This window comes from Homalodisca vitripennis, chromosome X, assembly GCF_021130785.1.
Source record: "Homalodisca vitripennis isolate AUS2020 chromosome X, UT_GWSS_2.1, whole genome shotgun sequence".
Taxonomy (NCBI): Eukaryota; Metazoa; Arthropoda; class Insecta; order Hemiptera; family Cicadellidae; genus Homalodisca; species Homalodisca vitripennis.
In genome coordinates this window covers 55,303,040-55,375,128 of record NC_060215.1, presented here as the reverse complement: position 1 = coordinate 55,375,128, position 72,089 = coordinate 55,303,040, and the positions used below count along the sequence as shown (strand labels likewise).

At 32.2% G+C, this 72,089-nt stretch overlaps 1 protein-coding gene across 1 annotated transcript; it reads right to left on the bottom strand.

The window, feature by feature from the left end:
- Positions 1-42,781: 42,781 nt before the first annotated feature.
- LOC124369005 (pyruvate dehydrogenase E1 component subunit beta, mitochondrial-like) lies at positions 42,782-71,218 on the bottom strand. The gene is made up of 8 exons (XM_046826611.1): positions 71,076-71,218; positions 70,922-70,984; positions 57,780-57,986; positions 52,327-52,434; positions 50,446-50,553; positions 48,763-48,943; positions 47,240-47,473; positions 42,782-45,699 (listed from the first exon to the last, which is right to left on the bottom strand). The coding sequence occupies exons 1-8, from the start codon at positions 71,106-71,108 to the stop codon at positions 45,551-45,553; spliced, it is 1,083 nt and encodes a 360-aa protein (XP_046682567.1). The 5' UTR covers positions 71,109-71,218; the 3' UTR covers positions 42,782-45,550.
- Between the last annotated feature and the right edge of the window lie 871 nt (positions 71,219-72,089).

Here is a 72,089-nt window from a genome sequence, read left to right as displayed (position 1 = left end):
GGTCTAACGCCCCAAGACAATTTGGTAAGTTCCACAATGTCTCAAAACGTTCGGCAATTACTTTCCATTGGTCACCTATTGGTACCGGCATGTAAGTTGCTTGCAATGCATTCCAAATGATTTTCGTGGTTTCTTTAATAATGACTCCAACTGTACTCTCGCCTCTTGCAAAATATAAAGAGAGAGCGACAAATGAACATCCTGTAGCCAAACACCTGTAACAAACGCTTGAATGTAACAAGCATAATTACTGACGGGTTTTCATAAATTATATATAAATACTTAGTGTACTTATCACACGTACAATATTGTGTATTTCTACTTTATACTACAACTTACATCGGCCAACCGATTCAAGTTTTGCTATCCCTTTTTTTCTTTTTAGCTGCGGAATGCAAAGACAAGTGGCGTAATTTCCGGACAGTATTCATGCGAAAAATCAAACCTTCACCTTCGGGATCTGGCGCTAAGAAGAAGGCCTACTACCTGGCAGAGGCCATGCAGTTTTGTTTGCCGTTTGTAAGAACATCAGCTCCTCCTTCTACAGGAAATTTACCAGAGGTTCCTAACTGTACCGACGTAAATACCGACGAAACTTTATTGGAATCACAAATATTGGATGATATTCCAGATGATCCTTCAATTGAATCACCGCAATCGCCGTCAATAGTACAGGATAATACTTCCCGGTCATCCCCAATCATACCAATACAACCTCATACCAGCTCACAGCCATCGTCCATTCCGAATGAAGGTAAAAAACGCCTAACGCAGAAGAAAAAAGCCGCTGTCGAAGCAGATCAATGTTTTGCTGCATATTTTAAGGCAAAAACAGCACGACTTAAAAATACGAGTACTACCGCAAACGATAGTAACAAGAAAGAAGCTTTGAAAATGTTCCTTCTTAGCTTGATACCAGAGTTGGAAGAACTCAGTGATTCACAAATCAAACAATTTAAACGCAAAGTTTTTACTCTTATTGATGAAATATCAGGCACATCAGATGTCACACCAGCGTCGCCACATTCCAGCATTTCACTAATCTCTCACCAGTCAGGCAGCAATATTAGTGCGCCGCCAACATCCGCTGGTAATTACTACACGCAAGTTACACAGGACATTGACGCTAACCAGTTCTATGTGCAAAATCTGGAATAATTACTTGATATCTAATTTTGTATTTTGACAATAAATACATACCTTAGAGTTATGAGTATTCTTTCTTCAGCAGTCACACATTCCCTCATATTTGTGTCAACCTTATGTATAAATGGAGCAACCAGCGTCACCAATTCCACATATGACTCTTTGGACATTCTGTAGAAAGCTATAAACTTTCTGTCTGTCTCTTTTAATTGTTCAGCTGCTACGAATAGTCTGCACCTTACATTTTTCTCTATGTATGGGTGACACCAATATTTTCTGCGCATTCTTCGTTGTCTACGACGTAGAAAACATGCAATTATGTCTTCCTCATCCTCACTAGTACTTGACATGATCGATAAAGTTACACTCCGACAAATAACTATTCAATTATTGATAATTTATCAAGTAAAAAATGTGAATGTAAACATTACTATACCACTATACGCATGTTCGCACAGGGATCGCCAACTGATCCACACCCAGTCGCGTCGTGTGTGGAGTCAGGTTTTATTTTGGTTGCAAACTCGTTGCGTTTGAAACTAGTTCTAAACTCTGGTTGCAAACGGGTCGACCCGTGTGTGGTAGGCCTTACTAACTGCAGGAAATGGATACTTACACAGACAGGTCCGAGACTTGTTATTCGCGTTCCCAGTCTCTATGTTGTCGTGAGCGCTTGTATTAAGCTGTTATCGTCGTACAGCGTACCGTATATACTGTTAGTTTTGTTTGAGTTGCGTTCTCTATAATACATTTGTGAAAGCCTATTACTTATTTTTAAAATTATTAGTTTGTGAATTTTGTGAAGTGATGAACCAAAACCTAAACAAAAAAATATAACGACATTTTTAGTGCCTCTAATATGACTGACTCAAATCCAGTTCCTGGAACATCAATTCCAAAAGCTAAAATTAAAATAAGTAACCTCGCTGAGCCTGAGCCTAATGAAAAGGAAGTTCGAGCAGATTAACCCCCTCCCCCCCCAGAACACAGTGGCCTGAAGTTTGGACAGAAGATATGTGAGAGAGAAAGAAGGCATGTGAAGTTGGCCCACCCATTTAAAAATAGATGGAATCGTTAGTTTACGATTGTTTAGCCATTTTTTAACGTTAGTTTTGAATTCCATTTATTAGTTTTTGACGTTACAATATGGGTGGGCCAACTTCACAGTAGCCCACCCATATGTCAGTTTGGGACAAACTACATGCCAGTCGTTAGTTTTTCGTTAGTTTACGTTTGTTTAGCCATTTCCGACGTTTGTTTGGACCGATTTCTATTTTTTATATATATATATATATATATATATATATATATATATATATATATATTTGAATGTCTCTATTTCGCGGGTGGGCCAACTTCACAGTAGCCCACCCATATGTCAGTTTGGGACAAACTACATGCCAGTCGTTAGTTTTTCGTTAGTTTACGTTTGTTTAGCCATTTCCGACGTTTGTTTGGACCGATTTCCATTTTTTGTTTAATATTTGAATGTCTCGATTTCGCGGGTGGGCCGACTTCACAGTAGCCCACCCATATGTCAGTTTGGGACAAACTACATGCCAGTCGTTAGTTTTTCGTTAGTTTACGTTTGTTTAGCCATTTCCGACGTTTGTTTGGACCGATTTCTATTTTTTTTTTTTATATTTGAATGTCTCTATTTCGCGGGTGGGCCAACTTCACAGTAGCCCACCCATTGTCAGTTTGGGACAAACTACATGCCAGTCGTTAGTTTTTCGTTAGTTTACGTTTGTTTAGCCATTTCCGACGTTTGTTTGGACCGATTTCTATTTTTTTTTTTTAATATTTGAATGTCTCGATTTCGTGGGTAGGCCAACTTCACAGTAGCCCACCCATATGTCAGTTTGGGACAAACTACATGCCAGTCGTTAGTTTTTCGTTAGTTTACGTTAGTTTTTTCATTACAGGCGTTTGTTTAGGTTGATTTATATTTTTTAGATTATTTGAATATCCAGATTATTTGCGCAACTTGAAAACTACATGTCATTCGTTAGTTTTTCGTTAGTTTACGTTAGTTTTTTCATTACAGGCGTTTGTTTAGGTTGATTTATATTTTTTAGATTATTTGAATATCCAGATTATTTGCGCAACTTGCAAACTACATGTCAGTCGTTAGTGCTTCGTTAGTTTACGGCCGGTTTGTTATATTGTAATGTTTATATTTATATTCAATTAGTAGTTGAATATAATATGTTATTCCATGAATGAATATGTTATTCCAGTGTAAGACCTTTATTTTAAATTGGTTGTCACTTACACGAAAATATAGTAAATATGCTATAGAAATTAAAATCTTCGTGTTTGTTTTTAAAAGATTTGTTGAAAATATTACCTATATACTATAAATAATACTACGTTGTAATTACATACATTTAATTCAATAAACGGGGTTTATACGAATACATAATAAAGTTACTTAAAGGCTTTTTTCATTATCATATTTATAACGACAAAATTATTTGGTTACATTTTCATTGTGTAAATATTATTACTAAAAAACAATAAACTATATATCAATATTAATATTATAAATCTCAAATCATTCCTAAATTTATCAAATAGTAAAGAAGGTAACAAATTAATAACATATATTAATATTAAATTATGAAATAAGTAAATAAGTTTTATATATATATATATATATATATATATATATATATATATATATATAAGTAGATAGTAATATGGGGTTCCTGGCGCACTTTCGGAGCCGACCGAAAAGCAATGTAAAATACTGTTCAATGTACCATAAAGGAAGCTGAGAAATAACACAGCAAATCTCAATGAAAAATTAACCGAATCTACAGTCGTTCGTCTCCAAAAGCGATCGGTACATTACTATCTACTCTGTGGAATGAAAAATTAACCGAATCTGAGCTTCTACTTTCTTAAGCTGTGCTTTGTAAAATGTTGTCAAATCTGCTACGAATAAAGGAAAAATCTTCGAAAACTTAATAAAATTTAATCAATTTAAAACATTTTTACTAAAAACATACTTTAATAAAAAACTTTTCTACTAAATAGTCACCAAACAACATGAACTCACCAAAGTCTCTACAATTTCTAGCATTAAAACAGTGCAACAAAGATGAATTCAGTGAATTGCCGGTTTATTCTCAACAACAGTTGATACCGTCTTTAAATGAAACAGAATTAAAAGAACTTGTAGAGTCTTTTGCAGAAAGAACGAAAACTGCACACGTGTACACACAAAAAACGAAAAAAATAAGGGATTATATATTTAATATAATTACGAAAGATATTGAAAAGAAAGTAAAAAATAAACAAACAGAGAGTTTTCATCGTTTTTTTATGACATTTTTCCCATATTATACGTTCTTTCAAGATAATCAAGACTTAATTGATGAATTTCTTAGGAATTTTTGTGAGTATCAAGATTTATCAACACAATTCATTAAAGAGCATTATAGAATTTTTCTTATAGAATATAGCCACATTTTGTGTGAAACAAAAGGTATTACTGTAGATAATATTCCATGTGATTCCTATGAAGAAAGACACCAACTATGGTTATCAAAACAGTACTATGACGTGGGGAGGGACTGCAAGTTTTAGAGTTAAGACTTTATTCTACAAAGTTAATTGTTATAATTTCTTTATCTTTTATAGTCTTCTTTCCAGTAACAATCAAGTGTAATTTTTCATTTTTGTTTAATTCTTTAATCTTTTTCTCATCCAAAACAGTCAAAAATCTGTTCGGCAAGTGTACTTTACAAACTTCCAACTCGGCAATTATTGTAAACCCGAATTTATCTTTCATTTTCTCCAAATTCAAGATTCTATGTTTCTTCCTTTCTTCCAATTCATTTAACTTCTTATACTCTTTAAACTTACATTCTCCAATATCATTTAACTCCTTCAAGAACTCCATTTAAATAGAAAAAATTTAAAGACGGAAAAAATGAAATTTGCTAACAATCACTCGAGAAGTCGGGGAGAATGTGAGTAAAACCGCATTCTTTTCACGAGGTTCTTCGTTTAATTTCTCCAAATGTACTATAAAATCATCGAGGATTTCTGGTTCAAAATCATAAACAAATTCTACATCTAGATAATAAAAAAATACAGGTAATATCTTTTCATAATAAACGTGTGTATCGATACCTACAAACCTAATGTATTCTTTGAAAAGGAAAATAATTTTGTCAATGGTTCCAAGAGATAAGTAAAAATTTTTATTCTGTTTTCTAAATTCTGTAACAAATTTTGTTTGCTTCTTGTCTCCATATTGCAATTTTGTAAGCAGGTTATTCAAATGTGTTAATTTATTTCGAAATTTCTTAGGTTTAGGTCTTTCTAACAAAATTAAATTACAACCTCTACAAACTAAATATCTTTTATCGATAATTTCTCCTCTATTAGAACACTTGTAACAGTTGGCATTATACTCTTCCATTTAAACAAAAAGATTTTTTTATAAATGGAGATTATGGAACTAAGTCTGCCGAGATATAAATTGTTCAGCGCAAATGTTTGTGTTTACATTTCTACAACAGAGATAAATAGAAATAATTTCATTCTATTGTACAACTATTTAGGATATTATGTGTACGATTATAAAGATTATTACGGGAGAAATCGAGATTTTTCATCAGCGAAAGAGTATATTTTTGAAGTTTTAGAAGGAATGAAAGAGAATAATATGAACATCATCAATTATTGTAAAAGACAAAATGAATGATTGTGTCTTTGGTGTAGTGTTGTTAGTGTGCGTGTTTGCGCTATGGGGAATCACATCACATTCAACTTCTACGGTGTCTATTGTTTAGAGACTTGGCCCTGCACTGCTACTGTCCAACCAAGTTAATGGCTAGGAGCTGTAATTCGGGTCTTAGACTCTGGAATTTTTTTGTTCCCAAGTCTCATTTTTCTTTGGTAACTACTGTGTAGAAGTTGATGGAGAGATACAATTAGGGAATTTGTGTCGGGTGTTTTGTAAGTGTAATGTTGTATTAATGAATGATGTGAATGATGAATGTAATGAACGAATTAAGGAAGAGAAAGAATGTACGAATTAAGGAAGAGAAGGAATTAAGGAATGAAGTGGAAAGGTGAGGAAGCAAATGGCGCGCCAACCACAGTTGTCATTACTCGGCTTGTTCTATAGTCATTACACTATGGCCACTCGTGTAAAGACTTGTCCCCAACCACTGAACGACAACCATGTCTTCCTCAATAAAAAGCGCGCCTGAAGCTCTGGGATTTGAACCCAGAACCTCAGGCTTTGAAGGCAAGCGTCTTACCAACTGAGCTACGGAGAGTCTCGAAAGATATAAGCTATATCTCTGCTATATAAGTTGTTCTCACTTTTACAATTAGGATTGCTAGTTTACAAGTTTATTAATAATTTTATATTTCAAAAACCACTCAACCGATTTTAATGAAATTTGGTACACATATAGTAAATGCTTAACTCTTTCGACTTAACTTATCCATAAGGGTGAAATCATCCCCTATTTCTTAATATTCATAAAAAAATAAAAAAAATTATCAGAAAAATCTGAAACTTCAAAAACAAGCGAGTTCAACTTAAAATTTCATGAAAATAACAAAATTTTCAAAAACTACCCCAATCATCCCTTATCTTAAAACTCTTATATCTCGAGAACTATTGGAGCTTTTTTGCTGAAATTTGGTATATAGGATCAGTAAATATTAAAGTATTTTTTAAAATCATAACTTCCGGTCCAACCCTTAAGATGACCTTGGAATAGTTTTTTGTTAATATCATCCCCATTTTTTAATATATTCTTTTGAAATTAAAAATGAATACTTATATCAATGTCTTTAACAATTCTGTAAAGTTTTAAAATTATCTGATGAATAATAGTGAAAATAACGTGATTTTTACTGAATTTCTCTAATATCGTTCTTAATCACATCATAGGCTAAAAATTTCTCAGAGACAACAACAACATAACAAATCGCGTTTGTAACAGCTTTTTGAAAATCCATATTGATAATTATATCGTTCTTTGAACCAGAAATATTTGTCAAACTCTTTGTTGTATCAATGACATAAATAGGTCTATTCGCTAAAAATTCTTTAGGATTGTAATACATTTCCTTATTATTACAGTAAACTTTCTTAAAATCTTGATACATCTGATACATGATTCTGAAAAGACCTCCGGAAATGTTTAAATTTTGTAATTCATCTGGATAATAAGAACCGTTCAATTTTACTCTGATATTTTTTACATCCAAACTATCAAACTTTGAAGGATTTCTTTCTTGATTATTCTGTCTATCTGTTTGAAAACCTATAATAACGAACTTGGGATTGAAGATATTTCTATAAATGTTTGTAATATCGAACGAATAAGTTGTTCCGGAAATACCTTTTTGTTCAATACATTGCCAATCTAGAAAATTAAACATAATGTTTTGACTTTTTGTAATTTCATCAATCAATCTAATTTTACTCGTGGTTTTATAATCAATCATTGGAACTCTAATAAAAAAATCTGTAATTGTTATTTTTCCATCAACAGGCATAACATTTCCAGTTGCAGTCTTCAGAATCGCATCATCGTCTTCTGCTCTTATAAAACTTAGATAAAATCCTCCTTTATAAATCGGAATAGTAACATTTTCAAAAAATCCTAATCCAAAATGAGATAAATTTCCAGCTGCTTCAAAAACACCAAATTTAAAATCTGATTCAAAGCCATTAGAAGTTTGAGAAATAACATCACTTTTTGAATACGAAATAGTTCCTTTAATTGTGCTTAATTGGCCACAGTTTTCTACTTCTTCTATCAATTTATTGTGTTTTCTTACTTCAATCTTAGAAAATAAAAACGGTATAAAATTATCGATTAATCTAACATTATCAGTTCCAAGATATGCTTGACCATCTTGTTTTGTTAAAGTTTCAGAAATATAAAACTGGAAGTTAGACGAGCAAAAGTTATCTCCAAAATCAATATTAAACTCAGTTCTTTTATTCGGTTCATTCAAATGTTGTTTACTAATTGGATAGAAATTTTTAAACTCCGCCCTTTCAATATCACTAGCATATTTTCTGTAGTCCGCCATTTAATAAGAGAAAATTTAGAAATTTTAAACATCATGTATCATTTTTTCATCGATCTAATGTACGTTTTTATAAGAAAAGATATAAATTTTAGTAAAATAATTAAAAAGATTAGAGTCATTTTTAATGATCTACTTCGTCATATTCAGGATTCTCTTCCTTAAATTTTGCGATCTCGGTCACATATTTCAATAAAATTTGCACAGGATAGTAACCGCTATCTATAATATTGTTCCAATCAACTGTATCTTTATTTTCATCCAAAAACTTTATACTCAAGTGTTGATAGAGACAAAGAACAGACATATGATCTTTTAATTGATAATGTATATTTTCTTGAATGAACTCTGGGGACAGAGTTTGATATTTTGCAATGTTATACCAATTCAATTTGTTTACGTATAATCTCATCATATCTTCGGATAATTCATATTTTTGAGAAATGTCATCCCAATGTTCTTTTTTCAAATCTCTTTCGTGTTGCATGATAAAAAGATCGAAAGCACTGTAATGTCCCGCCATCTCTATTTATTAAGAAAAAATTTCAAAATCAAGTTTTTATAAATTGGCTCTTTTTAGCGTTACATTCAGCACATTTTCCAGAAATTCTCTTAACTCCATTGATATTTGCGTAATATTTTATATCATTTGTTGCAGTTTTTTCTTTACATCTCACACAATATATGAGCGCCATTTATATAAGGAAAATTAGTCATCATAGCCGCCTACTCCATTAAATCTGTTGTCGATGTTTTCAAAAGTTTTATCGACATCTTCTTTAAATTTATTAAAGTTTTCTTCTAGTTTATTTACTTTATCGAGATATAAATCGTTGTATTCAACGAGTTTATGATCAATATTCTCAAAAGTTTTTGTGGCATCTAAACTAAACTTATCAAAAGACTGCTTATTTTTTATAACTTTTTCATTAATTTCGCCAAAGTTTTCTTCTAGTTTAATTAATTTATCATGAAGTAAAGATTGATTAGTAACTACTCTTTTAAAAACTTCACCATTTTTTCTATCGGTTTCATTAAAACCCTCTTGAAATTTAGCGAAATCTTCCAAAAAGTTTGTTATTTTTCCATAAAGATCGCCTTTATATAGATTGAAATTTTCCTCAAAATTTGTAAATTTTTCATCACAATTTTCTATAGATCTTTTACTTCTCGCTTCAAGTTTTTCATAGACTTCTGTTGTAAAATCTTTAACATGCTGTTTATGATTCTCATAATTTTGTTTTAGTTCATTAAACATTTTAATAGGATCTTCTAATTGAATCATTACAACAACATCAAATGGATTAATTCCTTTACTAACACCGCTAATTCTTTTTCCTTTAAAATCTAAGGCATTTTTAACATTCGGATCATGTAAATCAACAATATCGATGTTTTCTGATAATTTTAGAGGTTTTAAAATTTGTTCTTTAACAACAACATCATGTTTGTCAATACCAGGTCGAACACCGACAATTCTTTTCTTATTAGCCAAACTAACATAATTCTTTTCAACTTTGATCGCTTCAGTAATTTCATCAGCTTTTTCGATGTGAGACATTAAATTGGTAAATAATTTTTTTACACCATCATCGACTTCTTTTTCCAATGTTTTTATTTTATCAGCAACTTCATTTGAACTCATGAAATTTGCAAGTTTGTTATCATATTCTGCTTTAAAATCTTCAATCTCGACAGCAAACATATCTGAATCTGGAAGGTTTTGTAATACATTTTCTAACTTGTTATCAAACTCATTTCTCAAACTATCAAAATTCAAACTATTATCTACATTTTGAATAATTTGTGTTCCAAATACGTCAAAAATATTTTGTGAATCCATATTTATTAAGCAATAATTTGTTAACAACTTCTTTAAAATCTTTACCATTACTCAGTTCATTCAAAACAAAAACACATAAATGACCACAAATTGGGGGATCTTTATAGTCTTGAATCTGAGAATCATTGTAGTAGACGCTTGATTTTTTCAAATATTTAATCAATTCTATAGGTGGTTTGTCCTCAATTCTTCCATACGAATCAAAATAACATGTATTCTTATCATTTTTATAATAACAAACCCAATGCGTTCCACTTCCCATAATCGAGTCTAAATTCACAATTCCACATTCAAATTTCTTAACTTTTTCAGGTAATGTATCGCGCATAAAAATTCCTCTAAAATGTTTAATATTTTTGCAGATTTCTTCCAATTCTCCGAATGTTAAGGGTTCAAATTTTTTTTCCGATGTTTGATTTCACGTAATTCAAAGTTTTTTCATCTAATCCAGATCCTGTAACATCTTCCAACTCTTTATCTAACCAATTTAAAATGTTTCGAACAATAGGAATCACATCCTTTTTAACGATTGGAGCAGCTTTACGAACATAAGGAACAACATTTTTAACAACTGGAATATTTTCTCCAAAATCTAATAAATCTTTCAAAAGTCCACCATTTTTGAGTTCTTTCAACTGATTATAAGAAAATTCTATTCTGGTTCCTTTATTGTTTTTCTTATGTTTTTCGAGTTTATTGTATTGTCTATTTGTTAAAAATATCTTATCTTCGCCATTTTTTAGTTGATCTATTTTAAATTGAATACTAACGGGTATTTTCTTCTTAAAAGCGGATTTTATTTTTTCTTTCTGATTTTTGCTGAAGTTTACGTTCACCTCCATTTATATAGTTAAAATTTCAAGTTCTCTTCGATTCCCATTCCTAGTTTTCTCTTCAAAAACATTGCTCCAGCTGTTGGAAGCGCAACAAATCTTTCACCTAAACTAGCATCTTTTGATAAAAATCTATCCATTGCCTTATCTTGCAAAACTTTATCTGCGATATGTCTGGAATTTGTGTCTCTATGTTTTGCATAAAAAATATCGTGTTCCATAGCAGCTTGATCTAATTTATTTATACCAGGATCTCCTCTTTTTAGTCTTTTTTCGAGTTTTGTGCCAGGCCCCAGATACTGATAAGTTGGTACGTGTAATTCAAAAGGTAAATTGTTGATAAAATCATTCAAAAGTCCACTACCTTCAATCATAGATGAACTTATTGCCGGCAAAACTCGTTTTAAATATTTAATTCCATCAGGTTTTTCAATCATTTCATCAAGTTTGTTCGAAATAAAATCTTTAATCGCTTTCTTTTCGTTCAAAAAATTGTTGTTTCCAGCCTTTTCTTGAGCATAAATATAATTAATAATTCCATCGAGTTTTGTCAAATCGTCGATATATCTGTACTCAATCTTATTATCATTGTATTTTCTCACACCTGATCCTTCGATTCGTTTTTCCCAAATTGGTTTAATCAAATTGAGATATTTTTTACCTTTACTTGACTTTGGTTTCTTAGTTGATGGATCATTATTTTTGTAAATTGAATCAGATTTCCATAAAATTTCAGTATACTTTTTCAAGTCTTCTTCAGAATATAAACCGTCTTTTGGAACATCAGTGCCTGTTAATAATCTCCATAAACCTTGAGTTCCTTCATATGTTTTTTCATTAATAATGATATCATTATGCTCAAAATTCACGGGCAAATTTCCAATCATAAAACTTTTCTTTTTTCTGTCCCAATACAAACCAAATTTATCATCCTTTGCTCTAGGAAGAAATTTTTTACCAATTTCACCAATTATTATATCCGTTGTTCCAGGACTTATTGGTTCAACTATGGTAGAGTCTTCAATGATTCGAGGTCTAAATGGTGTTGAAGATGGTAATTTTGGCAATTCAAACTCAGATTCTGGTATCGAAATATATCAGCAAATTGTCGTACAACTGGAACCAAATTCATCAAATTTTGATTATCGCTTAAAACATTTTCAATTTTGCCCTCAACATTTTTTATTGCAGATGTTACAGGTTGATTAATTTTTTGAATAAATTCTTGTTCTTTTTCATCAATTCGAATCTGTTCTTTAAATTCTTTGATTAATTTCTTTTCTATTTGATCAAGTTTTTTCGCTTCTTCAGAAGTTACGTTCGCCATTTATTTAGGAAAATTTTGAAACGTGGAACGTAAAAACGTGAACGTGGAACGTAAAACGTGAACGTGGAACGTGAAACACGAACGTGAAACACGAACGTGAAACGTAAACACGAACGTGAAACACGAACGTGAAACACGAACGTGAAACACGAACGTGAAACATGAACGTAAAACGTGAACGTGGAACGTGGAAACGTGAACACGAAACGAGAACACGGAACGTAAAACGTGAACGTGGAACGTGGAAACGTGAACACGAAACGAGAACACGAAACGTGGAACGTGAAACATGAACGTGAAACATGAACGTGAACGTGGAACGTGAACGTGGAACGTAAAAACGAGAACACGAAACGTAAACGTGAACGTAAAAACATGAAAACAACTAGATTATCACACGTTTATATTGGAAAATTTATTCAAATATTTACCATTTTTAGGCTTCAAAGTTAGATTAATAGTTAAAAATCCGTAGTCTTCCTTCCAAATTTTATCACACAATTCATTAAAGTGGTTAAAACTCATATCAGATCCCACATAATTGTTGTAAATCTTTCTCGAATAGTGATCGTCTTGCTTAAAAACACACAACATATTCAGGTTATTTCTTATAACTTGTTTATCAACCTTTGAAAAGCATTGAGAAAGATAGATACAAGATATGTTTTTGTGACGGGACATTACGAAATATTCCTTAATAACGTCTTGATTTTCTAAAATACAATCATCAAAAACGATTAACGAATTGGGTTTACATTCGCTTAACGGAACTATGTCCTCGGAAGCATTATAAAAATATGATATTTTCTTACTTAAGTTCTTCTCAATATTTTCAAATCTTTCTTGTAATTTTTTATAGGCGTCTTGTTCTAAAGATTTACTAAAAACATACAAATTGGAATAAGGAATCAACCTATTGTAGATAAAATTCAATAATAAAGTTGTTTTTCCACATCCACTTGAACCAACAATTAACAATCTGATTGGTTGATCTTTCTTATTTTCTTCAAACGTTTGAAGTTTTATCTGATCTTTTTGCTTTAAAAATTTCTCCATTTAAATAGAAGATTTTCATCTTGAAGCAACGCTTGCGAAAATGAAGCTGTTCAAGTTGACTTCAGAAAGCTCTAAATTAGTTTTAAACTTGGAACATCCTATACACTTAGAGGAAGAATCAAATTATTTTATCGGTTTAAGCGGCTTTTATTCTGATAATTTTGTAATAAATATTAGTGAAAGTTCTCCTTATTGTATAGGATTTAGTGAGAAGAACGTAACAAAATATTATGGTTTAAACAAAGGATATTATACTTTCGATCAAATTAAAAATTCCCTTAAAAATTATCTGAAAACATTCAAACAATCAGATAAATCTTTAAACTTTGACGAAAACAAGTTTGAAATGCAAAAAAATTATCTCTCTAATAAAATTCAAATAAAATCACCAGTAAGAATAATGTTTACAGCAATTATTGTAGATTTATTAGGGTTTGTTCAAGAAACTATTGAGCCAAATCAGGTATATTTAGGAAATAAAACGCCAAAATTTAGACCGTTCGATGTAATTGAAGTACATTGTAATCTCGTTGAACCTAGTTTTGAAAATCATACCGAACATCTTCACAAAGAATCTGAAATTTTGTACACTTTTTTCCCAAATGTTGCTTATGGATCAAAAATCAGTGAAAAACCAAATGAAATCGATTATATTCCAATTAGAAAAAATATTAAAAGAATTCAAAAAATCGTTCTGACCATTCAAGACTCTGAAGGAAATCTATTAAATAATGAGAGTAAAACAACAATATATTTAAGATTGTCGAAAGAATGATGAATCAAGGGGGGGGGGAACGAATCGTTCTTACCTTCAAATTTTCAAGAAAACAACTTTTGAATGTATAAATTACAAGAGTCTATCCCATAGACCCCTTAACAATCTTCATCCTGACCCTGTTTTTATCAATGAATCTGGACTTTATACTGAAATAAAAATTACTAGTTAAATTTTATTTCTATCTAAATGGAGTCAGTTGTAGACCTACTCAATAATCAACTAAAATTCAATAACAAACATATCTTTACGATTGTTGACGAAAACAATGTGATCTGGTTTAAGGCTAAAGACGTAGCAAAAATTCTAGAATATGAAAATACTATGCAAACGATCAGAATAAACGTTGACGAAGATGATAAAAACTTCTATTTTAATCTAAATATAAGGGGGGCTATAAATAGCTTACCTTCAAACTTCCAAAATAACACTGTTTTCGTTAATGAATCTGGACTTTATTCTTTAATTTTGAGATCGCATAAACCAGAAGCGAAATTGTTTAAAAATTGGGTTACGAAAGAAGTATTACCTTCCATTAGAAAATATGGTGAGTACAAACTCAAAAACGAAAATAAGCAGTTAAAAGATGAAATAAAACAGTTACAAATTTCAGGTCAAATGAAATCCTTGAAAATAGAGAATCAAGAATTGCGAATGGAATTAATGAAGAGAGATATGGTATGTAAAGATTTTGATAAGAAAAAACACCATGTTTTTGTGTTAATTAAGAAGAATCACATGTGGGAATATCCTTATTACGCTATCAGAGCTCAGAAACGAGAAATACCAAACCGATTAAAACATCTAAAAATAAAATATCCTGAATTAGAGATTTTGTTCATTGATGACGAACCAAATTCTATCAATCTGTATAACCAAATGAAAGAATCTTTGAATATTTTATACAACGGAAATCATTTTACTACAAATATGGCAGAATCTCGACTGATTTATAGAATATCTAAATTACACGATGAAAATGTTTCTAAATTTTACTAAAAACTCTCGATTTATTATATTTTGTTTGTAAATGTTTAGCATAACTAGGTAACCATCGTAGAATTTTTTTTTCATATTCACAAGGCATTTCGTTTTTATAACTTTCGCTGAAAATTTTTTTAGCACAATCTTTGCAAAAAGCATCTTTTCTATCTTTACTATACTGCCAGTTATTAAATTCAGAAATATTTTTAATTTCTTTACAAAAGTAACACTTTTTCTCTTCTAAAGTTAATTTGTTCATTTTATCATATAATTCCTTACAATAACAGTCTTTTCTATTCTCTTCTTGACACTTTGTACATTTCTTTTGAGACTCCATTTAAATAGAAAAAATTATTACACAATGAAAATGTTAAACTCTTAACTTATGATATTTGGTTTGTAAATGTTTTTGATAATTATTTAACCATTTTATAGTTCTTCCACATTCACATTGAGTATCTTCATAATATAATCTATGGTGATTCTTCTTTACACAATCTTTACAATATGAGTCTTTCTTATCTCTACTATAGTGATCACTATTAAACTCTGAAATTTTTTTAGTTTCTTTACATTTAAGACATTCTTTATCTTCCAAAGTTAATTTTTCTATTTTATCATATAATTCTTTATGATATTCCCTTTCACAATCTTTGCAATTATAATGCATTCCATCTTTCCTATTTTTATCTTTATAAAATTCATTTAAATCTTTAAATTCTTTGCACTTTGTACATTTCTTTTGATGCGCCATTTATATATAGAAAATTTATATTACAGTTTTGACTTCTTCAATTCATATTCATAAAACTTTCCGGTTATTTCTTCATTATTTAAATCTTTTATACTATAAGTTACAGGATCTGTGTTATTAATTTGATAAATCACAAAGATTTCTCTTGATCAATTGTTCTTATATTTGTTCGAAAATGTTTGTTTTTTACTAACAATTCTTACATGATCATTGACTTTAAATTTAGTTTTCGTGTGAATTTCAGGTGGAACATACTTGAAAACCGACTCTAATAACTCTTTTTCTGCATCTTTATCTACGTCTTTAGGCTTCATTTTGATTGTGCTATGAACAGTATCGTTATATTTCTTTACGATTTCTTGAAGAATATCGATCCATTTAAAGTTTTTATTAATCTCAAAAAGAACCTTCATTCTTTCATTTTGAGTTCTGTTATATCTCTCTACAATACTTGATTTCTCTTCGTTTTCAGTATGATAAATCTTAATGTTGTATTTCCTCAAAACATCGTTAAATTCTTTATTTTTAAACTCTAAACCCTTATCTGTATGAAGTAGGTTAGGAGGTTTGTGATTGATCCTTATGGCATCTTTTACTATATCTTCGAAAGCTTTTGAAATATCCTTGCCGTTTTTTCTTTTGATAGCTCTTGACCAAGCATATTTTGAGAAAGTATCAATAACATTTAACATATACTTAAATCCATCATTTTGATCTGAATAGTTAGACATTATAACTAAATCTGCTGCCCATAAATCGTCAATTCCTAATGTTATAATTTTTCTCTTTTTAAACTTTTTTCGTACTGGTGCATGAATTTCTCGAGCTTCAATCTCTATCTCATCTTTAGTCTTCAATTCTTGCTTAACAGGTTTTGGATTTGGATTCTTTATAAACTTACTCTTGTTTGTCTTACATTTTGAACATTTTGCAGCAATTCTATACAATCAATTTTGAGTTTGAACGATTTTTGAATCTATATTTTTCGTTTTCTTTTTACACTTGTGACAGTGAATAAGTCATCTTCCATTTACATGTCAAAGTTTCCAAGTTTATTTAATTCGTCTAATATATCAGATTTTGCTTCATAGCCATACGGTACTGTATCGATCTTATTTTCTAGGACAATTCTCTTATCATCTTTAGCGTTCAGTGCCAGCTTGTTTATGGTAACAGTGTACAACTCATGTTTATAACTTTTGATGACTGTCATCTCCCTAAATTCTTCTTTATCTTCGAACAAACATCTCTTCAAGTTTTCGATATTTATTGTTTTATTTACAACGCTTCTCTTAATTCCTTTACACCTAACTGGGTTTTTATCTAGATATTTGTACGAGTACATCTTAGACCTTAAACCACAAAATTCTTCTAAAACTTCGCTATTTAACTCATCTTTGAATTTCCCTATTACCTTCTTATTTTTAGTAGTGAAACATTCGTGATCTTTTGGATAATCACTTGTATCAAAGTCATCTATATTTTCTTTAATAATTTTAAAAGGATCTCGTTTCAATTCTAGGAAATAACTGTCTGTATCCATGTAACACAGATTCAAATCTGGATCAAACTTCTTTAATTTGTTGTAATAAAACTCGTACATTAGCAATTTTGAGAGGTCGAGAACTGAAAATCCTATGTAAATCGGTTTGTTAAATTTAACCTTTTGTTTGTACATGTGACTCGCTATACAGTTGTCGTCAAAGATGTTAAAGCATTTGAAATTTGTTTTCTTAGCTTGTTTCATTGAAAATTCTTCATTTCCAAGCTTAATATCACATCTGTTTCTCACATTTTCCATAGATTTTCCAAAAACTGAGTTGTTCATCAGCTTATAAAAGTCCTTTTCAAAGTCGCTTGTAGCTTTGGTTCTCATGTTTGTGTTAAAATCAATGTATTCTTTCATAAAAGGCTTCTGATCGAATGCAATAACTCTATTCACATGTTTCAAAATCATACCTTGTTCCAAATAGAACTTCAAATTTCTCGAATGAACAACGTATTCAGTTTTATCCAGTAGAGTTGTGCAAAGTTTGTTTTTATAATGTTCGGGAGCAAGAGGTAAATCCTTGTGATGTTCGTGTAAATTTGTTGGATATCCAAGATCGACTTCGAGAATATAGCCATAATCTTCGTCGCCAGTGAGTTCTAAAATTGTTTCTTGCCACTCTTCTTTTGTATACGTTTTAGGATCCATCCACTTGATATCACTAAACGGCAGTTTTTGCATAAGACCATACCCATAAAGGTTGTTTGCATCGAGATAGAGTAAATAGTTTTCGGGCTTTGTCTTATCAAAATCTTTTAAATATTTGTTATTTGCTTTCACATATCGTTTAATACACTGAGAAATGCCTCCGCGAATACCTTTTTCGATCATCAAATACATATTATAATCACTAATTAATTGTAATTCTATCTTCGTTAATTTTAACATAGCATCCCATGCAAGACTGGGAGCTGTTAGATAGTGTGCCGGATCGAGTTTATAACAATTAAGGCAAATGTTTCTGAAATTTTCGAATATATCAGCAAGCAATAAAACATCTTGGATATTGTACAAATCAGAGTAATTTCCAAGATTTTTCTCTTTTAATTTGTTCCAAACATTTAAGTAGTGTTGATAATCTTTCTCAGATATGCTCTCGTCTGTCAAAAGGGAATAGAAATCTTGAATTCTCAATTCTTCTGTGTAATCAAGTTTTTCAATACTGTCGATAAATTCATAGGGAAATATTCCTTTTCCAGATAGAATTTTAAAAATCTCGTCGTCGTCATTTGGTTGTCTTTCTATTATCTCATTCAGTCCATCTTGTATAAAATGATTTGTATGTTTGAAGTCTTCTCTCTTTAGATTTTTAGCTAACTTTTCTATAGACGAGGCCATGAATCTGAACGTGTCTACAAACGAAAACTTGATGAATTTTCTTGGCTTATCACCTTCGAATTCATAGCCATATCCAGAATTTACAGAATAATTTATATATTTTTCATCGGTGTTTGCAATCAAATCAACATTTCCATATTGTTTAGCCAATTCTTTTATGTACAAATGAGTATCGTAATTTGACATATTGTGGCAGAAAACGGGAATATTCTGAGGAAATTTCAAATTCAGATTACAACATGAATGAGCTGCGCCTCGAAACTTGCCGGTTAAATGACAATGATCTCTCACTTTATTATAACTCTTATCTTTCCAACTATCAGGAGTAAAACCATACTGAATTGACCCAACATCATAAGCAGACCATTCACAGATATGACAAACGTTTGAATTTTGATACGAAATTTCTTCTTCTTCTGTCAATTTCATAGGTTTCATGTTCTTAGAATTATATTTTTTCGCTATGTATTTCGATAATTTATTGAGTTCTTCAAACAATTTTGTCGGGACGTTTTTCAAATCTTCTTCATTTTTGGCACGATAACATATCGGTTTGTACATGCGATTGGTCACATTCGACACTAAATATAGAGTAAAACCATAAGGAATATGCTTCTGAATCTTGGTTGTAGTCGATTTTTGCGGATTGTTTTTGCATGTGGGAATCTTCTCTAATATGCTCTCAAAATCCATATAAATAACGTACGGATGGTTAAATTTCTTTTGATAATTAGTAAATGTTGTTGTTTGACCTGGAAATGGCATAATAGGTTTGCATACTTCATGTTGCTTGCAAATTTCTAAATGATCTGCTAAATCTCCAGATTTGTAGAAATGGCTTAAACATCTTCTACATAGCAATTTTTTATGTTCGTGTTTAGATAACTGAGAACTCACTAATCTATTTAAATCTGTTATCAACACATAATGAGATTTGTCTTCTTGTTTTACATACAGTAAATCAATATTTAATTCTGCATCATATTTTTCAGAAATTTGTAACGGAACAACCTTAATACTTTCATCAAAACTGTAGACATTGATAGACATTTTTGGATATTTGTACTTGGAATTGTAACTTCGTTTCTCAAATAATTGTATATCTTTTAAGGACATTGGATACTCGAAACCTGAAAATATCTCGTCATTTACAAATTTTTCATATTGTTTTGATCTTTCGCAGTCTCTTTCGGGTTTTTCAATAGCACATCGGATAGAATAAATAAAGCAATAATCATCTTTATTTTTGATATTTATACAAGCTTTTTTATCTTTGATTTTCTTTGGCAAATCGATATATGATCCTGCGTTCATCATTTCGTGTTTGTTAAGGCTCAAAACTAGTTGTTTGCAGCTTTTAAATGTCCATCCAGAACCCTTATTTGGATGATTTGTCTGTTCTCGATGTGTTAATTTATTAAATTGCTTAGTAATAAAGTCGTTCACATCGAAGATTTCATCCGCTTTTATAGTAAAATACATAGGACAAGTTTGTGGTTCACCGTTCACTAAAGTTCGTTCGTATTCGCATTCTAAAGATAAATAACCTTTCATATTTTTAACGGTTTCTTGAAATTTTTCTATTAAACTTTTAATCTCTGGCCTCATAATTGATAGATATTTGTAAATTGACATGAAATTTTCGTTTAAATTCGTTAAAATGTATTGCTTGAAAAGACCGTGTATTGAGGATAAAACTTCTACATCAATGATATTTTTAGGTTTTTCGTTAAGACTTTTGTCAATTTCTTCGATCATTTCAGACTTAGTTTTATCGTTTGTTTCTAAGGACAATTTTTCAGCGATTGATTGAATTTTCTCATCATTAAATAGATTGAGATCTTTTTTATCTTCCTTAAAGCTTTTCTTTAATTCACGCAATTTTTCTATATTGTACATCTTTTCGTGACCATCGATTTGATTCTCTTTAGCCCAAGTCCTCAAATAATTTAGTTCTTTTTCATAAATATCTTTGTTCTTCAAATGATTTTTCGAATTGTAATGACGAGTATAGTGATGTTCAAAAATGTCTTTTTTGCAGTATGGGCACTCTATCTTTTTCCGCTCCATATTTAAAGAGCAAAAATTTGTAAACTAAAATTTTGAGAAGTGGTGATTTTTGTGACAACTTGACACAAATCAGCACAATTTCTGGTCAAATGTTTTCAGATTGTTCTATTTATTATAGAAAAATCTTTTAACTAAGTTCTCCTGTGTGCCGCGCAGTGCTACCAACATTTCTCGCTCAACGGTAATGCCAACATATTCTAAATTCAACATTCGAGTATTATAAATTCCACAATTTATGTTGTCATACTGTCATGAAAAATTGCTTGAATACAGTTTACCATAGTTTATTTAAGTAAATTGTATTGTGAATTGTTTTTACATATTTATGGTGTATTGAACAGTATTTGTATTGATTTTTGGGCCATATTCATATCTTGAAATATTGCTTGAATACAGTTTACCATAGTTTATTTAAGTAAATTGTATTGTGAATTGTTTTTACATATTTATGGTGTATTGAACAGTATTTTGTATGGAATTTCTGTCTGTCCCAAAAGTGAGCTAGAACCGCCATATTATTATCTTGTTTTTACATATTTATGATGTATTGAACAGTATTTTCCCTTGATTTTCTGTCTGTCCCAAAAGTGCGCCAGAACCGCCATATTCATATCTACTTTTTTATATATATATATATATATATATATATATATATATATATATATATATATATATATACAAATAAGAATTTTACGCAAAAATGCTTCTTATAGAAAATAAGTAAATAACGCTTAAAAACTAAGTAGGAAAACTAAATACGATATAAGAAGCTTTAAGTGTTTTATATTTACAACGACAAAATTTAAATTCCTAGATTAAATAAAAAAAACTAAGTTACTTAATAAGAGCAATATCGGTTATTCATTCATATTACAAGTCAAATACTATACATAATTACACATTATTACAATTATTATTTACAAACAGTAATAAATTTTAAAAATGATGAAGAAATTGACAAATATATTACTAATAAATTATGAAATACGCAAGTGGCGCTTTAAAGTTATGTAAAAATACTACAACTTGTTTCTCGCAAAATCGCTTCTCATAGGATATAAGAAGCTTTAAATGTTTGTTATTTATAACCAAAAAATGTACATGCCTAAATGAAATAAAAAAACACTGAATAAATTATATCACTTTTCAACACTAATATTAGTTATTTAATTATAATACAACTAAACTACGAGGGAAAAATTACAATATTAAAATTATTATACACCAAACAATACTAAATTTACAAAATAGTGCAGGAACTGACAAATAATATGTATTAGTAATAAATTGTGAAAAATGTAAATAACGTCTAAAAGTTATCTAGATATACTATAATTTGTTTCACGCAAAAGTGCATCTCATACGAGAAAGAAGCTTTAAGTGTTTTATATTTATAACAGAAATATCAGTTATTCACTCATAATACTACCAAAACACAATATACAATTTAAGAGCATTAAAATGATTATTCAAAGTTACTACTAAATTTTACAAAATAATGAAAACTCTGACAAATAACACAAATATAAATATTAAAGCATGAAATATCTAAAGAACGCTTAAAAGTTACATAGAAATATTAACATTAGTTACAAACAAAAATAGGAGATAAGAAGCTTTACATTTTTAATATCGCAAAAGTGCATCTCATACGAGAAAGAAGCTTTAAGTGTTTTATATTTATAACAGAAATATCAGTTATTCACTCATAATACTACCAAAACACAATATACAATTTAAGAGCATTAAAATGATTATTCAAAGGTACTACTAAATTTTACAAAATAATGAAAACCCTGACAAATAACACAAATATAAATATTAAAGCATGAAATATCTAAAGAACGCTTAAAAGTTACATAGAAATATTAACATTATTTACAAACAAAAATAGGAGATAAGAAGCTTTACATTTTTTATATCCAAAACCTTACTAATCTTTCAAACCTTCCACTATCATTAACAAACTTTAAAGAAAAACTATGGCCGGTTTTACTTTTTACATATTTATGAGTTAATTCGTTAATTATTTTAATAATACCGAAAAGTGTTATCTACTTAACTTACATAATATTATGGATCTGTACCTTCACGTGTAGTTGCATACATGATAATATGGGAGATATTCTTTCTGATTCGTTACAAATTACAATTTCATTTGCAAGATCGTCCAATACTTCCCACCTGTTGTCCAGTCTGTGAGTGTACGCTACGTAGTGGCCAGGCCTGTGAGCTACAACTCCCATTATTGTGAATTTCTTTCCACATAAAACTAATTGTGATGGGAATTCGTTTAAAGCGTAAGGTCTACAATTTCCTGACGACTCCACGAGCATGCCTACATCTTTGTTGCTGAGGAACTCCACGTCAACAATCAGAAAGGGGCTCATTGTGCAGGACACTGTGGCTTTTCCTGAACATTGTCGACCACATACTTCTTTAATAAAATATTTCGTGTTTGCCAACTGTTCACTAAAATCGTCGTTTACTGTACAAAGATGAAGAGATACTAATACAGCTTTAGCCATGGCAGAAATTCCTTCATTAAAGATTACATTGGAATTTGCCTCAACAACATTGATGATTGTCCTTTTTTCTTTTACACATTGGTCGTTAGTGCAGTCTCGTTCCAGCACATTTAGACTTTGGTCCTTTAGCATCTCTAGAGTTAATGTTGGAACATTACACCAAGCATCATACTCAAGGCCAAGTGTGTCACTTCTTTTTCTGGGATGCATCAGGTGAAAAGAACTCCTTGGTTTCATGGACTTACTTAAGGTTTGTGCTCGCAACCGTAACGTTTACTGCGATGCACCATCAAGCGCAAGACTCATGGTTGTCTGGAAAAGGTTGTTGTCAGACCCATTCATTATTTGACGACTTTCTGGGCTGTAAATATATATTTCAGCCATTATTTGGCTTACTGCATCAAACCCGCAAGTGTTTGTCACTGATACTTTCGAACCCCCATCAATGTCCACAAATCCTGTCAGGTTACCATTAGCCAATAACCTATTTTTAGGATGTCCTAGCCTATTGGCTCTTACCGCCACTTCGAAATGAGGAGAAAGGGAGAGGTATTTTGATTGCATTCGAATCCCTCTTTTAGCGAGACCTCTCCAATTTTCCATGAAGTTTAAATCATGTGGAGCTTCGTTTAATTGTTCAATAGAGGTGTAGACCGTATTATCGAATTGCCTTTCCTCATCGTAGCTAGAGTTGGTTAATAGACTGTCTATACAATTTCCTTGACTGCTTCCTGTCTCTAAATGAACTTTTTTTATCGCGGGCTGTAGAGAGGGATCAGAGTAAGGTTCTCTCCTCCTTGTTCTGGAAATATGTATACCACTTTTTGTAGCCACCTGTAAAGAACAAGTTCTCTTTTAGAATAAACAAATCAAGAATATTCGTACACTGACAAATATTCAAGATAAAGCAGTTGAACTTAAGTTTATAAAACGAAACAGTATATTTTTAATTGTAAGCTATTACATTAGGTAAATTAGGTTAAATTACAACAAAGGAACGTTTTTGTCTAGGTAACCGTAAACGTGTAATAAAAAATTAGAAAAAAAATTATATCAAACAATTGCTTCATAAAAATAGTACGTCGCTTTCTATGTTGAAATTTATATTAATTTAACACACTTATAAAACAGAAAATGTTCTTTATAATTTAGTTTTAATCTCAGAATTATTATACAAATATGTGGGCAGCTGTTAATAATAATATAATGATATTAACAAAGATTAAACAGTTACCTGGGGTTTCTCTTGAGACTTTTCGTCTCATAATAAAAGTCCTTTAGTCTATGTCTCTCCTTGTTCCTCCAAAGCTTCCATTTTTTAGCACTTAAGATAAAATGGGCGACGTCTAGCCTGAGGTAACATGGAGGTAATTCATTGCCTTCTTCACTTAGAGCTAAAAAGTTTTTTTTGTAGATAGTCGTTCATATCGACTGAACGGCCAAAAGATCTCACAACAGCACTTTTTAAGGCTGGCGAATTATCAACATTGATTTCCTTTGGACATGGAGCACCCTTCCTTTCCCACTCATTTAACCAATACAATATTGTATTTGCGTCTTGTTTTTCTGACAACATTTGCAGCACGGGTAGTTGGAACTCGCCAGTATTCATAACCAACTCGTATAAAAATATGTGGCCAGAAATGTTATTGAGTCTTACAATTTTCTTAACCAGACTCCCCGTTGCGTCTAACGACAAAATGCTGTATTTTTCTTTGCAGTAATGTTTATAAAGCAACATTTGAGCTGGAGTTGAATAGTGCACAACGGTTTTATCCAAAGCAACATCATGAATTGACCCAGCATACGGCTCAGCATGTTTCATAATGGCTAAGTTCATGACAGGATGTGCACCCTCAACAACCCCTAATGCAGCATCTCTTTGAGTTTGCTTCGCTTTTCGTAAAACATTCGGGGTATAAAGAATAGGAGGCTCAACGCCTCCTTGTTCCATTAGGTTTTTTGCGGTCACCCTTCTGTAAACTACAGCTGATACATTTTTTAAATGCTTCCTCCAATATCTTTTCTTAGTTCACCTACTAATGGACGTTTTCTCGTATGAGGAATTTTGCGAGTATCATTTGCTAACCATTCCAATTGGACATTACATCCAGAAGCAGGTTCTTCAATGACACGTCCTCTGGCACTTGCACCGCATTCTTTACATTCTGTTGCAATTCTAATGTACCCCAAAAATCTGTCTTTATAAACTGTGGCTCTTTGGAAAGTATAAGGGCAAGGGAGCTTGTGTTGTTCCCATATATATTTTGACAGCGTCTGTGTCCATCGCAACTGAGGCAGTATTTTGTAGTGTCTTGATTTACTTCGGTCTTTCCTTTTATACCATTTGTCTATAGGCTTAAAATTTTCCCATTCACTTTGAGGTATAACTATCTTAAACGATTTCTGAGGCAATATTTGTTCCACTGGAGTATCAGACGAGATCGGTGATTTGTCTGCACTTCCATTAGACTCAGAACTGTTGCTTATCGACGTTATTGGTTCAGGAGATGATATTCCGTTGTACTTTTTCAATTCAGTGTAACTATTATGTCTGTTTTCCTTGACGTACTGATATACATATGAGGGTTGGACTAAAAACCCTAATGACTCACTTATTAGTGTCCATACAGAATTAGAAGGTCCAGGTATTTTTCCATTTGTGTCAATCACTCCTTCTGCATTCAAAATTGCAGCTTTCAAGTGTTCATGAGCAACTGCAGGTGGTCTTGGCATCTAAAAGAAAGTATAAATAAACCTATAACTTGCACATATATTTTGAATAAATTTAATTTTAAACTTAGAAACTTAAACCAACACATAAAATTATTACTCATATCGAGCAAAATCAATGGATTATTTTTCTCGATATAAATTAAGCCCATGTAGGCTCTTTCCCTTTAAGTTTCTTAATAAACAGTAATTAGATAGCAAAGTATTTATTCTTGTATACCTGCTGGATTTTAAGACATTCAAAGTTAATCAAATTTAATGGCTGTCATTTCGAAAGTATTTATGAATATTTGTTATAACTGGCCTTGTTGCCACAAATGTTTTATCCAAATTAGGTAGGATTTGTTTATTCATTTTAAGATATTAAATATTTATAGAAAACATATACAGACTGACAGGTAGGAAAGTAACAACCGAAGACCCATTTCCATATTCTGAATTGCGTTTGCCATGACCGAGCAGTAGCGGGATATATCCTTGTTTTAAGAATTAAAGGACAGTCTGTATATAAATATTAATATACAGAGTGTCCAACAACCTTCTATCAATATTTTCAGGCATTATTCACAGACCAAAGGCAGAAACAATCATGTTCACCTTTTTAAAACTCAATAATAACTTAAATAGCCACAATTTTGTTTTGTTTTTGTCTTTATTTTACTTAACTATTTATATTCGACAACGGATTGTTTAGGTTAAATGTTGTATATACCTTTATAACCCTAATGCCTAATTACATAAAAAAATTCATTTTTTACAAGCTTCATTTTCAAAATATTAGGTTCCAAAAGTCTTTAAGCGTAAATATGTTAAAAGCGATATATGGTAAAGAGGTCTCAATTATTACACAATTTAAATAAAACTCCAACGATACCAAGCTTAAAAAAATAGAAATCGGTCCAAACAAACGTCGGAAATGGCTAAACAAACTTAAACTAACGAAAAACTAACGACTGGCATGTAGTTTGTCCCAAACTGACATATGGGTGGACTACTGTGAAGCTGGCCCACCCGCGAAATCGAGACATTCAAATATTAAAAAAAAATAGAAATCGGTCCAAACAAACGTCGGAAATGGCTAAACAAACGTAAACTAACGAAAAACTAACGACTGGCATGTAGTTTGTCCCAAACTGACATATGGGTGGGCTACTGTGAAGTTGGCCCACCCGCGAAATCGAGACATTCAAATATTTAAAAAAAATAGAAATCGGTCCAAACAAACGTCGGAAATGGCTAAACAAACGTAAACTAACGAAAAACTAACGACTGGCGTGTAGTTTGTCCCAAACTGACATATGGGTGGGCTACTGTGAAGTTGGCCTACCCACGAAATCGAGACATTCAAATATTAAAAAAAAAAAAAATAGATATCGGTCCAAACAAACGTCGGAAATGGCTAAACAAACGTAAACTAACGACTGGCATGTAGTTTGTCCCAAACTGACGTATGGGTGGGCTACTGTGAAGTTGGCCTACCCATATTGTAACGTCAAAAACTAATAAATGGAGTTTAAAACAAACGTTAAAAATGGCTAAACAATCGTAAACTAACGATAAACTAACGATTCCATCTATTTTTAAGTGGGTGGGCTATTGTGGGTGGGCCAACTTCACAGATATAAAGAAGGCGGCTTTTCCTTGTGTAGACTCAAAGGAAGGTAAATTAGGCTGTAAAATTTGTTTTGAAGTCGGTAATTTGGGTGCCTACAAAAAAAGAACATGTTTCGCTTTCTTATGAGTGGCGTTCCTACAAAGTTTGTTTTTATGGCTCAAATAGAACAAATCAACTCAAACTTTGAGGAAAAAGATTATTGAACATAAACAGTCGAAAGCTCACCAAATCGCTCAAACAATTATTGACAAATCAAACAAACATTCGATGCCACAAGTATCAAATGAATCAAGCTCAGCTCGATTCAACTAAGGCTGTGTTTAGATCGGCATATTTTGTTACTCAAAACGACCGTCCGTACAGCGACCATTTCGGATTGCTTGAGCTACAAAAACTAAATGGGATGGATATCGGCGTACAGTAGCGTAGCCAGAAATTTCGTTCGGGGGGGGGTCCGAAACCGGGGGATCCGGGGGACGTTTTATGTGTTATTTGCCAATGAGTTCACTGGTAAAAGGTAAATGCCAAAAATATGGGCTTTAGTAACTACGCCTTATAGAAAGTGGAAAGATGTAAAAGGCAAATTCAACTCTCACAGCAACTCTAGTACCAAAAATTTTCTTGTATAGCTACAGAAACTCTACGAAGTTTGATTCTGGCCGAGTAGAAGGCACCAAAGTGATGTAGGATTCACTGGATAAGAAAGAAAAAGAACAAAACAGAGCTCTTCTCTCAAGCGTATAATTAACACAACTATATTCTGTGGAGAAAATGAAATACCCCATCGGGGACATTGAGCCACTGACGGCCGAAAACCCTTTAGAAAAGGAGGGCAAAGTTCGAGCGTTGCTCGGGTAAAGATCAAACTAACGGTCGGAAAATGCACCGGAAAAAACTCTAATGATTAGAACTTCCAAATTAGTTGAATTTCAAATCAGTAGAGTTTTTCAAGTGTATTTTTCGACCGAAAGTGATTTTTTAAATTTTTTTCGATAATTATATACACGTTTACAGTTTAATGACACTAAAATCAACGTCGTACCTTAATTATAAGCAGTCATTTTACGTCCCCAAGACGAATTTGAACGAAGTGGTCGCTAATTTAAACTGTTCGCCGTGTTACAGTTCAGGTTACTTTGCGACGTCACGTGACCGCGCCCTATAGAAATACCGTGATTACACTACACTATCCGAAAGGCCGAGCCCAAAAGTATAGTTTGATACTTTACGATTTAAACGAAAGGACAACTCTATTTTTAACAACGGCCACTTTAATAAATTAATTTAATGTTTGTAGACAAGAGTAATGATAACTCCTCTTTTTTCTCCTGCTCCATGCTTTATGTTTTAATGTCTTAAAATTTCGGAGGGGGTCCGGACCCCCTGGACCCCCCCCCTTCGCTACGCCACTGTCGGCGTAGGCCTTCATTCAAGGTATAGCGCGGTCGAAATAATAGATCATATTTAGAAGGAAATGAAAATGCGCATTTTGAATCAAGTTTCTGGAAAACTGTCAATAATCATTGATGAATCCACAAGCATTAGTTCTAAATCCGTCCTCATTGTATATTTAAAATGTGAATTTAGCAAGGATATACTACCAAGTACTTTATTTTTGGACTTAGTCGAGCTTTCTGATCAAAAGGTGAGACAGTTTTAACAGTGTTCACCAGTGCCTTGAAGGATATGGTTTTAATGGCGATTACTTAAAACAAAACTTGGTTTCCTTTACAAGCAACGGGGCGAACGCCATGTTGGGAAAGCACTCAGGTGTAGCAAGGAGATTTTTATCTGTTTACCCTAATATTATCTTATGGCACTGTATGAATCACAAACTGGAACTGGCTATTGGGGATGCCATAAGTGAAGTAGCCGGGGTTTACCATTTCCAGTCATTCATGGATAAACTTTATTCATTGTACAGCACATCTGCAAAGAATAAGCGAGAGTTAAAAGAATGTGCACAGGAGCTCGATATTCAAATGAATAAATTCGGCAGAATTTTAAGCACGAGGTGGGTAGCAAGCAGTTTTCGTACTGTTACAGCCGTGTGGTTTGGTTATCAAGCCTTAGCCAGCCACTTCTCTAAAGCAATGGATGATCCTGAGAGAACATCCAGTGATAGATGCAAATATAATGGTTTATTGAAGAAGCTGACTTCCCATAAGTTTTTGTTAAACTTAGCATTTATGTATGACATTCTTGCTGAATTAGCTTTATTGTCTGAAAGTCTGGAAAACAGAAGCACGTCCCTTGTATTTGCAGACAAACTGATTCATAGATCTATCAGATATCTTTAATCTTTTAAAGAAAAACCTGGAACAAGAGTTGTGGAGGCACAAGTCGGCATGAGCGAAGGCTGTTTTGCTTCTGTAAAGTTAAATGAAAACCCTAAAATCGTATCATTTAATGGTAAGCAGTTGATTTCTAGCGTAATCAGCAACTTAAAGAATGTTTACCGCTAGCTTAGGCGAAGAAATTGTCAAGAACGAGGAGTTTGTAGAGCAACTAAAAGTTTTGGAACCCGAATACTGGCCTACTGATATTCAACCTGGGTTTGGCCAAACTCAAGTGAAGCAGCTATGCAAACGCTTCAAGTTGAACATCAACAGAGCTGTGACTGCTTACAGGGATTACTTGGACAACAGCAGGCGGGTACCTGATGGACTGCAAGAGCTTATAAACTGCACTAAAATAATACCCTGTAGTTCCGCTGACTGTGAAAGAGGGTTCAGCAGTTGAATAAAATACTCACACCATTAAGGAACTCATTGACAGTAAGTTATGTCTCAGCCCTACTGTTTTTAAAACTCCAAGGTCCCCCGCTCCGCAGATGGAAGCCTGACCCCTATGTCATGACATAGCTAAGCAGACATCGTTCAGCACCCAAACAAGAATAGCAGAACCTGCAAAGAAAGGAAATGGGAATGGAAGAGGAGAAGAAATTTGGGACATACTTTAGAGGTTATCGCACAATATTCATGTTCGTGTTACCGTTGAAAATATGTAAAAATATCACTTTTACAATATTTAATAGTTTTTACAATGCATTTTTACGGTATTCTTTTTCAGGCTACAATAATGTATTAGCACGACAGCACAATAATTTTTCAAAGTATGTCTAAAATCATAGCTTATCTGTTAGTCATTACAAATTGTTTTAGCCTAGTTTATGAAATAAAATGTCCTTTATTAATAATCAAAAGGTTTTTATTGCTATACCCAGCAACTCGTCGCTCCCATGGTGTAAGTATAATATATGTATATTACAGTTTTCACCATGAAATAACTACTGTTATAAAGTATATTTAATAATGAACCAGAATATATAAAATTTATTACAATCGCTCTAGTTTAAGTGGGTAAAACGACAGTTTAAGTGGAAATCTGCAACTGTAACGCCGCCGTCGGAACGCTAAGCTGACGACACGTGCCCGACCTGTGCGGTGGGGGGGGGGGGAATCTGCGCGGTAGCACACTTATTATACTTACACCATGGTCGCTCCGGCAAAGCTAAATTCGGCACTACACCACTGTTCACAACATTCCTTTGCTATGACTAGACCATGTGTTAATTTAATCCATGTGAAGTTGTGAATAAATAGAAGAAACGTCATCAACAAAGGCCGTAACTTTTCCATTAAAGGGCTTATTTAGTAAGTAATTAATACAAATTGAGAATAAATTTGATGCCAGTACTGAGCCCACCGGGGTCCTATTTTATATTTATTTGTCACCACACTTATCCTTGAGATTTGCTATTTGTTCACGTCCTGTTAAATAAATCCTAAACCAATTCAGCGCAACTCCTCTCAACCCCGCTCTTTCAAGCTTTACCAACAGAATTTCATAATCAACCATATCAAAGGCCTTTTTGAAATTATCAAGGCTGTTGCATTTTCATACTTATTTAATAATTTGCAAGCAAATTCTAAAATAATTCAGGGCGCAGTTTCCGTAGACCCTTAGAAAAACAATAATGGTTACAGTTTACAAAAGTATCATATAATTAAGGAAACTGACTAGCTTAGTCCTCATTAAATCCCTTTCAATCCCAACGTCCGTATATACGGACGATCAGAATTTGCAATATACGTAGAACATAATTAAATCGTCACTGATGTTGTACCAAAATGATCACGAATAATCGTGTTTTTAATACAATCATGTTCTTTACTATATATAGCATATTACCGACGATATGGAACGTATAATTTTTAAGGCGTAGTAGGTTGCTTTGTTTCTCTATGCGACCACTCACTGTGCGGTTTGTTGCCAAGTGTTTGTTGTAATGGTCTTTGGCTGTATTCTACGATTGTTGTTATGATACATTTGTAGTGTAGTGTCTTTACAAGTGTAGTGAGTTTTCTTAGAAAAATGAAGCGTGCAAGGTCGCGTCTAAGCGAAAGTACTCTTCCCTGACATGCTATCCGTTACACAAATGCTGAGCGGACTGTATTTTTTTAATTTTTGGTATGCTTATAAGTTCTCTCAAAGCAGATTTTTCTTTATCGCACTCTTCTTTTTGTACCATGTTTTATTTTGTCTACACAACTGTTTTGTTTGACATAATATTATGAAATTAGCTACCTGAAGTTAGTCCTGTGATGTAACCTCTGTTGAACCAAGGCTCCTAGATTAGGGCGATATCCAGGCCTGTTGTGATAAACCTCCTACTCAAGATGTTGGTTAAACCCTTGGCATGGTGAAGGTTTATCTGAATGAGGCACTTACTTAGGCCTTTTTACCACTTCCCCCTGGTGGTCCACCACTGTCCATCTTCTTGGAGTATTTGGGGACGGTGCCCCCTTTTCTCCTCCTAGCCGGAAACGATAGTCCTTTCAGAGTAGGTTCCTTCTTCAAGAAGATGGAGCAAATTGAAGTTTTTTTTGCACCGCTGCGCTATCCTCAGGAGTAAACCTCTCTGTTAAGCTATTTACAGATTCCTCTAATACCTTTGCGGTCTCTTCCACTTCCATCCCTTCAGCGGTGTTCTTTTCATTGGTGACCATCTCAGTCTTACCTGAGGTCTCCCCCACCTTTTTGCGATCCATCCTCAGAGTTCCCCTGGTGTGTTTTCTTTGCCTCGTCTCGGGAGTATCCCCGTCTACTAAACCATGCCATGCGTTTCCTGGCAGCGCCACACAATCTAGGGATTGCTGGGAACGGCTTTTCAACTGTTGCTCCCTCTACCCTTTGGTGGTCATCCTCCAGTATTGCATCTTGTTCTGATGTATCGACTCGGATTAAGTCAAAGGAACCAGGACTTCTACTAGGAAGTCGCCCTGCTGCTTTTCATCCACTTTTTGAGAGCTGCTAGAGCTCTCTGGTTTGTTTTTTTTTTCTTTTGTACTAATCGTGATCCCACAAGTAGTGGAAATATAAAGGTCACCCCAAGCAGTGGTCTGCTCTCCTTGGAGAAGGCTATGTTCCAACTGGCGCCATGTATAAAGTTCGCATATAAAGATCAAGCTCTCCCTTGATTACGCAGCCCTCAGCATATGTTATTCCACCTTGGCTTGGAAAGACAGTGAACATTAGATTTTAATATTACCCATGAGTAGAAATGTTTTGTTTACTTAAAGAGGCTGGTCCAAAATGTCTGTTAGGATGTCGGTTGCATTGTCCAGGTTGGTGTTTGGGGGTATGTATATTCCTAGCACTAGCAAGGATTCAATTTTTTTTTCAAAGAGTATTGCTTCACACAAAAACTCTGTTTCATCTCCACTTGTGCTTAGGAGTTTCAGAATTTTCTAGGGCTAGTTTTATATAGACTGCCACTTCTTTTATATGGTATCTCCTAAAGCCACCGATCAGAGAACAGCCAGCTATAGACGTGTTATCAAGGTTTTCTTTAGATAGTCCGTGTTCTGTTACCATTCATATCTGGACTACACAGGAAGCAAGAGAGCCTTTCTACTTTGTTTGACACCCAGTCAATATTTTTATGTGCAACTTTTAGAGAGGTTGGTTTTTTTAGTGCTGGGGGTTTAACATGACTTTGTGAATTTAGATATACAACGTGAGTTAAAAGCATGGATACACTCTGTTTAGTTTCTGATAGATTTTTAAAGACGAAGGGATGGAACTCGGGATACCTTTATAGGAAATAGAAGTTAAATTTTTAGTCACTGTTACAACTTTGCCCATTTCCCAAAAATGGGATTTGGGGGACGGCTCAAATTTTTTAAATATCCATAACGTGACAGCTCATTTGAAAGGTCTTGATAAATGAAGAAGATCGGTGGAAAGTAGAGCTTTCTATCTCAACCCAGTACAAAATGGCAGCTCATTGAAATTTAATTAAACATTTCACTTCTATTTCCTATAAAGGTGTCCCAAGTTCCATCCCTCCATCTTTATCCATCAAAAACGAAACCGTGTATATCCATACTTTTAACTCACAATGTATTTTGGTTAACACTTGATAAAGATATTATTAGTAATATTATTATTTTCCATCCAATGTAAGGCTTTAATACTAGAAACAGTCATACAAACTTCCGTTTGTGAATTGTGATTTTCTAAATACAATGTATAGAAAGACCATAATATACAAAGGTTACAGACCCGTACTTATGTCTTGAGCCAAACCTATATTATTCTATCGACTGGTTGGCAACACTGTTTCGATTAGTTTGCTCAAGCGTTCCGTCGTTCTTCACAATTTTCAGTTTTAATATAGGTATTACAAGCTTTTCAAGCATATCGCTTGTCGCAAACCCTTCTAATAAACCAGTAATTCATGTTTTATCGTTAATTCTGATAAGAAACCGACCAGTTGTTTATTTATTCGGCCAGTTAGTTTGCGGTGAGCTTGTTGGTGTGTCGGTTGGTTGCCCGGTTGCGGCGTGTGTGTGCGGTGTCTCTTGTCTGCGGTCACTGTGCTTGATATTTATAATTCTATGAACAAGGAAACTCGTGAGTGTCATTTTTCGGCGAGTTCACCGGTATCTTCGAGACCTTCAAAGCGTCAACGAGCTCATTCTTCACCGGACATATCTAACCTAGAAATGGATAAGGTAGAAGATTTTTCATCCCAGCAGCTAATGGCGGGGCTTAGTGAGTTACTCGATGAAAAGCTGGCTAATCTAGTAACAAGGGACGATCTCTGTGTTTTGACAGGGAAAATTAATGCCTTAGTTACTGAAAACGAATTATTGAAAGAAGAAGGCAGAGATCTAAGAAGACAACAAAGCACAATAACAAGTAAGCTGCTGGATCTTGAGTAGTGATGGTCGTTACAGAACCGTAATAGGATTTAATAACACTATTACCACGTAGTAGCCGTCACCGTTGTAATAGGTTACAACAAACACCCCTATTATTTTTGTCACGTAAACATAACAGTTACTTAGTAAACGGCTATCTGAGAAAGAAACAGTCCTGGATCTGTCACTTCTACCCATCACCCTATTACAAAAACTACGAGTAATACGGAAACGAACGGTGTGTCACTGACACTGGATTCGTTACGTTACCGCTGTCACTATATTTGAGTTTTGTCCGTCATTCACACGTGATTCACAGACCATTCGTGTCGTGTTATGACACGAAAACTTCAATGCACTTGCGTTCTGACTCTGAGGGCTACTATCGTGTTTGTGCATTTCAAGTTGGTTATTGACAGTTCTAACCGTATTAATAGTTTAATTGTAGTGTTTTTGGACTTTTTCCACTAGTTTTATACATTAATAAAATTGTGTTTAATAGTTTCACTCAGTTTTTTTGTAGTTAATATCTTTAATTTTGTGTGACTGGTGTGTGAAACAAAATGAACAGAAAACAGAAGACTAGTTATTTGTGGTCTTACTTCACAACTACGGATCCCGTAAGTAAAATTGCTAGGTGCGATTTATGTGGTCAATTGGCAAGTTTTAAAACTACAGTTTCTAACCTTAGAAAGCATTTAGAAAGAAAACATACCACTGTTGCTTTTGCCACCGCCAGGAGGGAAACACTTACCGGTATCAAATGTGGTTGAACCCCTTGCTGTTCCTTCTTTGGCCTCTACTTTAAACAGGACTACATCGAACACCAACATTGCCATGCAGAATGTAAATTCTGACAACATTGCCACTAATAGTTCAATGTGTAATATTGTACCAAATAACCAACCAAGCATTAGGTCCTTCATACCTCAGCAGAAAAAAAATTAGTGAAACCCAAAAGAAGAAACTAGACAAGCTCCTCTTAAATGTGTTTGTTCAAGATTACCAACCCTTTTTCAGTAGTAGAGGACGAAGGTTTTAAAAAGTTCGTCAATGGTCTAAATCCAAACTATGTTCTGCCAAACAGAAAAACCATTTCATCTTCTATGATACCAGCAGAATATGAGATGTGTTTGAATGCTGTTCGACAAGAAATGCTAACAGTATCAAATGTTACTTTGACAACTGACACTTGGACCTCTTCAAACACAGAGAGTTATATGGCTCTAAACTTCCCACCACATTTCTAACGATTTTGAATTAAAATCAATTTTACTTGAGTGTTCTGTCATCAGATCTTCTCATACAAGTGTAAACTTGGCGGTAGAAATAGACAAAATTAAAAAAAATTTCACCTTGAAGGCAAAATCATGATCATTGTCTCTGACAATGCCAGTAATATTGTAGGGGCTATAACTAATGAACTAAAACTAAAACACTTCGGATGTTTCGCCCATTACAATTAATTTAATTTTGCAGGATGCATTGAAGGTTTGTCAGAGCTTAACAGATCGCATAAAAGCTATAGTTTCTCATTTTAAAAGAAGCACTAGTGCTACAGAGAAGCTAAGGGAAGTACAGAAAAAATTTGGGACTGGAACCCAAAAAACTAGTTCTACAAGTAGCTACAAGATGGAACTCAACATTTTATATGTTGCAAAGAATTTTCAGAGTTGAAGGATGCTGTTAAAACGGACAGTGGCTCTTTAATCAATAAAGAAATTCCAGTGCTCACCGAAGATGAATGGAAGACTTGCTCCGAATTGGTAATGGTTCTGGAAACCATTTGAAGAAGTAACCAGAAATATTCTCTGGGAAAATTACCTTACAGCTAGCCAAGTGATTGGATTTATCAATGGACTAGTTTCTGTCTGCAATAAAATGAGAAAAGAAACCCTAAGCGAAGTCTCACCAAACGTGTAGTTGATGAATTGCTCAAAGGACTAAAAACCAGATTTTCTAACATTGAAAACAGCAAGACTATAGCTTTGGCGACGTTGTTAGATCCACGTTTCAAGCTTGCAGTATTTTCAGATGAAAAATCAGCTGGATCCATAAAAAAACCTACTGCACTGAGCTCATGTCAGCCATATGGAGCAAGAAGACAAGCACTTCTGTGACGTCTGTCAGTGGAAGTCAGGAAAAAGACGATGGAAAATCAGCCTCTTACAAAACAGGCAAAGTTTTCTATCTGGGCAGACCTTGATAAGATGATAGCATCCAAGAAACCGTCAGGTACGTTAAAATATATTAATCTGTAAACCATATTAAATTGGGTTTAAAAAACACTTTATTATCCACTTAAAATAATTGTATTTTCAGGGTTAAAGGCATCTGCTGTCATATTCAATTACGTGTTAAAACACTTTATTATCCACTTACAATAATTCATTGTATTTTTCAGGTTCAAAGACATCTGCTGCAATTGTTGAAGATGAACCGTTATTTAGACGAGGAAATGCATCGGACGCTCAGAAAACCCACTACTGTGGTGGAAAACAAAATGAAGTTTTTTTACCCTCTGTTGTCACAAGTTGTAAAAAAACATTTTTGTGCAGTGGCAAACATCGGTCCCCTGTGAGAGATTATTCTCAAAAGCAGGATACATAATTACAGAACGACGTACCAGATTATCAGGGAAACGATGTGAACAACTGTTGTTTTTAAATGCTAACAGATTATTTAGTGCAATAAGTTTTTTTTAGTTGTTCTTAGTTTAGTTTTCTTATTATATGTCAGGCAAAACTGTGTTAAGAGCTGTTGTTGTTTTATAATGCCGACATATTTTTAGTACAAGTTTTTTTTAGTTGTATATTTTTTACTTGCATATTGTAGTTGTAATATACTTTGTATATTTTTTTCAATACGTTGTATCTCATAAATTACATTCTAAAAGGTATTGGCTTATCAACTTTATAGCCCTGGTTTAAGACTTAATAGTAACTTAACTTAAGTAAATTTTAAATGACACACTAGTTCATAAGCAATTTAGAATTACGAATTAATAATATGTTTTAGTATTGCAACTCTAACCTGTAATTTCAAAAATTAAGTTGAATTATCAGTGTTTGCGGTGACGGGTGTTTGCTGAAGTTACGAGAGCTACGGCTGTAAACGTAACTGTCACCATTAAATAATATGGTGACAGTGACAGACCGGCCGAGCGCGAGCGGAGCCACAGCGCCAGGCGGAGCCGGAGCTGTCCCGTAATAGGTGACAAAAATAATAGGCTACTGGAACCTATTACGGCTCCGTCACGTAACGTTGGAACCTATTACGTCAAAGTAACCGTAATTTCCATCACTAATCTTGAGACTAGATCAAGGAGAAACAATTTAATATTTAAGGGACTAGAAGTTAATGATAAAACTGCAGACTGCAGACACGTTGTGCAGCAGTTCTGTTCCAAAATGTTCAGAACCAGCGACAAAATTTGGATCAATAGGGCTCACTCTCTTGGCAGAAACCGGGCTGTTATCATCGCTCATATACCGGATGACCAAGACATTCACTATATAATGTCCCGTGTAAAGTGTTTGAGAGGTACGCCTTATATAATACACAGGGACCCTCAACAAGTACGAGACAAAAGAGCACGGCTTGTGAAACTAAGACATGAGGTGGAGCGAGTCACGGGGAGACGGAAGATGCCTCTATATCACGATCATCTCACCATTGACGGCATCAAATTTTTTTGGACTGATGGGAAGCTGATATCCGGGCACCTGGACGGCGCTAAAAGATTGAGCGAGCTGACAGGACACGATTTCACTGAATTTCTGACCAAGCTCGAAGGTGAGAATGACGGTGGCCGACCGAGGAGTCAGCGGACACCTTCACCGGGGGCAGTAAGTACGCTTCAAGCCGACAGCAACCACCGCCGATGAGGGGACTACGCCAATCCCAGGAGAAGCAGACGCCGGGACTTAAGGCTAATATTAATATGTTGAAGTGCCAGGTTTTAGTGTTTAATGTGTGTGGCCTAAAGAGCAAGCTTTCTGACGTAAGTTTTATTAATTTTGTTAGTAGTTATAAAATAGCAATTTTATTAGAAACTTTTGTTTCCCAAAGTGAGTAGAATAGTATTATAGTTTTCCAAATCATAAAATTATTTTTGATTCTGCTTGTAGAGTGGCTAGGTTTGGGAGGAATATTGGGGGGTCTGCTATGATGATCCATAAACCATTTAATGAATCAGATCATTTCAATGTTTTGTTTACGGACAGTTATATTCTTCTTGAAATAAATTTTGGGGCTAACACTGTAACGTTACTACCAATATACTTAAATTATAACAACTGGGATCATGAATTTAGAAAACTGCAAAAATTTTTAAGTTGTAAATATATTAATAATTTAATTGTAATGGGGGATTTGAACAGAAGAATAGGTGAGGAACAGGCTTTTTATGAGGGAGAATTAATAGGATCGGGCAATGCGTTTATTAATGATCACAGAGTTTCAAACGATTTAGTTTTAAATGAACGGGGTAAGCGTATTTTGACTTTGTTTGAAGATAATGGATTAGTTGTGCTAAATGGTTGGTCAATTGGCGACGAAGGGGGGGATTTTACTTTTATAGGGCCGATGGGATCCTCTGTAATAGATTTAGCTGCTTGTTCAATTAATTGTTTAAATTTAGTCAGCGACTTTAAAGTTATTAGTCACATTGGTTCTGATCATTTGCCAATAGAGTTAAGTTTTAGGGGTGATTCTCCGGTCGTCGTGGTTGGGGAGGCGGATAGTTTGCTCCCTCTGTTACTAAAACTCAAATGGACGGACAGCGACAATAATTATTTCAAAGAGAAAGTGTATCAGCTGATTGCCACAGTCCCAGTATACTCGTATGACAACATTCAAGAGAATGTAGATAGCGTTGTTAACTGCATTACCAATTCTGCTCATTCAATTAAGGCCAGGAGGTAATTTGTCTCACCTAAAACGGAAGCAGCCATGGTTTGATTTTAAGTGTTTAAATATAAGGAAACGTGTTTTTAGTTTTTTAAATTTATTTAGGAAATCAAATTTTCCTGAGGTTGGAAACAATATTACTAGAGGAGTTAAAACGGTTTAAGGTTATTTGTAAAGAAAAAAATATATCCTACATTAATAGCTTAGTACATAATTTAAATCAAGCATCAGATGCAAAGCAATGTTGGATGGCAATTAATAAATTTTAGGTGAAAAATGAAAATTAAGTAAGAAACATTCCATCGAGTGAATGGGTGAGGCATTTTAAAACCTTATTAAATCCACCTGTGGCAGGTCCCATTGTGGAATACGCACTGCCTTATTGTAGCGATGAGTCTCTTGATAAGGGTTTTTCAAGGCAGGAATTAATTTTAATATTGAGCAAGGTAAGGGTAAACAAAGCACCTGGTTACGACAGACTACCCTATGAGTTTTATAAGAATGCACCTGAATGTTTAGTAAATAGAATGCTTCTAATTTTTAATAGTATTTTTAAAAAGGGCATAATTCCTGCTAGCTTTAAAAATCTATTATATTCCCTCTTCATAAGAAGGGTGATATCAATGATGTCAAAAATTACAGGGGCTTGTCATTTATTGATTGTATCACAAAAATATTTACCAATTTGCTGAATAATAGATTGTATGAATGTGTAAATAAGAAAAATATTATTATAGAATTTCAGGCCGGATTCAGAAAAAGATATTCCCTGTAGACAATATTTTCAATCTGTCTTGCATGGTTAACCTACAGTTGAATAACAATAAAGGAAAACTATATAGTTTTTTTGTCGATTTCTCTTCAGCGTTCGATATAGTTGATAGGTGTTCATTAATATTTAAACTATCCTGTTTAGGAGTCTCCACTAGCGTATTAACCATATTAGATTATTATAAGGACACAACTGTAGGCGTGTGGTGTAACGATGGAGTGACTGAAAATTTTTATACTAAAATAGGCCTCAGGCAGCTATGTATTCTCAGTCCATTAATGTTCTTACTATTTGTTAATGATTTGACCGATATTATAGAAGGGGGTTGTAACTGGGGTGGTGTTCGAGTTAATGTACTCCTTTACGCCGATGATATTGTAATTCTGTCTCCCGCGGCTGCAGGTTTGCAACACGTGATTAAGAGACTTGAAACCTATTGTGACACCTGGAATCTTCCAAGTAAATTTAAATAAATCAAAAATTATGATTTTCAGAAAAGGTAGCAAACATAGAGTGCAAGATAAATGGTGGTTTAAAGGTACCAAGATTGAGGTGGTCAATGAGTACAAATATTTGGGTATGGTATTGACTAGCACACTGTCCTGGAATTCCCATTTAACTCAGAAAGCTAAAGTGGCGAAAACTGCTGTAAATTTAGTTTGGAACCACTTAATAACCAATAAACGGGTGTCACTAAGTGCCAAGCTTTTGTGTTTTTATTCTGTGGTACGATCTATTTTGTGTTATGGAGCACAGGTGTGGGGATACCTCGAAAGCGAAGTGGTAGAATCTGTATTGAGGTTTTTTATTAAGAAAATGTTACGTCTCCCACATAATACGCCGCATTACGTGGTCTACCTGGAAACAAAATTAGATAGGTTGGTCTATTATACCATGAAATTGAATCTAAATTATATTTGTATGATGAATGAAAACAGATTAGGCCTACCAAATATTTTAGCAAAGAAAATAATTGATGAAAAATTATCTTGGTATAAAGAATGGAAAGCCTATGGCAGAAATTGTGACGTCGATGAATATTTTTGTAATATTAATGAATTAAAATCACAGCTGATAAGCATGGCAGGAGTGAGGAGGAGGTGGTGGGCAGATTGTGCTGGAAGAGCGATAACATCATCGCCTTATAATCAGCAATATTTAGTTCTTGACATTGACCTCAGCAACGGGAGTTTCTTTCATGACGGGTATATTGCTACCATATCATGGGCTATTAAAGTTAGAGCTGAATTAGTCGACTTGAATTTTAAACCTTGGTTAAAACAAGGAAACTTTGATTGTTCTCTTTGTAATCTTCAAGAAAACGAAACAGTTTTTCATTTTGTGTGCAAGTGTCCGATTTTGGGCGAAGTTAGAACGTTTTGGTTTGGTTCTAGGTTCTTTAATTGGGATGAATATATTAGCATGATAAACAGGGGGGATTGGCGGGTCTTGTCGGGGTTTATGAAAGAGGCTTGGAAAAAAAGATGGGATTTGGTACAGGAATTTAATTTTTAACAAAAGTTTATTTAATTTAAAATTTTAATGTCTTGCAGCTGAAAACCACCTCGCCACTCTAGCACATTTATCACGCCAAACATTACTTTGTTATTATTATTTGAACATGCAACATGTAAAACTTTTAGGTTTCTTATGTTTTTAATTGCATTATTGTGTGCAAGTTATAGGTTGTAGTTACAATAGTTTTATCCAAGGCGGTAATAATATTGCAACTTTGTGTAATATTTATTATCATTACTATTATTATTAATATTTTGTAAAGTAAACTTACTTTCTATATTCGTATTTTATTAATTTACATTTACTCTTAAATTTAATGAAAATGAATATTTTAATTTATCATTTTATACTTTTTAGCATTCGGAAGATGATATTTTATTTTTGTTAAAATCGTTAGTAATATAATTAATCTTTATTAATTAATGAACAATACTGGAACTTTTCACATTGTAATAGCCAACCCAGCAGACGGCCCATACGTCATTGCTGTAGTGTGTTTGTTTATATTTGGTTCCATGCTTGGCACCAGATTATTCAACTATTTTGTTTTAAATAAAACACTTTTTCTTCTTATTCTTCTATATTATTCTATCTCAATGAACTAAACTTATGTACACTAGACATATTTATTTAATAGTGTAATATGTCACATTAGCTGTGGATCAAATCACAACTGGAATAAAGCCATCTGTAGTTTTTTAGTGGTAGGTGAACTGAACATAAGGAAAATAAGAAATCTGCTTTTCAACAACAATGCTTTATATACAAATTTAATTTGCAAAATCAACAAGAACCCTGTAGAAATGTACACAAATATACAGAAGATAACGTACGATTGGAGGAAGGTCGAGTAGAACAGACTGACACTTAAATGAAAATGCACGATAACAGAACAATACACATAATTAACTACTTAATTTTAAATATCCAAAGCAAAAGTTTGAATCCATGTTTATAGAACATGTTAATTTAATAAATGAGCAAGGATACATAGGCTAATAGAATATTCCGGTTTGACTGTCTGGTTTCATCCTATGTTACACTGTGTTTCAATACTTGGAATGGTAAATTATGTTTTTAATGTATGCTGATAAGAATACAGCTCTTGTTTAAAAAATGTTAAAGTATATGAGTTTTAAAGCAATTTATTCAAATTAAAACTTGCTTTACTGCATTCAGACTACATTCTTAAATCTGTCAGACTGTGGTCTAAGTCACATAGGTACACAAGTCCAAGTGTAAATGAGATTCTTGACCTTGTCATAATATTTTAACATGTTTTATAATAATATAAGATTGATTGAAACTGTACACTCTTGGGTTGCGCATAGCTACAAATTTTACAATAAATTTTAACAATACTTTATAGAGTAAGCTACACTAATAATATCCCATTAATAGATCAAAACTTAATAATCTGTCCGGATCTACCACTTCCAAATATATTGTTTAGCTTATCCAAGAAATAGTACTAACTTTTAGGGTCCAAAGCTGGAACTTTCAAGTTTATTACACTTAAGTGACTACGATTGAAACGTAATGACTTTGAATAATAATGGTTACAATTTACCACATAAGCTATTGAACAAAGTTGAAAAATTTAATATATTATGTTGCCAAATAATTGGCAATCCAAAATGTATAATACAGACAACACGGATTAGACAGAAAGATTCAATACAGTGGACCTCTAGATATTCAACTGAACATGGATGAGTGATCATCAGACATGACTAAATCTTAAAAATGGTGAATAAAGCGATAGTAATAAGTACTTCATCTCTCTTTTGGGGACTTGCACAAATTAACGACACAAGGGAGAAACAAACGCTCAAATGTTCTTTGTGTGTGTGTGTGAGCCAAAAATGTGATCCCAATTATAATTTGTAATTAATCTGATCAAAATTATTTGTTTTGTCAACTCATTCTGTGATACCAGTTCAAGAATGCATCAATTTACACATTTAAAAGTAGTACACTAAACTATACATTAGTACGACCCACACACATGACTGAATGTTCAGGTTAGTGGTAAGAGTGAATGATTTTAAATGCTTCTCTTCAATACAAGCTAGGAATGAATCACAAACCATGTCACTGACATGACATGGCCAATTCCACCCCCTCTGAATAACCAGCTCAGGGGTAAAATAAGGAGTCACCACTAAACTATAGCAATTGATGACAACATCCAAAACTAGGTAAATAACCAGAGGTCAAAAGTATTGCTAAAAATCAAACTTAAAATTCACCAATTATTGAAGAAAACTAGTCCCCGGAGAAATGGTGAATGGATATAAATATTGATAAACAATGAACAAAACATATATTAACTGATAATTAATTAACTTAATTTAAATAAATTAGAATACAGTACATAAATAAATAAATGATCAACTTGTATAAGGAAATTATCACAATAAAAGAAAAGCAAAAATGGATTATATCCATCCAAACATAATAAAAGAGATAGTTGAAAGTAATTTTTCTACAGGGAATATCAAACAAAAAATAATTATGAACAGTTTGGAGACAAAATATTATTCATATTTCATAGGATAAAAAAAATAAAAGCAAACACCTATATACAATTTTATAGACACTGTTATAAACAGATACCTAACAATAAAGAATAGTAACAACCTTTTAATAAATGTGTTTAGAACACAAAATTATTAATATGTTTGTACTGTAATCCACATAATTTTGTACAATTCTCTTCATAGCATAAAATATAATAATTCTTAAAGTTGAGTATTATGTTGAATATTTTGGTAACAATGGCAATAGATAGAATGTATTCACAAATACTATCTTCACCCTACACAACAACAGTTTTCTTAAAAATTAAAATACATTTTACATAATGCATATTATATTGCTATAAATAAAAATATAAGAATGATAAAGCTTCGTATTAAGTTACCAATGTCACAAATCAAATGGCAGTGTTCCGCTCGGCAACCTACAGACTACATTTTTAACCTTTCAAAAGCAATAGTAGATACTACCTGATTCACTTAAATACTAATTGCATAAAATTTTGCTTTGTATTTAAATTTAAATTATTTTTCAATTCAATTTGAGACATTTTGGAGAACAATAAGGAACATATGTTTACTAAATTATTTCTTTTGAAGGTATTTAATACAAAGCTCTTTATAAAAATGTACACCTTAGTGATGATTATGTAAGCTTATTATGATTTAGAAGTTTTTCGACGTGAAGTTGTTGGTATGGCCATACAATATTTTTAAGGTTTTTTGTTTCAATGTTAAATAAACAATAAAAAAACAAACAAAATTAGTACATCAGCACTACTAACGTGTCCTTTCGAAAATAAGGCGATTAACAAAATTAAAGTAAGTATTCTGGCTATCAATTAGCCAATTTGATCTTTAGGAAAGGGCAAGTTAGGCGTTATAACTTGTTGTAATTTTGAGTGACTACAATTTTTTTTCACTATTCAGACCTTCCAGAAATATTAACCTACTGATTCAGTTTCATCTATCATTTCACTCCGAGCACCTTCTTCGTAGCAGTTACAATATCGGATGGCTGGGGCAGGGCGGCAATCTCCAGACTCTTCGTGTAGGGCATGGGAATGTCCACTCCCGTCACTCGAATAACAGGTGAGTCCAGGTGGTAGAAAACTTCACCTGTAATGAAGGCCCAACCTTAAATTAAAGAGACAGGGAGAGAGCAACAGAGATAGAGAGTGAGGGGTGGGAGATAGAGACTAGATTCACAAAGAAAATACAGAGTTTACATCTTTTGTCAATTTATCAAAAGCTTAATTGTACCAAATTCTTTTAATTTGTAAGGATAAATATTGTTGCTAATTTCAATTAGCAATTCAAGACATCAAATGACTATGTTTTAATTATTGTTTGCTCAATACCTCATAAAACAACAAAATATGTTATGCTCAAAAACTAAAAATACCCTTTTTGGGTATTTAATATCTGTATTTATCACTAACTTAGGACTTAATAGTATGACAATAGTAAAATTCTCTATAAATATACAACCTTCATCAAATGGCATAGCCACTGTAAGGCTACTGAAATTCAATACTCTATTTCTGTTATTATTTTATCTTCTTCAGCACATTACAGCAGATGCACTGAAAACAATTTCTTATCTTAAGCCAAAACTTCGCAGATGCAAGCTCTTGCAGCATTACTGTGTTGCTACGGAACAACCTGTACATTGTTTACTGTACTTTCATATTATAGGGATTACTGCTATCTAAAAGAAAAAAATATCGAAAACCAAATTTCGGTTCTTCTAAAGCAAATTTTTTATTGCGTTTGATGGCAGTTGTACTTTGACATAAACATGAAATTCAAATTCAGAGACAAAAATATAGAGATTACAAACTTACAACTTGCTATGTAAACCTCAATGTTACTGTAATATTATAGAATTAAATTGTTTGTATTGACCCATAAACAATTTTTAATGTAGTTACCCACCAACTAGCTATTTCAAATAGGCATATACAGCAATATTGGTATACATACTGGCTGCAACAACCAAAGCTGCTGTGTGAGCAGCTCAAAATACAGTGAGGGTAAAGAAGTCTAGAACAATTACAAACACAAAACGCCTACAAATAGATTAAGGCTTACAAGATGACACCAAACTGCTCCATAACAATTTCCTTTGTATTTTAGTTAAAATAAAATATTCAATCCTTTATACTGTTTGAATGAGAATTTTTAGAACAATGCACTTTGGCCAATTTTACTAAGGAACCGATGGGCTATAAATAGAAACATTTAATAAAAATCACACATAAGTTTTCGTGAGCCCGCCTGCTGCCAGTTATGAGTTTATCATTACTGACATAGCGAGTCAGCTACCTGGTCAAAAAATTAAATATATCTGGCTATTTACTAACTATATTTTATGCCAACAGTTGAAAATGGCTTATCTGTTAGGTCACAGTTGATGCTTACACACACACACAGTGAACGAATATGTGGCCTTACAAACATGAATAAGTGAGAAAACCACTTATTTATTTAATGATTCCAAATATTACTGAAATCCAAAATTTGATTTTTTACCATCACAGTATTTTTACCCAAATTCTGTATACCTGAGATAGCTACAGATATGGACATAAAAAAACACTGGTTATCAATGTCCGTTACATTTCAAAAAAGTAACAAGCTCTTATCATATACTTACTCTCCATAATCCTAGCACAGATCTCGGAACCCATGCCACACTGAGGCCAGCCCTGCTCTACTGTGATCAGATGGTTAGTTTTCATGACCGATTTGCCAATAGTTTCGATGTCTAGAGGTCGCAGAGATCTCAGGTTGATCACTTCAGCTTCGATGCCCTGGCCCGCTAACTCCTTGGCTGCATCCAAACTGGTCTCCACAGCTTTAGAGTGAGCTACTAATGTTATGTGCTTCCCTAAAAATTAACTCTCGGTTATTCAGAAATTTCGTCTAAACAGAATTCTTTTTATAAAGTATTTAGCAATTTAATACTTATTTCTTACAAAATGTCTATAAAATAAGGTTACCGATGGGTGTTTGAGTACAGATAGTAAAGAAATTTCATAAAGTAAAGAATGTTTTATTTTACAGGTTGAGGGTTTTTAAAAGTTGAGGTTGAGAGAAAAACTTTCTGACAAGTTGCAGTAGAGCACCATAAAGATGTCTCCATAACGAGTTGTACTGAAAATACGGCTTAGTTGTTTTCAATGTACTGATTTATATATGTGAACTTGAAATTAGCCTATATAAGTGCAAGAAGTAATATAGTAATCTTCCAATGGATACTTGTTGATGATGTATGCACAAACAGAACAATGTTTTGTGGGTGTATGGATGTAGAAATGAGGAGAGGACAAATATGGGAGAGTGCCAATTTTTAATATCAGAAACTTTATCAGTTCAACTTTATTCCTGGCTGTTTTAGAATTAGTTTTATATCTGACTGAAAACCACTGAAGTTGTTACAATAAGACAATATTTTATTCATTTATTATAATAAACAAAAGGAATAAAATTAATCACTACTTAGTGATGGTCAACCAACAATCTCAAACAGGCTGTTACTGTATTTTAACTTCAAATTCGTTCTCGTGTTAATAACCATTTATTGTCATGTAGCCAATAAATTAGTAACTGTCAATCATAAATTCGTGACACCATTCAATGTACATTACTGTATATATGTCTTAATAAATAAAATTATTTTCTATTTAAATAAATTATAAATTTGAATTTGATTTTCTATTAATTTATTACCATAAAACTCTGAAAAACTGCTAGCCAATTATTATTTACAAAACTAGGATAATTTGTCAGTTTGGATTATCAAAAGTTTTCCACACACACAGTATGATAAAAACACACTATAGTGATTAGTAATTCTTGCACATTGCAATGCAGTGATCAGCTGTTGTCTGCGAACAGACATAGCAGACTTACAAACATTATTACAGAAAATACAGAGACTACGTTACTAGAATGGAAATGGTGGGACATAAACATGACTTCTTTCTATGAATAAGAATCTTCCTTGTGAACATGAATAATTAGTAATGAGGTTGTCGTTTATGTCAAAAAGTACTGTGCTGACAACAGAAATATTTGTGAACTTTCATTTTCTTAACAGCAGTATTGAAGAACTTCCAGGATATGGCATTTAAACTTTAAATGTACCAAACTTCACTGTCTTCAATTATAAATTACCTGGTCGTTCTATTTTGGCTTTTCCAATGGGAAGCACAAAGTCTTTTGAAAGAGCTTCATCAGACATAGGATATTGAGCGCCATACAGAATCTCATTTTCAAGGAACACCACAGGGTCAGGGTCCCTGATGGCAGCTTTCAGTAGCCCCTTGCAGTCCTCAGAGTTGTATGGTGAAATTACCTGGTCAGCAACCAACAATCAATAGAATTGTGTACTTTCTCTTAAACTATTTTTAACTGTAAACACACAATGAGTTCCACAGCTTTATCAAATTCCCCCCTCCAGGTAAAGAACAACGAGAAAACAAGTGCTTAAAACTAAAGCATTTTCCTGTGCGCTTTCCAGAAAAACAGGATATTCAGGTCGGATGGGGTGAATGGAGATCCTGCTGAGATCCCCTGGAATATACACCATGAAGGTGGGAGACAGTGCAATGAAATCATCTATGCAATGAAACCTTAGAAGAAGGGGAGATTTGCCAGCCTCTACCAGCGTGAAAAGATAGGAGAGACATAACTCCCCAAGGACTATGCTTGCTAAGCCTTTAGAGACTCATAAGTGAGATTCCAAACCAAGAAATACCTCTACCAAATTTTGAAATTCTAAAGTCACATTTATAATTGTCACTAAAAAATAGACTAAGTTCCCCTTCTAAACTTTCCTGTAGATTTAATCACTTATGAGATTGGTGGCACAGACAAAATGAGTATCTGCACATCTGACCATGTACATAAATAAACTATATGTTGTTCTTTTCAGCAACAGGCTCTGATTTTACCTGTATACTATTTGATGATAACCAATAGGTATTATTTCCATTGTACTTTAGTAAATAATCACAAAACAAATATTGTTATAATTATTTTAAATTTATTTTATAACATAAAAAAATAAAATACATCTGTAACATAAAGTTAATTACATAGCCACATATGCAGTCATATTGTATTATATAAATATGTATTGCTGATGTCTATGCTTAGCTATCAGATTTAAATTAGACCAACCCATTAAAGTTAATACTGCAGTAATAACTTTTTCACTTGATATATTATCTCAAAGTTTGTTACCAATATCACTGATATTAGATTTTTATAAAAAGGCCATTTTTTATTTGCTCGGAGAAAAGTTTTATAAATTATTTTCCCCTAATTTTTTACATGTGACACAACCAGAGTAAATACTCTATCAATAACAGGTCTATTTTTGTATTCTTAGGCTAATTTGTGTTTAAAGCCACTTATTGTTATATTTTAACAATCTTATAAGGTACTAATAATTATTGTCTATATCAATACCATTTTAAAACTACATCATGTAATTTTAAATTTCACAATCCAATTTATAAAGATTAAAAAATGTCTAATGAGTTTAAGTATCAAGAGGTATACTATAGATGGAGCTAACTCAATATTCATATTGAATCAGTCCTTACCACCATACCTACGTTATGTGGGATCAGTTTGAAATTCTTAACTGTAATAGCTCCAAATTGTGTTTATTACATATATATTATCTTCTGACACACCTTTAACTTTTCATTAGAAATTTAAGAACCTTTAGCTTATTATTAAGTTCTACATGTTTCTCTTTAACATGTGAATTTATTCAGCAATCTTTGAGGAAGTGTTTTTATATAATATACTAAATGTGTACAAAATATCTGACAAGGGAAGGCTTACCTTCAGGCCAGGGCAATGACTATACCATGCTCCAAAACACTGGGAATGTTGAGCAGCCACTCCTGCTGCTGCCCCGTTAGGACCTCGAAAAACAATGGGGACATTTACCTGCATCAAACACCACATTTGAACTCCCAAAATATGTATCAACTTATAGACTATTTTTACTTTACAAACAGCTTTGTATTAAAAAATAAATAAATACCAACACCAACAGTAGACATAAGTTTGTGTTCAAATTGTTAATGTTAAATTATAAATGATATTATACATTAATGAATGGTAGAAATAAAGATAATGATAACTTGGATAGCTCAAAAATTTTTAATTATTAATTTTGGATAGTTAAAATTTTTCTTTCGTTTTTTGACATTTCTATAGATGTAATAAATCTTCATAAGTCAAAATCTTGGATAATTAGACATTTTTTATTGGTTTCTTGATTTTCAAATTATCCAAGTTCAATTTTACTTTTACAAACGGACCCTACAGAAGCACATATTCCTTTAGAAGTATTTTGATACATTTATTGATATAGTCCTTTATTTATACACCAGGTTGTGGTTGATATTTCATGCAACAACTACATTACATCCAATATTACGGTCAGATTATTGTAATTTTCATTAATACAAATAAAAAGAATTAAAAATAATAAAACACCTGACAGTTAGTATGACTTTTGATTTAACCCATTCAAGACATTGGACGGGCAGTTTCCGTCCTTCACTTCGCGCGGCCCAACGACTAAAGACGCCTGCTAGACACAACATCGACGTAGTTGAATATATTGCCGATAGATCGCAGAGGAATTTACATTTGCTGCATATTTTGTTCTCAATATTCTAGTCTATGTTTTTCTTCTTCTTCGTTGCTGAAAATCATCTGATATTGCCTCAAATCATCTTGGCAAAACAGCTTTCTTTCGTTTGTAAACAGCCAAGATGGCGTCTCGTGACCGTAAATTCAGATGATTTTGCGGCTTACGTTGCTAATGTTTTAGATGAAAGTGGTGATGAGGAAAGTGACAGTGAACAAGATGACATGATACATGAAAATCATGAAATGTCTGATGGTACAAACGGTGACAGCAGTGATAATGAAAGTGACGATAACCCACCGGCTAGGCCTTGTGATTTTGCGTGGAGTGTTGGACCAAATACTGTTAGTACAATGCGTTTTCCCGGCAATCATGGAATAAATCCTATCATTTCGAGGCAGTTAGGAGAAAACTGCACTAAATCAGATGTGTTCAGTCACTTCTGTGACGAAACCTTTTTTTTTTTCAGGTAACCCTTTGGTAGGCCTCCCGCTTGTGGAGAATCACCACTGCGCCTTCAAGGAAAGTTTTGGGGGCATTTTATTGAAAAGATACCTCCAACCACCAAAGCCAGGCCCTCAAGAAAATGTAAAGTTTGTGCCTCACAGGGGAAAAGAAGTGAAACAGTGTAACAATGTAAAAAGTGTCATGTTCCACTTCATCTGGAAACATGTTTTGAGGTGTTTCACACCCAAACCAACTTCTAAAGAAGTATAATAAAAATTTGTAAATAGTGTAAATATATGCATATTTAAAAAAACTAACATTTTGTGTTCATACAATAACAAGGAATAGCTGAGGTAAATTTATAATATTCATACCATGTTATACAGTAAGTGTTATGCAAAGTGCAGCTAATCTTACACGAAAGCATGGAAAATATCCAGTTCTGTAGTCCAAAAATTATATTAATTTATTCAGTCACGAATGGGTTAACAGGATGAATGTGTGGTAGTCAAAGCATTAAATTTAAAAATTGACATGTGAACTTATAGTGTTTATAACAATGCACATAATTATTTAAACATTATCTTATAGTGTGCTAGCAGACGTTAACTTACGGAGCCAGCAGACATATAAAATGTCTTAGCAGCTGAGTTGATGACTTGGTCTATAGCTTGCATCGAGAAGTTGAATGTCATAAACTCACAAATTGGCCTGAGTCCAGCCTGGAAATAAGAAAACGATTAATAATATTTAAACTCTAACTCCATCATAGATCACATACAATGATTTGTCTTAGCTACTATGAGAGTTATCCAGAAAGTACTAGACGTTTGGAACCTCCACCTTGGGTTAAATATTCCTTTTTTAACTGTGACTACTTGTAATGTGTGCTGCAACTGAAAATTCTGCCACTTGTGAAGTATGTCTGTGATTAGACTCTTGTTTGGAAAAAACTACAAATAAATTGAAATCCATTGCAAAATTTGTGACGTTTATGGGAGTAGAATGATGAGTGAAAGCAGGATGAGGCAATGGTATATTGATTTTTTAAATTAGCTGCACCAATAGTCACGAAGAGTATTGTCTTGCTTGGTTACTGAAGACTTATTGACGAAATTTAAAGAAAAAATTCCTTAGAAATCGCTGTTTCACAATCACTGAACTTTCAGAACATTTCTTCCAAATTTCACAAGTTTACTTTATAATATTGTGTGGAGAAAACTTGGCTACCACAAACTTTGTGTCAGGTGGTTTCTAAACTGAAGAAGATCACTAATAACAAAGGCTTGCTGCAGCTTTGAAGAGTACAGTAAACATGGTAATAAACCTTTGATGTTAAAAAGTGCCTCAATTTAAATAGGAATTAGACTGAAAAATAGCGTAGGCATGTAGCTTTCAAATGTATATTACACAAGTATTTTCTTTCACTATGTCAATTTTTTATTTCAAAACGTCTGTTACTTTCTGAAAAGCCCCTGTATAACTGTACACTGATTACAGCTCATTGAAGTCTCTTGCAAAGCACGATTATTATATCATTGATCATGTAATTACAATAATTTAAGTGTGAAATAACAACTGATTTAATTTAAACAAGGTTAATGTGCTCTGATAAAAACATATACATTAACAGAAGAAACACTGCTCTTAGTAAGAGTGTCTGTATACCCAAGCCAGATTCGAGTTTATAGTCAATCCAAGATGTTTCATTTTGTCTTAGTACAGAAGAGAACTTCCAATAAAAGAAAGAGTTTGTTATTAAAGTTAGTTAAGTTAAATAGATATTTAAGTTTCATAAGTGTGTGTGATGTATTTCAATAGGTTTTGTATGGTTTAGCCTTATATGATATTCACACCACTTAAATATTTTTTCATGTACCCATTTATGGAGTCACCGATAAAATCAATTTTCAAGTGCATGTAGATTTACAGGTCGTCATCGTACAAAACTTAGAGTGTTTGAGTCCTGAGTGAATGTCACACACAAAAAGCATAAAAAGTAGAAGATAGATTGAACCCTGTGGTATCGTAAAAGTAATTAACGCATTCTTAATCCAAAGTTATATACCAACTTTCACATCTACTGGCTCTCTCTCTGACAGATTAGACCTTGACCACTTTTGTATGTAGTTAGAAAACCCTATTATACTTAGTATAACAGAAAATATATTGTACTTTATGCTGAAGTTGTTGAAAAATCAAAAAGAGTATGAATATGATGTGGATGCATTTTATTACAAGTTTAGTATCGGTCATCATAAAAATATTGTTAACTTCTTTTAGTAGGATACAAACAAAAAGCTACAAGGAAACCAGTATATTTATTATCAACTGGTTGTCATGAGGACAAGTTGATAAATATTAGAAGTGGCCTAGAAGCTACTAAACAGCGATAAAAGTATTTCGCACCTGCTCTATAGCAGACCTATAAAGAAATACTGGAAAAAATGTTTTAATTTACTTAACATTGCTGTATTTGATGTCTTTATTTTGTCCTAAAAACACAGATCAGAAGGAGCAGATTATTTTGTTCGCAGCATTGTACTTGAGTTGGCAGAAGGTGTTCAACATATTGGTCTCATGCTCAATCAAATCTGTCAGGGGATTCAGAACATTCATTGCAACATTTACAAGGCCGGAAGGAAAGATTATGTGTAATTTGTGCAGATATTCCTAACATCAAAAGTAAACAGAGCTATTACTGGTGTCTCAATGCAATTGTGGCATCCATCTGATCTACCACAAGCATTAAGCATTTCTATGACTCAGACTATAGAAATTTGCTGGTAGAAAGGTTGTACATAGTTTTAGATTTGTGTACAACTATTTTATCTTTAGATTTAGTGAACTTCTGCATATCAAACATTGTATTTGTAATAAAACCTTTAACATTTCATACATTTGAAGTTTGATGCTAACTCTTATGACACTGTAGCTATTTGCTTTGAAATATGAAAATATGACTGTTGTGTTTTCTTCTACATTTTAGTTAGGTGTGTACCATGTTTTGTTACAATAAAATATTCTCTAGTTCATACTGATTAACCAAACAGTTGTCTTCAATCTGTTGTTACTTTTTATTTACATGTCTGACAACTGGTTTTAAGTGTGCCAAATTTAGAAAAATTTGATTTGAGAACAAAATTATTGATATTTTTAATCCTTTTGATACAGTACATTTTGACCTCTACAAAAGCTAGCGGAACTAATAAACAATTTCCGCCTGAACATCGCTGAGTCAGCCCTACTCAATTATGTGAGGTGATTTTAAAACAACCTCAAGTTCAGGATTTATCTACTACATATCTTAAATATACAATTTGTTTTCTAATTGTGATAAGTATTTATGTTGCTTCTTTGTGTTTTTATAAAAGTAAACGTATTCATATGAATAGTGTTGATTAATTTCTATCAAACAGAAATAGGCTTTACCATGCAAATGCCATAGCAACCTTCACTGTTACATCTTGAGCACCCATTGTCTATTTGTGAAAGACCTCTTTCTACATGGTTTATCTTTTTCTTTATATGTAGTTTCTAATATGTAGTTAGACTTCCAGTTAACATAGTGAGGCCTAAAAGTCTGTTATCAAATGACAAATGCAATCAGCTAGTTGGATGTTGAAAAAATACCAAATTTATAATCCAAAAAATAATAAACTGAAGCTAATCAAATTATCAACTATTCAATTTTCCAACAAATACTTTAGTTTTTAAGTTTTGTTATATTTAAAAGTGCTAGAAAAGAAATAAACCTAGCAGAAACATATTGCCGCCTAGCATTTCTCACACATATTGCCGATGACAATATTACTTGGTCTTTTTCTCGTACATTCTAAAGCAGCTGATATATTGTTGCCGAAAATGTATGCAAAAAGACCAAGCAGAAATCTTATATATTGCACCCAGCCCTTAAAAAGACACAATGTTATACAGTTGTTGAAACCATTTCATGTATATTTTAAGAACTGTATAAGAACTCATTTAAATTTATAATAATTACATATCACACATATATGTGTTAATTATAGTTACATATGTTAGATGAATTACATATCAAACAAGAGCTATTTAGTAATACACAAGTATGAACATAGTTGTTAAATATTCAATTTTCTTTCACATAAAAATAAAACACTATTATAAACATGACCTCTCCAATATACAATCAAAGTTCAAGACCACATTAAGAGAAATTGCAGGTCCGAAAATTTAAAGATTTGGAACCAAGTTAATAAATAATAAAATCACCAGCAATAAAACAGAGGAATTATAAGTTTTTCCAAGAATAAAAAACAAACTTCAATTGTTGCAGTATAACACTGTTGTATATCTTAATTTCCATCATTATTATCCTTAAATCTCATGAACAGTATATATTTCTAAAATTTATTACAATAACTTTTTTATGACTAAGAAAATGTAATACTTCACATCAGAATACAATTAGCAGATATGCATTGCCCACCATTAGTCAAGTCTCTTAAATAAAGTCCTAATAAAGAATATATCTGTAACCTTATACGACCTTTGCCAATTTATGTATACTACAATATCTAAGTGCCTAAGTTGTATATTTTAGTAATTTATATTATTTAAGTCTTATTTGGTCTTGTTAGTTCCTTTTCCAATCAATGACATATTAAGGGGTTTGAAAAAAAAATCAAAAGAAGTTTACTACTGAGTCTCTTTAGCATGCACATGTAAACTAATAATTATGATGTTTACCATCATACATTTGTATAACTCTTATGACATTGTAGCTATTTGCTTTGAAATATTAAATATAATTTTTTTGTTTTCTTCTGTAGAAAAAACTTTAGTCAGGTATGTACCACGTTTTGTTGCAATAAATGTTCTGCAATCAAAGGTTTCTGGCAGAACCTTTTGATTGCAAGACTTTTTTTGTTAATTCTAGTCAAAATTGCTGAGGGTATTTTTGAGGTATTATCCAAACATTCTGAGCCATTTTTAGCAATCTTCATACAGTAATTAAACATTTTATAACTTTGGTTATTTATTGGTCAATAATTAGTTAAATGTGTATAACATTTTATATATTCTAAACCTTTTCAATATGTAAGATATATAAAAATAATAAAACTATAAACTCTTACTTTCTTTTTGGAACATTTTCGGGGTCATCAATAAAAGTATCGAAAACTATCTCAGACTTTATGAAATCATGCCATTCTAAAAGAATACTTTATTTCAACATGCATACAAATTTTCATCAAGTTAGCTCCATAAATAAAAATATATGGCCTTTTGGTTTGAAACAATGCATGTCAGGTCATATTGAATGATTACTGTCGCCACTACTATTGACTGACAGCTGTGTTTAAACACATGTAACAAAAATAATTTATATTTAAAATGGAAACTTATGCAAGATATGCTCTAAAATATAAAATGTTATATTTTTAATATCATTTTCAAAATTTCCTGTAAGTTATACTGAAGGTTTGTATTTTGTGGATGTTTTTAAAAAGTCCAGTAGCTCTGACACAGCAATGAAAGGATTTAAAAAATCTAGAGTAAAATTGTAAAAATAAAATATTGTTACTTTAGAATATAAATGTTAAAAGGTAGGGTAGTGGGTGGGGAGTAGGGTGGATTGGGTTAGGGTTAAGGTTAAAGAGTAGTTTGGTTTTTAAAAGAAGGTCAAGTAATTGTCAAAAGCCTTGAATAAAAATATGATTCATGTAGCGTAACACAAAAATGTCATGAAAAATATTCCAGACAGGAGCAATTAGAAGACAGAAGACTAAATGGAAAATCAAGAAAAACAAAGTAAGTGGAAGTACGAAAGATTTTGGCAAAAATAAGATATGAGAAAGATTATGGTGTTGCTTATTAGGGCAAAAGCTCTGCTGATTTAACTAGACATTTTTGAAGATGTTATTTACAATGACATAATTAAATAAGGATAAATTAAGCCCTTTGAGTACCAATACACCAAATGTTACTTCTTAAGAACAGTAATGTAATCACAGATTGTTTAATCATTTAGGCTTAACTTTTTTGGGACATAAAAATATAAATCTGAATGAATGAAAATAAATACCATAGCAGCTCCAACAGCAATGCCCGCAAAGCCAATTTCAGTGATGGGAGTATCAATAACACGCTTGTCGCCATATTTCTTCCACAACCCACGAGAAACCTTGTAGGCTCCATCATACATAGCCACTTCCTCTCCAAGGATGAACACTCGTTCGTCTCGTTCCATCTCTTCATCCAGAGCAGAATTGAGGGCATCTCTCACCGTCATCTATAATAAAAATTTAAAAAATTAGTTCTCTACTTCCTTTTAAACTTGAAAATAACAATGGAATTATTTCCCATAGAGTGAACAGAGCACGCAAAGTTTCAAGAGTTCTCAGAAAAACAAATAAAATAGTTACGAATTACAATAAAAATTATTCAAGGTTGTTATATGTTTTTGAAAGATTTTCTTTCATCTCTTAATAGATTCCAATAAAGGAGGGATTTTGAAGTTTAAATAAAATTTGATTAAGAATGGTTTGTCACGACAAAAAGGCTAACACCCAGTTTGTTAACATTTCACACCTTTACTAATATGTCAATAACAACTAGCTTTTTTAAAATTGTTGTCCCTCATAAAATTGGAGACCTGCATGCAGCTCAGAGAGAAACTACTTGGAGACCCATAACGACTTCCCCCCATACTCTGTTTAACAGGTACATACAGCCATAAACACAGGCTTTTTCAGTTTTAATCGTTTGAGAATAGGCTGAATAAGGGTAAAAAGGAGAACAGTCACTTTAAATAAAAATTAGTACCAATGAATGATTTTGATTGAATGTTTTGTTGTAAGCCTCAAATGTTTAATTTAAGGAAGTCTCCCTTAAAATAAAATGAATATAAAAAGTAAATACTATCAACACTACACTCATAAGTTATTCATAGTTTATCTCAATGTCGTAAATAGTATTTTTGAATAAGAACACAATTCTGTGTTAGTAAATGGATATGTTTAGCATCCAATCAAATTATCTCTTGTTCATTCTTGATACTTGAATTATTAGAAAAAATTAATTAATGAATGAATATGCCTTTATTAAAGAGGCAAACTTAAGGAAGGGTTATCAAGCCCTCTTTACACTAAACCTAAAAGTGAAGGTATCACATACTTAAGTAAAGGTATAATATTCTAAGAGTATTAGGTATGTAATGAATATATTATCATGTCATCAAGTATACAAGTTATATCTACCCTACCAAGAGTTTCGCAAATAGCAACAGGTGTCACATCACATTAGATGCTGTAGTATTTTATTGATTTGCCTGATGATGACTAAACATTGTTTTAATGAAAGAAATGTTTCAACACAGTAACAATGATTACTTGTTAAATGTCAGTAGACAGGCGTAAATAAAAAACAAAAAGCTTTGTACAAAATATAATTTGTATACAAATACATTTTTCTGAAGCATTGTACATCAAACATATTATTTCATTAACTAATTTTTGTACTCCTTTTGAAAAAAGGACAGAAATATTAGTGGGTATATTTAACATCCATACATTATTATTAATGTAGCACATTTTCTGTGAATGATACGTTGCTGTTAACTACATAGTGGACACATATTAAAAAAACTCCATATTAAAAAAACATATTTTAGATAACACTTATGCTTTTAATGAAAATATATGAATTTTTAAACACACAAGATCAATTATTATGAATATATCAAAATAAAATACATTATGGTTAAAACCAATTCCTTTAGAAAGGTTTGAATATACTTAACTAAAAATATAATTTTTACTATGGTTAACCTCAATCTGGCAGATGAGCTCATGCTGCTCAGTGACTGCAGTATTGCCAATGCCGAAAACAAATTTCCCTTAAATACACTAAAAAAGGTCACATTTCCAGAGTTTTTATTTATAATTACTTCTTATAGAGTCTAAAACAGTTTTATATCAAATACATTGGTACAAAATCTTATATCAACAAGATACAATACATAAAAACAAACACAGCAAAAGATAAACAATAATTTGGGTGTAATATTTTTTTTATTATTTGTGTAGTTAGTTATATCTTGCTATTTGAGATTATCGAGATTCAAACCTGTGACCCTCATTTTCAGACTACTTTTCAGATTTTCAATTTCGTTGAATCTTGTATTGAACTTGTCAATTATTTCTTGGATTTGAGAACTGCAGCTTGAAAAATCATTATATACGAATTCTTCAGCTAACACTTTTAGCATACCCATTGATGATGCTTAGCAAATCTGATATTGTTTGATTTTTTTCCTTGAATACTTGAGTTTAAAATGTTGAAATTATTTATCAAGTTTGTTAAAATAGCTAATTGAACCAGAAATTCTGGATTTTCAAACTTGTTTTCAAGTTCAGTGTTTTCTGATGGCACATATTTCTTGAGGAATGCATGGATTTCTTTTCATATAGCAAAGAATCTATCCATGCAAATTACTTCACTCAACCACCTTACATAGTTGTATAATGTAAAGTCTCCATACTCAGGACGGTTTTTTTAATAAAAACTGCTTAAGTTTTATGTGTAAACTTGAGCCTGCTTGATGGATTTCCCACGTTAACCTTCCTGGTGAATACAGTGGATTGTCTGACAAGTTACTCCATTTTCCCTAAGCAACCCTACTAATCCAGACTTTGTACCTGCCATTGCTGATGCCCAATCTGTAACAATGGCTGAACATTTACCAAAGCCTCCAATTCTGTCAACTTCTATCTTTAAAGTCTAACAAATGTCTTTTCATTTGTTGTTCCATGAAATGAACACAAATCAAATAGTTCCTACTTACTAACATGAAAAATATGAGCTTTTTTTAACCTGGCTGAGTAAAGATGTTTTTATTTCCTCATCCATTTTAACAATCCTTCGTTGTATGATTTGATGTGAAAGTGCCACTGATTCGAATAGCTCAGCTATTTTGGAATCTTCAAAAGCTTTTGTCATTTCAATAGCACATTAAAAAATTAATCTGCCATCAGTAAAATGTTTCTCTGCCCTGGCCAGCTCACGAGATATGGCAATACAGCATACAATGAAAACAAAGGATGAGTTTGGGAATATTTTACTAAACATGCCAGTTTAAGCTTCTTCTTCAAATCTGCAACTAAAGTACTCCAACAGTATATGTATATGCGGCTGTATAGTATATTAGATGTAGCATACTTATTTTAATGTATTGCAAAGTAATGTCTCCTCGCACTATATTCCTTACGCACTGAAACAACTTGCATGCACACCAAACACTGCAGTTTTTCATTATTGTTAACAATCAAATAATCACTTTCCTTGAGACTTGCGTTTTTGCTTTAAAGTGTACATTTTACTGATTTTCTACTAATTTTTGTATCAGCTTTTATTGTTCAACTAATGGCTAATGTAATTTCTATTAAATTCTCAAACATAATATTCACAGATCATATATATTACAATAAAAGTTCAAATACTTGTGTAAAAGGATTAATGTCTATAATGACTTTTAAACTTTGACCAATCACCATTTTTTTCAGGGTGATACTTTTGAGTTTAAACTAGCGGCTCCTTACTAAGTAAAATTAGGCTTTAAATTTATGTACAATTTAACATTCCTTTTATCAGAACATCCTCCATGAGCAGTCTCTTCTAGGTTGAAAAAATTAAATTCTGCATCAAAAGATGGGGGAAAATGTTTTACAACCGTATACTAAATTTCAGTTTTTTATTTAAGCCCATTCATTAGAAATGAATATGGTTCTGGACATTTTATACACCTGTATATTCACATATAAACTCATGCAAGAAACATCAAAAAGGCAAATTAAGAACAAAAAACTTATTGATATAAATGTGTTTAAAACTTCTTATTCAAACACATAATTATATTACTACACACAGTAATAACAGATATTGTTGACCATCAGTTGACTTGCAATATTATTCAAGAAATCATGTTCATTCTGCGCTGATATGGTATAGTGAGAGGGAAGAAACTTTCATCCTATTAGCCTTGGATAGAAGCTAATATCATGCAGTGCTAGTCAACTGTACAATTGATAAAAACACTGCTATCAACAATTTATAAGTGACCTTGTGATAATCATTAATTATTACACTACTGTTCTCAACCATGCTTACAAAATCACTCTTACAAAATTAAAGCAGTAAAAGACATGTGAGAAACGAAAAACTGTGTATTCACTACTTTATACAATTACAAAAAATGTTGAATCAGACAGTCACAATAGCAATCCTAGTTTAGTTCATCATCCAAGACAGAAATTAAGTTCTATGAATAACACTACAGACTTATGTAAGAACTAGGCACAGCATTAATATAAATATTGTTTTTTTTTTATTATTATTAAAACATATCATACACTTAAATTTCAAACTAATATTGATCTTCAATATCCTTCCTGTGCATACTTAGGTACACTTCAATTCAATATTTGGTGAATAACCAAATACTAGATAATAATTATACCCATTCTTCGGTCATTAACACATGTTTCCGAAGCTTTGTGTTAAAACAATGAAAGGATTATAATTTTTAATAATTATATTACATTTTGAGGTATTTCTTGAGTGATAAACTACACAATATTGTAATATTTGTTTTGTAATAACAATGTTATAATTGTAGTGTAGTTTTATTGGCTTACATGCAAGATTATCCAAGTATACAGTAGATATAAGTGTATCATCGGATGTTTATGGATATTTCTTAACGAACAAGAAAGTCCAACAACAATCATCTATGTTTTTGTAAGACATTAACAATTCCAATAGGGTTATTAGCGGAGAGACAGTTCTTAAAAACATTTATTAAACCTGAAAACTGTTTTCTTTGGTCAGCACACTAAATAAAATTATAATATTTGATAGATGTCATGCCCAAACCACCAGACCCGAATAAGTAATCTTTAGAACCACCTCTGCATGCTAACCAATAGCACTATTACTACAAACTTAGTATAAGGAGGCATTACTATCACTGTTGATTTAGATTTGTAAATGGTTTAAAATTATATTCAAGAATTGAGTCATGAAAAAAGTTTGTAACATGTCATTCTAAAAAGGAAATGTGCCAATGCGTTTAACGTGTAAAATTTGTAGTCCATTGTAATGAAGTAACTGGTCACTGTGTTGAGTTAAATGGATTTCAGATGGACTTTACATAATTAAGAAGTAATATAACGATGTCTAATCCTCTGTGTTAAAAGAGCAAGGATTGGAATAGCTCTCAGCAGGAACCTCTGTCCCTATAAATCATATCATTTTCTAAAATTTAAGTTTCTACTTGATATTTTCAGACACTAAATATATATTTGGAGGGACATATGCCTACTAAAAATGTTATAAAAAAACTTCTAATCTGAATTAAAAGAATTTGCTCAGCTGTGCACTGTTATGTAAATATACAGATGGGCAAATTATTTTTTAAACAACATACCAACTAATATTGCCACTACGTAAAATATTGAATAAAACAGGCTATATTTACTTAATTAATGCAGTATTTTTACGAATAAATTTATTTTTATTAATTTTTTTTACACAACTAATTCTAGCCATTTAAAACTGTAACAATCAGTGACATGTTCGGAAAATTAATTAATTTTGAGAACTGCATAAAATAACAGAAGAAAAATGAGAAGAGTCAATACTGTCTACAAATCAATTCTGCCATAAATGAGGGCCTAACAGGCTTGCATGAGACTCACTTGTGAATATGAAGAAAAGGGAATAAACAGTGACAAAATGGTCAATCAAATCTTCTTTCTTGCATATCAAACATTGTATTTCAATTTGATAAAACTGTCTTAACAAATTAGACAACATACACTGCTGGTTCGACACTACTTTTACAGATTGATCATTCTTGAATTAAATAAAAATGAAACCTTTTGTTAAGATCATTGTAACGCAGAAGTGGTTATGCCATTTTATAAATTTACTTCATAGAAATAAAAAAATTGTTGTTGAAAATATTTGATTTATTGGTTCAAAAAACAGTTTCAATGGAAAATAAATAAATTTTCTTGTGTATATTTAAAAATTAAAATTCATGAATAATTCATGAACCATTGCCACTCACTAACTTCTGTAGTTTATATGCTAGATGTTTTCATTTTGTAACAATTATTTAAAAAGGTTATTCTTTTTTGGAGTTTGAACTTTTCAAAGTTTGAAAAATTAATGTTGTCCACATTTTAACAGATAGGTACAAGCTACAAACTCTATTGAGATGAAAACATTCTTTAAAATGTTGAAATTCAATTTAAATTACTGAAGTATAATATCATTAGAATTGGTTCACACTTTATCAAGGCACTAGGCAATGCATCTGATGAAATCTATTAAGCAATATTAATAAAAAGTTAACAAGTTAATGAAGTTGATCTGTTATGGTTAATTGTTAATGAGCTTTGAAAATAATTACTTAAAAGCTAAGCCACAAGTTGTGAAAATTCTCTACTGCCTGACCGCAACTCAACAAGAAGCCAACCATCCAATAGAGAGCAAACAAACTATCTAATGTCTCTACCATAGTAATCTACTCCATAATAAATTATTTTGAAGTTTATATTTATAACCTAAACCCTTTGATAAGTTACAAAAAAGTTCACCAACTTTTCCTAAGTAACCACAGCACCTAGTTGAGAGTCAGTCAATATTTATCCCAAAATAGGTATTTAGTATTGATGAATTTAATTGCAAACCAATTTTGTTACTTATTGTTATATACAACAACTTTAGTTCAATGTAAAATATTGTTTTCAATGAATTAAAAATAACAATATAACAATCCAACCAGCGGTTACTTGTTCTGTGCTACCATATGCTTTTAGTATTTTAAAACCTGTTAATAATTTATCCATTTGTATTTAATTTTATATTTGTACAATGGGAGCTAGTTTTGCTTTTAGTTACTATCATCTAGTATAGTGTAAATAGTATATATTTGAAGTTACATTTTGAATAGTTTTAGAATTTAATTTATAAAATTTCATACATGGAATTGTTTTATTATATTATTTGGATGGGTCCAGTTCTTTTTTTTTTATATTATTAACCCTTATAATATCGGACGAAGAAAATTGTTGCAATATTTTCTGGTACATACTTGTGTAGTGAATACTTTTTTCTGAAGGATGTATTGAAGAAGACAAAGGGGAAAATATATAAAATGCAAATATTGTTTAAATACTTTATAAGTATAGTATTAAAAAGATATTTTTAGTTCTATTACTCACAGTAAAATTGTTTACAATATAAATTATTGAATAATAATTTTATTGGGCATTAAATATTTTTTAAATTCACTTTGCTTGTTTTTGTTTAAATTTGTTTTACGTTAGGTTACTGAAAGAACAAAAAATAATTTTACCGTAGGAAACACTTTATAGTTTCTTACTTTATTTTCTGAAAGAGTACAACATTTGATGTTGATTGATTGAAAAACAAGTAAAAAACACAATTACACAAAAATGCATAACACAATTACTTGTCTGATGACACAGCTTGATGACTGACGTGATATGACAACTGTTACGCAATGTGAAAAAGATGTAGATACTAAAATATGACTGCATAAATATTTGTGTAAAGGTAATAGGATATATGTTAGTATAAAACAATCATGATTTTACAATGTTTAATGAATTAAAACAAAAAGTGGTTAAGGATACTCCACATCGTCTTCTTGGATAACAAACTTTGCAGGCTATAAATTCAGATATGATAAACAACTCCCTTGCCAGAGCAGCATGCTACACCAAACTTTTTGTGGGGTACTAAAAAAATGCTGTGCTGGCTAAAATGTTCACATTGTACGTGATTTGTATAAAAATATCCAGTATTTTTTACAATTGACTAAACATTGTCACATTAAAGTGAAGCTTGTTGAGTTTACAGCATTGAGATCAGCTTCTAACAATGCCTAACAAAATATATAATCATGTTTCACCCCTACTTATCTGTAGAAAATTTCTCACTTTTCCTATAATAATAAAACTAAATGAACTATGAAGAAAACTATATCTTTTAATATTCTTGGCAAATTTTAATTTTATCATTTTTTATTACAATGATGTATATTGACCACTATTTTTAAATTAATAAACAAAACACATAGAAATCTTTTTGTAAAATAACAGCGCCTACAACAATGAATTTGCTGATGATAGAGATAATTCATTCGCCAAGTAAAAATTAAAAAGTGGTTAGCTGCTAAGCTAAGCATAATTTCAAAAATTTTGGTTTGGTATTTTTCACCCTTTTGCTTCCCTTCCGTGTTGATCCTCACCAAAATTATTACAACTGGTGTTAAATTTGCTCTTTGGTTGTGTAATAAGTGTTCGGTTTGGTTAGTTAAAAACATCTTTCTTAATATTTAACAGCCATTTAAGACGCATTTTACGAATACAACAAAAAAAGGATTCATTTTTTAAACCATTTCATAAGAATGTTTAGTCAATTAATGTTATATGGATATACCTAATACATGAAACGGCTTAAGATTAGGATATAAAAGTTTTACAGTATGTGTATGAAAAGGTAACAGAAGAGAGTATCTTTTTTAAGTTATTTCTTTTTGTTCTCTTAAGAAAAGAAGCTCAGAAACTGCACCATTGTGTTGCTTCTTGAGTGACACGATAATCTGGATGGATAAGATTGTGGTAGGGGTCATCTCCTGTTGAGATGCATGAGGAAGGATTTTGGGCATTATCTTGATGATGTCTCTTGGGGATTCCTTAACCCTTGCCACAGCTGTGAGTGTGGCATTATTTAATCTATAATGATTCTGTGTATAAGTGTGGTGATCATTGTAGAGAACTCTACTCATTTATTAACCCATTGCGGATCACTGACGAGCTGGGCTCGTCACGCAGCGGCCGGGCCTAACGGCACGAGCTCAGGTCGCAAAAGCGGTCTGCTTTTAAATTTCCCTCCAAATAGTTCTGTTAATGTCTGATAGATCGGGCGATCGTCTTCACTTGTCTACTAAGAGTGTTTAACAACGGTCTATGTTTAGAGTTTTCAAAAGTTTTATAAATATACTACAGATCGCAGTTGTATGTCGAAGTTGAAAAATCATTCATATGAGTTTACTCTCTGCTTTTTAGCGCTTCTGATTGGGTGTTTTCCTCAGTTGTTATTATAATACTTTTGAGGTTAGTGACACTACGAAAAGACGCAGACGTACATGTTGGCGGGTTTAGTCTAGACAATGGCCCGGATGTTGTAATCGCTTCGCCCGAGCCGCTTTATTTAGACCATGATTCAGACATCATCCCTGCCACCCTGGAACCTTGCTCGCGTGTTATCGTTCGTACATCACGGATATCGTAGCAGGCCCATGTTCCATCTGAACGAATACCTTCACAGCTGAATTTTCTAGTATACGATAGCGAGCGATACTGTGGCGCACCATTGCTGTTCGTGCGGTCGCTGACCGTAAATTAATTCGTGCCCGCTGGTGCCCACGCGCCAAAACAATACGATCCGCAATGGGTTAAACTATGCCATAGGTAACAGAATGGTACTAGCTGCTAAAAGTGTCTTCTTGTTCAAATCAATGAGTTAATTGTTTTGACTTGCAGGTCCATGGTCTGTTTTATATTAATTATTTAAATAATAGTAAAAAGCAAGTCATTCAGTGAACAGCTGGTTTGTTTATACACAAGTAACGTAGCTATGGTGGGAAGGATTCAACTCTTAATTGTGCACTTGATAAGACAATGAGAACACCTCTTCATCTAGATTACAATTGAGATTATAGTTTGGATAGTTATCATCGATACTCAATACAGTACTCAATTTGTTTATTACCAAAACACATAATATGCATGGTCATCCTTCAAGAGACATTACTAGAATACACTCTTTATACAATAACATTGATTTAAATTAAGCAGAAATCATCACTATTAACATTTTAAACTAAGATAATCAAAACATTTTATATTTTTCCTTTATGTGTTCCCGGACCCTGTAGTATTCTTTTAATTCAAGAAATGTTTTAAGTTCACGTAAAGACTGCACACAATTTAATTATCCTTATAGCTCTTTTCAGCTAATGAAAAATGTATTGAGTTTTTGTGCTTTCAGATCACCAAAAAGGCAACCCACAACAAAGATAGAGATAAAAATAACTATAATAAGTGCCTGCCTTTGAACCAAGTTAAATCTGAACATTAAAAAAAATACTGCAGTTATCGTGTTCACAAGCTCATGTTTTATTGTATACGCCCATACATGTTTTCTAGTTTTATGTTATTTTCTTTCAAAAACCTCGTAATAAAGTTCTTTTAAGCCTACAAAACATTGAATGCATTCAACTGGTGTGTAAAAATAACAATACATAATATTAGTTATAGGATTAAAATTATTTATGGTAGTCTAATAAATACACTACCTGTTTCACTCTGGATGTATTAAGACTAATGACCTAGTCTTGACCTTGCCCCGAGTTCTTTTATCAGTAGTATATAAAATCATTTGTATCCTAACAATCATTCTAGTAAGAAACTAATTTAGAAGTGATAAATATAATGTTTTGCAAAATACCGTCAGCAAATACTAACATTTATACAAACCAATATATGGCACATAAATACTGCATAAAAATGAAAATTGTGTAATTAACAAGAAACAATTTTCCTTCTTTTATACTGTTATAACAGTAACATTATTAGTTCAACAAAATTATCTTAAAAGATATATATTTGTTAGTTATGTCAATCATAAAAAGAGTCATGAAAGATCTCATCAGCAGAGTTACACCAAAATTTACTTTTGTAAATTAATTTTCATTACTACACAATTGGTCAAAACTCATCAACATATCAAATGATAAAAACTTTTATTTACAGCTTGAAGCAATCTATTATATCTATTTAAGCATGACGCGTTTCGCACGATCACCATGTTGTCAAAAGCACACTCAAATAAATAAAAACAACAGTGTACGAATACACACGCAAACATGCATGGACGCTAAACTCAGCCATACTGTCATGTTTTTCTCCATATTTTAAACTGTTTTAATCTTGAAGACCCGACCCGGGAAACTTTTACTTAACACATTGAATACAGAGCCCGAGTATAGGTCGGGCTAACACGCACGCCGTTGTATACGGAACCCGACCTATAATCGGACTCCGGTATTTAATTTAATATGTTTAGGTATTCAGTAAAATTCGGGTTTAGGTTGTTACCTATGTTATATTGTTTATAGGCCTATTAATACGTTTTTGTCTGACAACAGTTGCGCAGCTGTAAAAATTGTATTTTGAACTACTGCATAGCTGCTTAGTTACGTAACTGACTGACACAGTGACGCGAGCCTTGTTGTTGTCTGGGGTGTGTTTGTAAACAAAGTTCCACTATTATTGAATAATGTGATATGGTAAATGTTGGTTTTGTAGGATTTAGTTTATTTCTGATAGTTTTCGTACTGATACAAAGTTTTATTGTATATTTTTCTTGTTCATTGTGTAAAATGAGTGATCATTTAGACAAAGAAATGGTGCGTATGATACGTGATATCCTGACAGATTCTGAGGATGAATCGGAGGAGGATGATCCTATATGTAATGAAAATAAAAGATCATCTGTGATTCAGTTTGAAAGAATCTTGGGCCAAATGTATGATTCTGGATCGGAGGGTTTCTCGACGACATAGATCCTGACCCAGATTTTGAGGTTAGGCCTAGTGATGAAGACATAAGTGATGCTGAGTATGATTATGATAAGCCATCCATTAGTAATAATTGCTTACTTTCTTTCTTTTATGTTAAATTTTATATCAAAAACACATTTATAGAATATTAGGGGGTTGAAAAATAAAACGTTTATACAATGTTACAATTTTAAAAATTGCATTTTTTTCTATAATTTTGTTTACTTCATAATTTTTTTCATATAATTATTTTATCATAAACAGGCTTATTTTCGAAAAGTGTGTTTTCTCCTCTTTAATTTGATAATTATTATTATACTGAGTAAATCCATTGTTACAGGCCTACGATTCAATGTGTTAATTTGTTTTGTGCTTGTCTGTGTAGGTCTACACTGTTTTTATTTATTTGAGTGTGCATTTCACAATGCCGTGATCATGCAAAACGCGCCACACTTAGAAATCAAATGTCCAGATTGCTTAAAGCTGTGAGTACATAATATAAGATTTATACAAAAAATCCCAAAAAATGTTCGACAACAAAGAGAAACACTAACTTGCAGCTCTTAATGAATTACCGAATTGGGGTTTTGGTTATGAAATGAAATGACTGATAGTGCACATGTTTGTAGTCAATAAATTAGCCTGAAAGCGTAGTAGACACTAAGTTGTAAATTTAATCCTTATATTAGTTTTGACCAAAAATATTGCTTTGTAAGCATGTACTTAACCTATTCACTGTTAAAGACAAGAATGCATGGTAGGTCATCTGAGATCCAATCAGGTTATTTAGTTACCTAATTCCGATAGCTTTAGTTTGTTGGAATGTTCAAGTAATGCATTTTCCTTGAATCTAATCAACATACTGATAAAGTTCATTTTCTAGTTGTAATTATAAGCTACTAATGTAGCCTAGGCATACCACGTTTTTTATAATTTAACTAAATCTATAATTATTTTTAATTTAGAGTAAACTTAAGTGACCAATAGCAAAATGTGTAAAATGAGTACCTATAATAACAAATATTGAAATAGACCTATTAACAATAATCAATAAACAAAAACCTAAGAAAATATTGTGAAAGGCATCAAAGTTCAAAGTATGATCTGAAATTTTCATTCATATGCAAGTCTTTGCAGGGTTATGTTAAATACCAAAACTAAAGTTTGAGTCAAATATATTTTGAAAATATCTCTCCAAAAATTACAATCAAACGTGATTAATTCATTACAAAATATGTTACGTGAAACGAGTCAATGAAAAATTATTATTGCCATTTAATATTATCTAATTATCAATTGATTCCATTTAGGTTAACCTTCCTTTTTCCTGTCTTATAGCAATAAATTGCTTTGCTTTAGAGAAATACATTTCTTGGTTGTCAAATATCTTAAGCTACTGATTATAAACCATAATTCCCCTAAATGACCGACATATTAGTCATTTATAGTGACTTTGGTCAACTAAATTTTACAAGGACATTCCATAACAATCGCATAGGAAGACTTACCTGCTGTGCAGTTGTTGCTCGGGTTGTAGCAAATCCTCGCCTGGAAATTAGCTCTACTGTCTTCTGTAACAAAACAAATTAACTGTCATTGAATTATAACGTTAAAAACCACATTTCAAAAATAATAAGGTAAACTAAAGGTTTTTAAACCAACCTTAAACATCCTTGTACTTGTGAGAGATGCCATGTTGTCGATTGCAGAGGACGTTACAGAATGACAACTTATAGAGTTAACTCTTTAAAAAAATTAAATTGTACGTATAATTGTGACAAATTTAATAATTTTATTGATTTTTTTTTGTTAGCAACACTAAAAACAAACACTAATTCCGTATCATGAACGCAAAAGAATCTATCATAGACATTTATTGACTACAGTATATTTTTCTATTCCGGAAAGTTAATAGGTATAACACCTTTTACTGATTTTTTTCGTAAGACGTCCCAATGCCCCTGTATTCAGTAATATTATATTACTTAATTCTAGAAACTCCTCTTTAGGGAGCTCCGTAGTTCCCTTTTGTTAATGTTGTTCAATTGTAAACAATTACATAAACTTGTAATACTAATTTTAAAATAACATGCTTCTATTCCTTCAATCTGCTGTGAGAAGGTGAAATGTTGCACCCCTATGTTTCAAAATCGTTAAAAAAATAAGTATCTACACAATTAGGGATACCTTATACTAGCGAGATTAAAACAGGATAATTAGATCCCTACCAAGTCGACATTTGATCTCGCGGAAATATTTTAAAAATTAAATATTATAAACTTTTTTGAATGGTTTTAAAATAAAACATCAATTTAATATAGTGATGTCTACAATTTACAATTTTTTAAGGCAATGTTATTATTATCTTTATATTTGAATTATAAATCATACCAACACTATACCAAAAGGTTAAAATCCAAAAATTACAAAAATGATTTTAATTTTTATATTTTTTTTTTTATAGACTGCAAAGATTATTGGGCAAAATATAAAAGTTTGTGTTACAAATATGTATTATTTAAATAGTGACGTAAAAATAATATATTATTAACATCGTCTAGTAAAAATATTTATGTAGTTACTAACATGCCTTCTGTTCAAAAAGTCCTTGAACATAATATATAAAGTTTGAATATAAGTGAGGAGGTAACTTACAAAAGGAATCTTGTCACAAAA

What these genes read in the sequence shown, in the direction of transcription:
- LOC124369005 (XM_046826611.1), bottom strand. Translation starts at nt 71,108, where the DNA reads ATGGCATCTCTCACAAGTACAAGGATGTTTAAG. An exon ending in TTTATATGTCTGCTGGCTCC is followed by an intron (nt 50,554 to 52,326) that starts GTAAGTTAACGT and finishes TGTTTGATGCAG; the next exon opens with GTAAATGTCCCCATTGTTTT. An exon ending in CTGTGCTAGGATTATGGAGA is followed by an intron (nt 45,700 to 47,239) that starts GTAAGTATATGA and finishes CCTTCATTACAG; the next exon opens with GTGAAGTTTTCTACCACCTG.